Genomic DNA, 72,089 nt, shown 5'->3' on the forward strand with positions numbered 1-72,089 from the left:
TAGTACCCAGATCCACTGTTTCTGTAGCAGATACAATCTCTACTCTGTGAGTGACAGAATTTTGACTTAACACTACATCTCTGGGTAATTGAGCATTTAGAGTGGACAGATTATATTGCCCTGGAGTGATGACAATTTTTTGATCCCCTACTGCAATTTTGTTGTTGTGGTGTGTAATATTAGGGATCAAGTACATGCCATAAAATGCTCTGAGAGCTATTGTTTTGGGATACACTATGTCATCATGTAATTTGAGTTTCAATATTGAATTTTGGCTGGTGAGATGGAATACCCCCATGATGTTTCAAATACCACAAGGCTTTTTGAAAATTTTCAATTGATGGTTTATTTATTTGAGACATATATCTAAGAACAGATAAACACAAATGTCCACAATTAACATCTTTAAAGTTTTGAACACGGGCATTATTGTAATAAAGATTAGGTGATTTTAGATATTTTATTAAATTTTCAGGTGGAACACCTCCAAATGAATCAAACACAAATGCCTCATCTTTTAAATATTTAAGATAACAGATCCAGTGAGTGCCCTGATTTTTGTACTTATCCAAATTAACAATGCCACACTCTTTGTTGAGTGGTTGTTCTGGTAAAGAATCAGACATGTACACACCTCTAAAATTTTTGATGCCCAGTGGCTTGATTAAAGCTTCAATATCTTGGTTTGTAAGCGGCTCTTGTTTTTTTAAACTTATTCATGGCTCTCTTAACACCTTTGCCTTGTTTCTCCAAGGCCAGGTTATGGCGCTTCAATTCATCTAATTCTGCCCTATTTTTCTTGGCATCTATTACTGTTTTTGCTATGGCAGCTGATCCCCCAGCCAAGCTCCCAACAGCCCCAAGTGCTGCTAAGATGGCCGGGATAGTAAATATGAAACCCCCCACATGTGATTTTTTTCTAGATTGTTGTAATTTTTTTAATTGGGGGGTACTAAGCAACAATTTCATACCATGGCCCTTTGCAAGACAAGAATTTTTTTTCTTCCGCTGCTTTTTGGTTAAAAGGCTATCAATAGTTTTAAGAGATTTAAGACCTGCATAAGGTATTTGATACATAACACCCTTGGCCTTCATTGTAGGTTTATTATATACATATTCACAGCCCCCACCCCAGTTTTTGTTTGGTGTTCATAGCTATGGTGGTCCCCAATGCTGCTATTTTTTCACTCAAAGAAGCATCTTTGCTTACAAATCTACCAAATGCAGCCTCTTCTAATTTCTTGTCTGCAACATGTCTCTTGTCAAGATCAGAATGTGTGTTGTATGCTATGTCATGGTCTCTACAAGCAGCATCTAGGGGATTAACACCATGATCACCTCTGTTTAATCTATGGTCCAATTTTGTACCGGGACCACAATACTGATAGCCTGGAATGTGTAGTTCAAATGACAGCTTGTTTATAATATCATTAACCAACCCCCGACCCTCAGAAATATTCCAAAATTTAGGTGGTAGAGTATTAATAATTTTTATAAGATATCCAATCCCCTTAGTGTCATTCACTATAAAATTAGACAATTTGGTGCTTATCATGTCCATAATTCCAAACTTTTCATTGTAAAAATTGTGGTTGCCAGCATTTTCCTCCCCAGCTATCACCAATAACCTATCTACAAGTTTCCTGACATCATCAACCCACACAAATTCTTTAGGCAGGGTGTTGTATTGTTTGATTCCACTGCCTGTCTTAATTTGTGACCATATGGGCTTGATTAAATTGTTGTATTTTGCTCCACTGCTAGACTTGACTCTTTTTTGTGTGGGATCATTGTTCTGGTATAGAGCATCTGATTTTATTAATATTTCTTTGTAATGTTCATAGTCTTGATCTGTATAGCTGCCAGGCCTTTTCCGAGTCATCAGTTCCCACAATCCAGGTGTGCCGGGATATTTAACAAAACCACCTTTTTGTCCAAGATGAGATTCTGAATATACAATTATATCATCTCCCATAAATGTTACTCTGAAATTGCCAATTCTATGTATGATGCTACCATCACGCTCTGTGTCAGCATATAAGCCAAAAACCTCATCTTTGTTGTCTTTAGGTGTACTTAAATATTTTTGAGCAAGAAGACCCAATTCAATAGGATCCTGGGTAGCTTCAATTCTTCGAGGAGCAACAGGACTAGGTGTATGAATACTGGAAAGTGGGGTGATTGGATAATCTAATATGTTCCTTGCAGCTACAGGTACAAGCTCTGTGATCAAATTTTGATTTTGCTCTGTAACAGTTTTGATATTTTTACCTAATTCACTAATAGCATCAATGATAGGCTGTTCTGTTTGTTTGTGTTGTTCATAAATTCCTCGGTTCTGTGATTTCCATCCCTTAAATCTTTTTACAAGATAATCTCTTAATTTAAGATCATCAATGATTGGCCTTTTCATGGTTATTTATATATGTTTCAATGTCTAGAAAATTGTTAATTTTATTTCTATATTTACCACTATTGGGTTTTCTTGTCATATCAATTGTGACAAACCCATAACTGTCCTGGTTCCAGCACCTACTGCAAAACTTGGAAAAATCATTGTAGCTCAAGTCCCCACCTACATATTCATCATGTATGTGTTTGAGGTTGGTATGATCTTGATGAAACACACATATAAAATTGCTGTTGTCTCGGATCAGCTGCTTCGGTATTTTAGAAAATGTCTGTGCCAGGTAGAAGCAATCAATGTTTTTGTATCGGCCCTGTGTAAAGAAATTTCTAACCTTGTTTTGATTAACCAGTATAATGTCATCAAACACAACAACAGAGTTATCAATACATTCATGAAGTGGCTTAACATCTGGTTCAAAAGTGGCAATATCCAATCCATCATATAGCTTCATCAGCTGCTGATATTTTAATTGTTCCAAGCTCTTAGAAAAGACATACAAGTGCCTGTTTTTCCAGTCTAACCAGTTGGGTGCCAATAAAAAATTATCAACCATTAGTGTAGTTTTACCACAAGCTGATGGCCCAACAATAAGACATCTAATATTTTCAGGCAGCAACTTGCCATTTCTCTTAATCTGCTGTTCAGGTTCTGGCAGTCTTTTTATAACATCCCAGGTGCTCATATTATTACTTTGTCTGCATCGATCCAGCTGTGTTCTGGAAGTCCTAGCCATTTGACAAATAACTTGTTGCCTTTTCTGCGGATAATTTTTTCTATGAGATATGTGTCAGGCTGTTTAGTTTTGCTGAGTTCTTCTTCATAGAATCTGCCTTTGAGAATTTCTCCTCGGTGATCTTTTATTATATATGTGTTAAGGGTCCCAGGTTTAATTTGAACCACTGTAAATAATTCAGTGCTCCAGTTTCTTGTAAAGCCTCTTTTGAATAAGTGCCTATATTTGCTGATTCTTACTTGATCACCCACCCTGTATTTGGCCTTTCTTGTTGTTGGCTGGTATCTAGGATAATAAACAGTCCTGATCAATTTTTGGTGGCCGCGGTGGCTCAGTCGGTAACGCGTCTGACTACCATGCTCAAGGTCCCGGGTTCGATCCCCGGCCGGTTCAAATCCGGGAACTTTTCTAACGGTGGAAGCGGCCCCGGCGCCTACCCAGCGTCGAATAACATGGGTACCTGGGGGAAACCCTGGGGGGTAAAGGCGGTCAGGGGCGTGATGCTGATCACATCACCCCCACTCACGACCGGATCAAGAAAGTGTTGGGCGTTACCCCCACACCCCCTATACGCCTTCATGGCGTGGTGCTATGCACAGGGGAACACTTTACTTTACTTTTTTTACCTGATCAATTTTTGCTCATCAGATGAAGTTACTTCAGAGGGTTTCATGTTGATTGTGGAATGGACCGAGTTGTTATATTTATGTAGAAGTTCTGGAAGAATATTAATCCCTTTATAATTACCTTGAAGTGTAAATTGTTTATACATAAGATTTTTTAGGGGTTTGTTGAATCTCTCTACAATTGAGGCTTTGAGATCACTGTAACTCGAGTAATGTTTTATTGACTGGCTTTTAATAAATTGTTGGAACACAGAATTATAAAATTCTTTGCCATTATCTGTTTGCAAATAGCGCGGTGATCTTCCACTCTGATTGATGATTGTCCTGATGGCTTCTGTAACACATTTTCCAGTCTTGGATTTGAGTGGCACAGCCCAGGCAAATTTTGAAAAATGTGTCTATTACAGTGAGTAGATACTTGTAGCCCTTGTTGATTTTGTCTAAGTTTTTCAGCTGTCCACTTGCCATTTCAATCAAGTAGCTCTGCCATAAATCATCTATGCCTTTTGTAACTACTGGCAGTCTCTTATAATTATGTCTGGCTTGTCTGTGTAATTCATCAACAATAATTTCTCTAGACATAATATGAAAACAAGAATATTGCAACTATGGGGTGTTCAGCAGCTGATACTACAGGATTTTCTAAATATAATTTGTCCCCTATTTGTATTTTAAATTCCAGAGAGCCATCATCTTCAGCATAAGATGTTTCTAATGTATTGGGATCTGTAAAATCCTCTAATTCTACACTGGTGATTTTTACTTTGTTGTCAGCATTTGTTATTGATAAGGTGGGGTAGTGATGTGCCTGTGGTTGAAGCCAATATTTGATCTTGATTGGTCTCAATGTGCCCCCAACAAAAAATTGGTAATAAAATTGTGCAGGGGACAGCATATATATTTTGCCACCTGGTGTAAATGGTGAATCATATTCTTTGTTGGGGATGCTGTACAATTCAAGAATTACTGTATGTTTTGGATTCTCAATTATGCCTGTTATTTCTTTTTCAGCTGTAAGCAATCTGCTTGTTACAGATTCAAGATGCTCATTGATGGTCCTAACAACATCATCATGGCCTGGCTTGATCTTTATGTCCACAACAAGTTTCTTGTATTGTTGCACAATCTCTTGAAGCTGGGTGGAAAAAACAGACAGAGCATTTGCTTGATTGGATTCCATGGTTCCTAGCTGTTGCTTGATATTAGCTACAATTTGTTGCAAATTTTCAACAACTGCCAATTTTGAATTTTGAGCAGTAAGATCATGGACCTGTCTTCTGATATCCTCAAACAGGGCATGCAGTTCATTAATATGTTGATTGGTTGGTAGAGTGGCCACTGTCTGAATGAGTTGTTTGATCTCTGTCTGGATATTCTTGATATCTTCTGATTTCAATATGCGATTCACTGCCCTCTTAATATTTTTAAGTTCCTGTGATGTAGGCAGATTTGATACAGTATTTTGCAAAGATTCAAGTGCCAATTTCACATTATTTAATTCAGAAGCATCAGCCACATTTTGCATAGCATTTTGGAGCAGGGCTATATCTGCCTGAGTGGGTGTTGATTGTTGTAAAATTTCAAGTTTTGTTTGTATATGATCAATCAAGTGATGAAAATGAGATAGTTCAGATTCAGTGTTGAGGTTTTCAAGCTTTGTGATCTGTTCCTGGACACTGACAAGTGTGTCTACAATACCGGACAAGCGGGATTCCAGAGATTCTTGTACATTTGACAAATCACTTTGCACTGCTGCTATTGTACCCTCAAGATGGGTTATGGTACTTTGAATTTTTCCAAAATCTTCATATGTTTCAAGTTGCAGCTTAATATTTGCAACACTCCGAGTTATTGCACTCAAAGCATCAGAAGATGGCAAGTTGTTCATAAAATTTTCAAGTGTCTCAATTTTTTCTTTAACCTCGGCTATGGCATTGTTCAGAGGGTCCAGATTAGGTATCTGGAGTGACTGAATCTGTTCCTTTAGAGTGGAAATCACTAGATCAAAATCTTCTTGTGATTTTATGCTTTTAACAATTGTTTGGAGCTGTGTCTGGACATTATTTATCTGCTCTTCCAATTGCTGTTTCAATTGCTCCGAGTTGGTGGCCTGGGTCTTAAATTTGGCTTGAAGAGCTGCTACAGCCTCTTCTAAACTTTGAAAATTATCTAATGTGGCCAGATCAGTATATTTCTGAAGCAGCAATTTGAGTTCTGAGTCAATTTTAAGAAGAGGGTCCATGCATTGTGATTGCAAATTTGTAATTTCTAATTGAAGACTGGCATTAAGTGTGGTTTGTAAAGCTTGTAAATCACTTCTTAATTTCTTGACTCTGACATCAAGCATCAGAATCTCATCACTGTGATCTTCATGTCTTGTATGGCCAAATATATCATTAGGCATTTTTGTTTTAATGGTTATTTATTATTGAATATCTGATTCTTAATTCTATAAAAAAAGGTATAAGCTTGTCATATGATCCAGGGACCTCAATATATAAGCAGTCACCAGCAGAAACAGTATATACAGTGCCAGAAATCATGTTTGAGTGCTTAATTCTATAAATATTTCTCCCTACTGAAATCTTGACATCACCCTCAGGGGTTGTAATAAATTGTAATTGCCCACCTACAGGTAATTGGTAATGATTTAAATTATTGTTAAATATGTACAATGTTTTACCTGTTTCATCATCAACATCTGTAAGTATGCTGTTCAGATGAATAATTAACAAAGCACTTAGTTTAGATATCATATCAGAAGAGGCTTGTGGTGTTGGCAGGTCCATAATAGCCTGTTTTTTGAACCCAAATAAGTTCATAGGCATGTTTATTTATTTCAAATCATGCTCTGTAATTGGGCATTGATTGCCATTTTTCAAATCACAATGCCCCCATGGCAAAGTATGTATGCCACATGACAAAATGCATCTCTTATCATCATGTGGGTCCAGAGCCACTTTTCTTACAATATTTGTAGTTAATAAGTGATCCACACTCTGAATTCTGGATTCTGATGTTCTGATTGCGCTACATGATTTGAGGCAATTTTTATAATCTTCAAATTCAAGCTCTTTTTCAACAGTCACTCTGCCAATGCCCTTGGCCTTTTTGGCAACAACACCACTACATATTTCAAAGCTGTACATCTTGGCCCTTAACCCAGCAAATGCCACAATAACATCACCAAGTGTCTCATCTTTTATCTTTCCAGGCACCTTTTTGTTGTGGGGTTGAATCCTTGTATGTTCAGTGGTATCAAAATATTCAAACAATTCAGGCTGTAACATATCTTTATAAACATCTTCTGTTTGAATATCAAGAACAAAACTATCACTGTCCATGTACATCAATTTTACACAATCACCATAAAAAGGTTTCAACACATCATAATACAATTTTAACATGTGTAATTTGGCCAATTCCAATATCACAGCCCCTACATAAATAGACTTATCAAATTTAATATTTGTTTTTTTCATGTTGAAGAGTGCCATATTTTCATCATAAATTCTTCTATAATTGAAATTAGGCTTTGCAATCAATTTTTTGCTCCGGCTGGGGTCAGTAATTATTTTAACATCGGTATGTTTTCTGACATTTTCAATAGTTTAGCCATACACAGAATTGACCATCAATTTAAACAAGGCCTTATCAAATTGGCTCATTGCAGATGTTCGAAGCTCTGTGTTTGTATTAATATATGGCTTCAACCATTTTAAGTGCCTGAACCTCAAAACCTTGCCAATTTTGGTCACTTGAACACCATGATGCATCAGGAACTGGAGGTTTTTGTAATATATGACATAACCCTGTTTCGGCTCCAGAGTCATCATCAATTTCTTCTGTTTAGAGCCAGGTGAACACTTAACCTCGGGAATTGGGGGCAGATCAGAAAATTTGTTGTGTAAATTATCTGGAATTGTCAGATCAACCTCTAAGAAGAGGCCATAGTTACTGTCATCAAAATCCTTAAGATTCTCAATATTAAAATCTTCGACCCATTCAAGCCCTGCATATGGCAGTTTATCCATCATGGCATAACCATACAGGCTGTTTGCATCCACATACAGTATATAATTTGATGGCAATGCTGGATCATAATCAGGAATATATTTGTTATTTGCTCTGGCATATCTCTGAGAACATTGCACCATGCCCCCTCTTATACATTGCTCCATAAACAGATACATGTCCTGATCTTGGATCAGATCCAATTGCATTTTAGTGTTTAAAAACATTGCGGACCATGCTAGGCCCGGAGCACTGTAAAAATATATTGGATCCAGTTTATAATTTTGCATGGAAGATTTTCTGAATGCCTGCAGTATATCAGCTAAGAGGGTCACATCAAGTTTTAAATAAGCCTTGTGATAATCACCAAATGTCTTGCATTTTAAATTGTTCCACATCAATTGGGCATGGTGATAATCATCATCAGTGATTCCAGATCCTCTGATTTTGCTGTGAAACTCTTGTTGTGGTGGCAGAGAACACTCATCAAATTTAGAAAAATCTGTAACATAATCATATGGATATACACCCTTCCGCCTAATTAATTTCAGGTCCTGATTTGGAAACAAAGCACATGTGATTTTGAATTGATCATCAGATAATTGAGTGGCAAGTGTAGCCAGGCTAGCCGATAAAATTCTGTAGGAATCAAGAAATCTTAAGTGAATAGAAACACCATTAACTTTAATTATTTTGCTAATAGCTATATATTTTTCATCATTTTCAGCTAAAATATTTAAATTCTGCTTGTCAAACCCCTCGTACCTGATCAAATGATGAAAATCATAATTGGATGCTCCATGGCAAAATATAGGGACTAATTTTAGTCTCTTGATCTTAATATTACAGCTATTGCACAGGGCCATTAAGAATTTACCATCTGCATGAGAATGGTGTTTCACCTTGATATTCATATCTGAAAATTCAGAATCACATACCGGGCATTTTTCTGCATTGTTGAAATCTTCAATCTGTTTCTCTGTTAAAGGCATCATAGGTTTTGATTTTAATAAGATATTAGATGCTATGTCATGGCACTCATTTTCTATTCTATATGCAAATTCTTTGATGGCATCTGCTCCCATGTATAAATATTCTTTACTAACCACACCACCCTGTACAACCACATAATAAAAGCTGGAAGGTTCATGTAACTGGTATGGTGTAATTGAAGATTCCTCAGGGTCTGGGCTGCAGAATGCAAGGGGTTTGAGATTTGATTCAAAATCACAGACTATATATGCTGGGTGTTCCAACAAGGCCTCAAACTTTTTGAATTTTGCATTTTCACTTGGCATTGGCATCACCATATGATCAGGTTTATGGTTGCCACAGTATTTCAGATGCTCAATTAACTTGTTTTTAGCAATTTCTGCATTTTCTTCCCGAACCCCTTTCACCATTTTTTGACCATCAAATACAGACAAACATCTTCTGCACAACTTGAATATTCTATTAAATTTGTCTAGTTGTGTTCTCACTAAAGCTTCAAGATTATGTATCAGAGTGTAATGATATGTGCCATCCCCTTCAATTAAGAGCAGATCAATCGGAATAGCAGATTCATCATCAAATGTACTGATTCTGAGAGGATCTATCAAGCAATTGTCACGGCCAGTAGAACAAGTAAATACATTAATATATAATTGTTTGCCATTGATCTGCCTGGCCTTTTTTCAAATTTATCAATATTCTGAACAGACATTGGATATTCTAAACCCTCCATTGCTTCATCAAAATCATTTTCATGCTGTTTATAATAACTTATTCGCTCAGGATGCCTTGAAACTGGATACAAAGCAGCTAAAATACACCACAAAAAGCATTTCTGGTCATTATTTTTTATATTAACCACGGCTGTTTTGTTTTTGATATTGGCAGGTAATGGCACATAAGTGGAACCTTGTAATGGGTTGAATTCAGAAATATTAACATATAACTTGTGTGAAGATCCGCATAGGCTCCATCCAGACTCTTTTGCTGCAAATTCAGAGTGTTTAATATTCAATTGATCTATCAAACTGCTTATTATTTTGTCTGAATTTGCATTTGAATATACCGGTACAGTTTCTGTTATGTGGGGCTGTGTAAATTTTGTGCCATTTGGCTTCTTATATTGTGCAAACAATTTGAGAGACAGCTTATAAGAGCCATTTTGTGCATTTAGAATTGCCTGCACATCAGAATTTATACTGCTCAAAAAAATCTTAATGTCACATTTTGGCTCTGATACAAACCGGTGATCTCTTAATTGACCATTAAAACTGCTATGGATGGGTTCATAGCGTGGCTGCTTTGCTGGTCCAGCATTAAGAGGTGTTTCATGCTTTCTTTTCAGACCAGATGTAGATGGTTGTGGGGGCAATGTTGATGACTGTACATAAGAATTACACTTATGCCATTTGTAATATGCCTTGCTTAATATTTTATGGCATCTTGGACACATTTTTGTGGTTTTTCTGCATTTCTTACGGTCACAAATATGGCAATGCCTAGCCCAATTAGAACTAGATATATTTTTTTTGCATTGATTGCAATATTTTTGATTTGGCATTTTTGTTGTTTATTTATATAAAATTTCCTGGTCCAAAAAAAACAGAACTATGGACAATATGCCAAAACAAGTATAACAGCAGTTAATGGCTGAGCTGATACTTTTGTACCCAAACAACAGCTATTAACTAGGCTCGGGTGATCCCCAATATAAAATAATTTTGTTCTTTTATGCTGTTGTACAACACTTTTTACCAGGTTTCAGATCTGGGAGCTATCAGTTGTATATCAACTAGCAATAATTATTCTCAAAATCTCATGTGTGGACATATTATTTTTCCACATGTATTTCAATCTTACACTTTTGATCAGTACTCAAACCCGAGCCTCTTGTTTACAAGGCAACAATATTAACATTTTGCAATCAGGGGAGGCCTCACATTTTATCAGGACTCAAACCCAGAGGCCTCCTGATTACAAGACAATAAAAACCATGGGACTATGCACCATACTCCACTGGGTCTCAGAACCCAGGAGCTATGAGCTTTATATTAATATATACATGGCAGAATCAATCTGAGGGGGGCTACACTTGAATTCAAGATTCCTGGGATTTTGACAGAAAAACATACTATAAACAATAAGATGATATGGGAACTTGGCATAGTTTTAAGTATAGGCAAATCAGATTATTGAGGCTCATCTTTTCTACACTAGAATTCAAAATTCTTAAAAATTCAGAGCATATCACACTAGAAGAATTGGGGTATAAGCCCCTCTTGGCTTTGTTTTAAGTATAGGCAAATCGGGCTGTTCAATCAAATAGCCTCTTCTTTTCTACACTTGTAAGTGGTCCTGGTTCTATCATCAATTACACTACTGTAGGGTACAAGAAAATGTGCTTGCCTCAAAATATTTGTGTATCCTACCGTCATCTTTCTCCGCTTTTTTTTTGCCAGGGACAATGCTTCACTAAGTAGCTGTTTTAGTTTCCCTTGGTGTTTTTGCTTCATAAAACTGCATTTTTGAACGGGGTAACAATGTTTTTCTATTATGTAACTTTAGAGACGTTGAGGTTCACTCTGGAGGATACTGGAACTTGTGGCATTGAGAAGTAGATCCACCACGTTGTGACACACACATTTGTCATCAGTTGTAATTTGTATTTGATTTTTGTTATTTAGGCATTCTTCCATTTTTGGCTAATCCCGACGATGAGGATGAGTGATCGACAGATGAAATTGATGAAGGGATACTCACAATTAACACCCATGCCAGTGCCGGGATTCGAACCAGGGAACCAGGCATGATGTACATTTTGATTTTTTCATTTTTTACATACGTACATTTAACTACCAACAAGTCTTCAGTGAAACAATGCTTATTCCGCGTCGTTTGACAAATTGAATGTCTTTGCACCTTGTGGCTATGTGGAGTATTTTATTTTCATAAGTTGGTAACATTGTTAAGATACACGTGCTTTTGTTTACAGAAGGTCTTAAGTTCTATGATTCCCACTTTTTTTAAAGTGATAAATATAAATCGTAGATAAACTCACTGTGGATTGGTGCAATGGTGCTTAACCCACGAAATAATTCAGAGAGAGTAGTACTGTTGTTTCGAATACGTAGACTTTAACACGTAAAAAACGTAACAAGAATTCCACGGTCACAACGACACCATTAATATGCAAGAAAAATCTAAAAATGAAATAAATAATTCTAGTCTTAATATTTTCACATTTTATATTTACTGCGTTGAACGCTATTGAAATAGTAAGGTGGTAGATGTAATTTTGACTCGACTAGAACTCTACTTGCTATGGAAGTAGGGGCTTCACGAAGGGAAAACTAGGGTGGGCCATGAGCCACCAAAAATGCGATAGGTAATTTTATAATAAGATTAAAATAGATAATGATGAATGTGATAAAAACCTTAGAAGATTCGAACCCGGGATCTTTGGTTTCCGAGCGCACTCCACTAATCCCTGGATCATAAAGGCCTGAACGTAACATTTCACACTTTTGCAGTGCAACAATAGAATTTGTATATATTTTTTAATACTCTAATATTTACACTTCTAATTATTATTGTTTAAACCCGCCCAATAACAATAGGAATATCAAATACATTTGTATGCACCTATTTGGGTCGCCCACCCACACCAGAAACCCTGGCGCACCTACTGCGTGTGAGACTTAAGCATTACTATATACTGTACCACATCATTGTGCAAAACAAGGTGTAAAATGATGGAATGAGGCCCAAAGTCTTTCTGTTCCGGAATGTTACATGTTTTTAAAAATATTGTTAAAAGCAATGTTGTAAATAGCCATAAAAATTAAGGAAGATCAACAATCAAGAACGTTTTGTGAATATTATTTTATGTATTGTTGTATATTGCCAGTATAAAGTGATACAATGTTTTCTTTACAAAAAATTATGTGGGTTGTACTAAAATGGAACACACACACACACACAGTCAGGTCCGTATCCATGGGAGGGGCCATGCCCCACCCTTTCGAGCCATTAAATTTTTAAATGTGAAACCATATATAAAAGCTACGAAAATAACATCGACGATTTTTCAAACTTGTAAACATTTCAATTTTGTATTTGCATAAATTAACGTGTTTGTTGTGTGGAGAGGCAGTCTCCAGAAGTCTGCAGTCTGCGATATTGGCAATTTATAGATTTATAACCACTTTTGCTCCTGCAGTATGGCCTCTTAATGCTAAGCCTTGTCTAGTGAGACCCGGTGGAGACACATAGTGGTTCGGATCCCACTTTAAACTGTAGGTCCAGTCCCAATTAGTCTATCTGTCCATAAAAGTGGACCTAAAACATAAACTCAAACTTGTCTACTAAGAGAAAGTAAATTCTCCTTGCACCCCAGTTTTGGCACCCAATCGCCGCTAATGGCTACCAGGTGAAAATGTCTCTCTCTCTCTTTGGTTAACCATAGCTCGCTAAGATCCTTCGTAACAGGCTATAGGTTAACTCACAAATATATTATTTTCTAAACATAGAATTATCGTGAAGAAAATAAAGGAAATTTGAAAAAAAAATTAATTTGCGAAACTCAGAACTATCCGAATACTTCTGACCAGTATCAGCGATTGGGTGCCAATTATTTTCACTTGGTAGACAAGCATTAAGAGACCATAGTACGGCGGCAAAAGTGTGAAAAAAGTCAGCCCGAGATCCACCAAATAGCCGCCACTCTGCATATGTGTGTGTATGTATGTGTGTGTACACAGATCTGGCCCCTCCTAAAAAATCCTGGGTACGGGCTTAACAGACACACACACATATGGAGGTTGAACTTTGTACCCCCAATCAAAAACCTTCTCCCGCCCCTGCTGTATTGCACCGATTACGTAGATCAGTTTGCAAAACTTTGTGAGCATTGTTTGAATTGGAGTTAAAAAATCCTCTCCCCCATCATGTTGATGGATTTGGGTGGGGGATATTTAAAAAGCATTTCACGAAGTTAGGCGCTCAGTTAGGATCTCATAAGAACCATATCTAGCTAAAAAAAAGGGGGGGAAAATAGTGTAGTTAGCAACAGAAAAGGCAACAAAAACTGCAACATGCAGTTCGGAATTCTTTTATGTATTGCAGTTTATATACATTTGCTCTTACTAATATGACATGAAAGCAATAGAACAATGTTTCTGTGAACCATATCGGTTATCATTCATTGTAAAGAATTACCATTTAGAATATCAAAGGTGCGAAGAAAAAAGTTTGACTCATCGTCGAAGGTAACGCGAACTGGTGACCGGTCGCATAAGCTTCCCCTGTATGCAACTCATAAGAGCTTTGTGAAGGATTACGATAAAGGACGTGTTTGTCATCGACAAATTTCAGCAGTAGCTCTTTGCTGACGAACGAAGTACAAGTCGGACATCTGCGTAGCTGCGAAAGAAGCACAGTGAGATTGTTATCAAGTTGTTTTCACAACATGTTAGATCTACCAGGTAAGCAATGCATTTATGAACTTTATATCCTTTTGTAAATCAGAACTTTAACGCATGAGTCGTAATGTTGGCAAAGACATTTCTTCCTGAAACACTAATATTATTTCCGTAGTGGCTACAGTACACGAAACACGAGTTTCGCAACATTTTCGACATGAAATAACTTGTTGCTCACTAATCTGTCTTGCAGAAGAAACAGTAAGGCGTTTGATATCACATTTGAAACACTAAATGTTTGCAAGAAAACAACCCCCCCCCCCAAATCCAAAGAGGGGATGGGGGAACTGTTGTATACCAGACTCCTCAAGAGGTAACAACTAATCTACGTGGTTATTGTTGACCAAAAGGAGAAATGTAATAACCAGAGAATAAAACAGTAGATTCGTTTTCCATACAAAACTGGAACTTATTGTTGTTAGATAAACATGTCACACTTTTCGTAAACAATGTTCTGTGTGCGCATTTTGAAATGAAGCTTTGAACTGTTAAGTTATTCACTAGAATGGAATATTTTATTTCGGATAGCTAACTGCACTTAATCCGCTGTGCAAGATCGGATAATCCGATTTAAACAAAAGTATTAAATCATGTATTTTACCAAAAGTTACAACTTGTTGAAAATCGTGTTCATCGTAAAATAATATTTACAATAGTTTACGAAACTACAGAACTTCCTCCCCCGACATTCTTATCCATGAAATGTTTGTGTACAGTGTTAACAAGCGCACAGAAGTAATTTCTTCGGTTGTGAAATAATAAAATGCATGTGATCATAGAGTATATTAACTTACGTACTTCTATACGTCAATCTGTTCTCATTAATATAAATAAACTTAATGCCCTTGCACAACTAATTCGACATTCAAGTACCCTGTAAACGAGAAATGTATGTATGTATTTAGAAGGAAAAGAGGTAACATTATCGTATGAGAGAAACGGATTCTTTCAAATTTCCTTCAAATTTACAGGAGAAAGTACTTACGGAAATCATTTTCTTTAGCGTTGTGGAAGTTCCTGAATGTAGATTTGATCCATTTTAATGTGAATGCGTGTTGTTTTCTGTGAAAATCTCTGTCTGACACGCTGTTTCTGCTCCCGCCATTTGCTTTCTGCACAAGAGTGCAATGTTCCGTGTGTTAAGATGATGCAAACGCGTAGCCAGTGTTTCAGCCTCGCCGTGTTTTCACTAGAACATGACGTGTCGAGTTTCATCACTCATCCCCATCTTCGCAAATTAGTCAAGAGGCACAAAACGCGAAGTAAAATAAACTAAATCAATCAATCAATCAATGACGTGTCGAGTATTTTAATTTTTTTTTAAACTATGCTTGCCTAACCTACCTTAACCTAACCTAACCTTACGGAAAATGTTTTTTGGGGCTAACGTGAATGGTTTTTGGGGCTAACGTCAATGGTTTGTGGGGCTAACGTCAATAGTTTGTGGGGCTAACGTCAATGGTTTGTGAGGCTAACGTCAATGGTTTGCGACGTATTAGCATAATTTCAAATCCGAGCACGAAGTAGATATTTTCCGGTGAACAAGGTTTCAACACTGCATAAATCGACAAAACACTTTCAGAACGCTCCCTAAACCAGTACGCTATCACGGCCATAATGTGTTACAGATTCGAAACAACAAGTATCAGTAAGTACTCGTAAATCTAAGAAATAGACAATGATATGCATTATTTTACTTTAGGAAATGTTCCACATTCGAAAATAATACGTTAGCAATGTAAAGAAGTCCGAAATATATGATTCGTAGGTGTTTCGCTCATACGATAATAGTACGAAAGTCCACTATCCTATCTTGAGGATACAAATGCACGTTATTGTTATTACTAACACTAACTATAACAGAAGTTTACAATAGTGAAAATCACACAATGAATCATTATTTTCCACAATTGCATTACAAAATGAAAATTTACCTTTAGTGTCCCGGTTACTTGAGTCTGTTCGAGGGGAGGACAAGGGCATCCGTTGTTAATTTTTACCATGCCTAAGATGATTTAGATAACAAATTCGTATGATTTTAGTTATTTTTAGTATTAGTATTTTAAGTAATTTCTTACATCATAACCCTATTTTCATTACTGTATTATAACTGGAGTGCAAAGGTGCATTGTACCTGTTTAAGTTAATCGCGACTATGATGAGTGACTCATGATTTATTGATTTGGTGTTTTAAGTCCACTTTATGGACAGTAAGGCTAATTGGGACTGGACATACAGTTTAAAGTGGGATCCGAACCACTATGAGCCTCCAACGGGTATCGAACCCGGGACCCCTTGATTACAAGGCAACGAGCGACTAACGATTAGATGATATTGATGAGAGGGTAAATACAAGGGACAGTAATGCTCAGGACGGGACTCGAATCCAGTCTTCGGTGGCGAAATCGTGAGGATGGGAAACCAGTAAATTAGCTACATACATTAGGACAGTAATCAGGTAAGATAAGTTAGACCTTGTTTACATTCTTAAAGGTAATATTTGTTGCAAAAATTTGGCACCAAAATCCGCGAAGGTTTGAAGCCAGCTGCATTTCTTACATGCGTTGATATGTGATTGGTCCTCTCCGCTAGCGTACTGGTAACGCTGTCAAGGGGTCCCGGTTTCGATACCCGCTGGTGGCACATTTGTACAATGGCTCGAGTACAACTTTGAACTGTAGCTTCAGTTCCGATTAACCCATCTTGTCAAAGAGGTTTTTCATACATTATTATGGGTGCAGCAACACACATTACGTTGCACCTGTCTTAGTTACACAAAGTTTGTTCACTTTATGCTCAGATATGTAAATCAGAACAAGACCTTCAGTTTAAATCGGGGTTGGAACCACTGTGCAATGTGCCTACACCGAAGAGATCGAACTCGGCACCGCTTGATTACAAGGCGTTACAACGTTATCAGGAAGGCCCGTCAACGACACACGTTTGATTCTTCGCATGCGCCAGGACACACACAAACATACTTATCTCCCAATAAAACACTAGCGTGCCAGTATGATATGACTACGCTGTTTGTTATTTTTCTTATCTTCAAGGCCGGGAAGTATTAATCCCCACTAGCTCGTGGTAGCCAGTTTGGAGACGGCCACATTTAAGATGCTGTTTTAAAAAAATGCATATTTGAACTAAAAGAGCATTTTTTTGTCGGGGAGTGCTGAAGGGAGAGGGGGGTTGTAGTAGGCGTCGGCTACTTCTGCACCACTTTGCCGCCGTCACTTGGTCTAATTTTATCTCATGAGACCCTAGAAATCAGGTCGCTATCACGTGGTTGAACAGGAGGGTGTAAGGAATGGTGCTTACAATCCGAAGGGGGGCGTGACAGATAAGCGCAGTGCATTGTATAAACACTAGACAGAACAATTGACAAAGAAAACATTGCATTCTTTGTCGAGCGAAGCATGAGTCACAGCACTGGGATTGCGAATAATAAGAAAAGAAACACGTTCATTGAAGAGACGTAACAACGCTTGGAAGGTATATTCAACGAAGATAAGCATAAAACTGTAAACGTATGTGAAGTTTTGCTTCAACAATTTTGTTTGATTTGATTTGGTGTTTTAAGTCCACTTTATGCACAGTAAGGCTAATCGGGACTGGACCTAAAGTTTAAAGTGGGATCCGAACCACTATGTGCCTCCAGCGGGTATCGAACCCGGGACCCCTTGATTACAAGGCAACGACGCTACCACTGCGCCATCGGGGAGGCCCTCAACAATTTTGTTGTTAGATTGTAGATTTGGATAGGAAATGTTTTACAAATAGCAAAGTTTGTTCGACACCCACTTTATGCACGAATAGGCTAACCGGAACTTCACCAAGAATTGCAAAGAAAGAAAAAAGAAACAGAAGAGGGAAGAGGATAGGGCTTGAAATGAAGATTTCCACGGAAACGGAATTCCGAATTCTTTACTTTCTTTAACAATCTCTCCTTACTACATCGATGAGTTTACTGATTAGTGAAATGACGCCCTACATTACAAATACAATTAATAATAATTAATATTAAAATTTCGTTCACACTGAAAAAAATGTATTAAAATGTGTAAAACAATAAAACCAACCGAAACGGTCCGTTTAAATTTCTGACGAGACGGAATGGAAAGGTTCCATTTATTGACGAACCGGAACGCCGTGCCGGTCCGCTCTGGTCCATTTCGAGCCTGGAAGAGGAGGTAGAGAAGGAAGAAAAATAGACAATGAAATAAGATAGAAATAGAGCAACAGAAATAGTGAAAGAAGGAAAACGATCACGTGAACACCAAAAGGAAGAACCCACCGAAACTAATTTCTCTGGATACGACACTGAACCGACGAAAATTTCTGGCCTGCCTGAGCATGGGTATTCTATGTGAGCGTCCCTTCATGAATGTAATCTCACCATCGTCGTGATTAGCCAAAATTGTCAGAAAATAGGCGGTTAAGAACAAAAATAGAGACAATCAGGGGGAATTTATAAACTTTGGAGCTCTAGGCTGTCCTTTGTTTTGGGCCCTGCCGACAAGGAAAATAAACCGGCCCTACATTACAGTAGCCACACTGGCCGCGAACTGAGAAACAAGGATGTTCATTGCGGGTTTGGTGCGCGGCACATCCACTTGGCGAAAATCGGTTTCCAAACATGCTGATAGCACCAAACGTAACCCTCGTAACCAAATTACATGCATTATTGTCACAATTACAATTCTAATAATGCCTACATTGTTAGGTTATAAGGCCAGGTTTAGGGCTGTTAGCAACCCATTTTCGCGACGTGTTATCGCACTACAACGCCAGGGGTCTCCGGTTCGAATCCCGGCCTGGGCATGGATGTTTGTGAGTGTCCATTCATCAATTTCATCATATCGCCCATCCCCATCCGCAAATTAGCAAAAAGTAGCACAAAAGAAGAAGTAAAATAAAGCAAATCAATCAATCAATCACGTACGCACACCAGCAGACTTATCAAAATTTCATATCGTAACTCAAGAAAATTGAAATGTGGTAATGAAAACCCCGATGCACAACATTTATTCTTAGAATGTACAATTTCCTTACAACAAGAAATCATACTCTAGAAAGGTTTACAACGATTGAAAATTCCATTCCCAGTGTCACTCTCTCTCCTTATATTAGAATTATCTACTCCACTTGCCTGGCTTCTATACGGATATGCACAAAAATGTAGACTTGAAACGTAAAAAGTGATCACAATGAAACAGTGCAAAGAGAAAAGTGATTTACTTATATAATTGGTTTCAGTCTGTGATAATCTAACCTAGGAACCCGGAACGCTGACCAAAGTCAACAGGATATAAACGTTGATAGGGTCATATAAAAGAAGAAGAAGAAGATAGCTGGATATGGTGACTCTCACTCGACCAGTTGGTTTCAACCGTCAATTGACTTTCAATTGTTGGCATTCCAAATGTTTACATTCGCTTCTTCGAGGAACAATTGTTTATTTTCGAGCACTGTTACGTGCGTGACCTCGCGCGGCTTCCTTTGCAGTTTTCACTCTGATTACAATGCAGTACTGAAAATAGGGTTATGTTATGATGTAAGAAGTTATTTTAAACGCTAGAGACTCCTTCCTTCCATCTCATGTGAAATGAGCCAGTAAAAGGAACTTGGCATGTTGTTTTATTTGCTATTATATTATCACAAGCAATTATTGTATTAAGGAAATTTAATAGTCGATGGATGCCTTTGCCACTTTTGCCCCATCAGCGTCTCATTTTTTGCTACTCCCTGGACTTGCGGTCCCTAGACTACAGCGCCTTGAATAACGTAGTGTGGAAAACGACCCAAGAAACTGGTTCCCGAGACGATGACAACATAGATGGCAGTGCGATCCGTACAGGTGCTAATTTTGTTATGATAATGCGGCTTAGTAGTTTTTGGAATATATTGTGTAGATTTGTTTGTCTTGAAAGGCGGTAAGTGAATTGATGGGAACAGTTATATTTGTGAAGTGATTTGCAGTCACGAAATGGCATTAAGTTACACAGAAAAGTAACATAAATACGTTTTATGTGCAACGCAACACGAGCAGCTACATCGCAACGTGAGGCTGGACGTCGAACGTTGGATTGTGTACACAAGTTTATTTTTGTATGCTAATAAAATTTATCTTTTTGTTTGGGAACACTAAATATACAAATACCCTTTTCTTTACTTGAACGATATCCACTAGAACAACCAGGCACAAAACAGTGGCGATCATATCTTCGAGACATGGTGAAAATATAACTCAACCAACGCGTTGTTTACATTTTTCCAGTAAGCGGGAAACGAAGTGTCATATTTCACGCTTGCGAGTTTTTGGACTGTAAGTTAGACAACACGCGAGTGGATGTAAAGCAGATCTTTGAAAAATAAACGAGTATTGTCTGTGTGAATTTCCATAAAAATAATGTTTGTGACTGACAATGTTAATGAACCTTTCAGGATAATGCATACATAATATTAATTCTCGCGGCAATTGTCATATTACGAGTTACGAGTAACAATCCATACCTATGTTTTCTTCCGTATTGTTAATAAAAAACTGAAGGACAGGTATTATCGACGGTTCAGAATATTCTTTAATATTTTCTCGACTACTGTACCAAATATCATAACAATTTTCTGATACAAAGAAATGTTACAAGGAAAAGTATCAGACGTTGCAGCAAAAACTCCATTTACTTCCATTATAAGCAGACGAATGTCATGCATCTGTACCGACACCAGCGCCTCTAGCGGTATCATTTCTGAGTGGAACCTGCCAGAGAGGACAGAACCGTCCGTTTTCCACACTACATTATTCAAGACACTGTACCTAGAATATAGTCTAGGATAGCCTAGTGGTAAAATCCCCCTGGATACAATACAGTTTATCACGTTAGTTAAAGATTTTTTAGTATGAACCTGCGAAGACAAAGAACAGCCGGCGGAACAGCAAAGCCCAATACCATGACTTTTTTGGGGGACAAGTTTTAACTTGATTTTACATCATATCGCATGTTACCAATCAGAGTTATGCAAGATACAAAACCATGACCGTTGACTTAGCAACATGGAAGGATATCATCGTTACAGTTGAAATTATTATGAGGATAAAACGGGGCGCTAAAACAAGTATGATACAAAACACATTTCCGCCTGTAATATATTGTATGAAGTTATTCTGTTACGAATAGGCTATGTTCATGTATACAAATTGACGGAAGGGTTTCAAGTAAAGAAGGAAATGTTTAAGTCCACTTCTTGTTCAGGGAACACCGTGCGAATTAAGCTTTTTGCTTTTGGTGGGAAGCCTAATGGTAAATGGGGACTCATTGGCGTATTTGCGACTTATGCAAATTGCAAATTTATGCAAATTTGTATATATGTTACCAGTAAGTAAACTATTGCATAGCGGTTCATCGAGAAAAACTAGATATGGAAAACGCCGTAGAAAGAAACGAAGGACAGGCTGCCGCGTTCACGACTCGATTCAAACTGTCATGTAGACGTCCAGGAATTGAGGACTAAAAGTGGTAAACGTTGTAAGTGCCAAAAGCGAAAGTGTTGGGAAATCGCATCTGCCCGTAAGAACGTGCACACTAGTGACCTCTTTACACGCCCTTTGGACTACTTAGAGGGCTACCAGCCACCTTTCACGTTTACCACATTATAAAGCATGGCACATTTCACAGTTTAACGTGGAAAACGGTCTTTGAATTATTGTGGCACTTACAGCCTTTACCAGTTTTAATCTTCAATTTTAGTACCACGTTAGGTTCCAGGTAGAAGCATTAATCAGTGAGAAACCGAACGTCCCCATTTGATCCGCCGTCCCCGTTTTGGACGACCCTCCCTTAATGCTATCAATACCATATGCTCCGTGTCAATATTTTTCATAATTCTTAATCCGTCGTCGCTTTGTAATCAAGGGGTCCCGGGTTCGATACCTGGTTGAGGCACATAGTGGTTCGGATCCCACTTTAAACTGTAAGTCCAGTCAGATTAGCCTTACTGTGCACAAAGTGGACTTAAAAACACCAAATCAATCAATCATAATTCTTAATCATCACGTGACCCTGTGACCTACCCGTTTACGCGTAACGGTTCGTAACATTTCGCTGTCTCCTAGCGATCGGGGAGCCACATGTTACCAACCTCAGTCATAGAAGAGAATATGCACTTTAGAATCTTTACCAAACTTTGAAGCAAGGGGCTTAATCACGAAATCCAAGACTTAACCCTCTCTCTCGAATCTAAACCCCCGAACGGATTTGATCAAAGGTTTGGTTTAGACGGAAGCATTTCCTTTAATATTTTCGCTAGCATTGCTTCGAAAAACTTATAGCAGATATTCGGTATAATATAGACAGTACGAAAGGCACGTCGAGTTACCCCATCTAAGGTGAGTGCACGGTGTTTACAATTGAAACAACTAAAATAGTCTTCCATGCGTGTACTTTATACGTTATAAAGTATGCATTTAAGCAGCGCCATTGCTTTGTACCTAAAACGTTTTTACAGGAAATGTTATTCCTCTCGGTTGAATAGTTATCGGCTTTTAAAAATGTGAAGTGATACATTGTTTACATCGCACACAGCCGCCATTACATCTGCACTCGTGACCTGGTCACTTCTGATTGGTTACGCTACGAAAAATGCTACGGAGCGAGCCTATCAGTATGGCATCTGAAATGCTATAACATTTCGCACTTTACACGGTAGCATTTTGGTTATCGTATAAATGTTGAGGAAAATGGTTTCGTCTGGCCTCAGATTATATACGTACATTGGTCCTAGATATTATTAACTGTACAGACGCTATTTTAAATATAGGAATGGATAGTTTTGCTGAATCACTGAAACCTATTTCTCGTTACATATTGCTATTCTCAATAAACTTTAGTTTGAGCTTTGTGTGTCCTTTTTTTTTTCAGACCAGCCAGGGCCCAGCGGCCGGCGTTACAACACGAGATCGACGCGTTCCATAACCTACCGTCTTCCAGGAACTGTGACAGGTATTGTATATGTATTATTGTTAATCTTCCCTTTAGCCAGTTCTGTGGCTTAGCGTGTAAAGTGATCGACTTTGGGAGTCGCTACCAAAGTTGCCGGATTCGAGACCCGACCTAATCATGGGTGTTCTTTGTGAGCGTCCTTTGATCAGTTTCATATAATCATCACTCATCCTCAACGTCACGATCAGGCCAAAAATGGCAGAAAAGCGACGTAAAATGACAAAACTGCTAATACAAACTTCATTTTTGTGGATTAATTTGTGGCGAGCTGATATCTATAAATTGATGCCCCCCACCATTGTAGAAATTAACATACTTTCAACAATTATTCATTTTACTTGACTTTGGCTGCTTCTCTGGTTAAGTTTTATAGTGTGATTGGACCGAGCTCCTCGGCGGAGTGGTTAGAACAGCGCGCTTCGACGCAAGGGGTTCCGGGTTCGAATTCTGGCCCGGGGATATATGTTATTTGTGAGTGTCCATTCATCAGTTTCATCTTATCACTCATTCTCATCTTCGCGATTAGCTAAAAGTGGCAGAAAAGCGACGTAAAATAAACCAAATCAATCAATGGTTTCATACATTTTTTGAGAGATTAGTGGATATTCTAGCTTAATATGTGCATAATCCCATACATATTGGGTACAGAGGCGTCTATAGTGGGATAGTACCCCCCTGCAGAACCGAACAAGAATTGCGTTTAATATCTTTTTCATGCATCAAATAGTTTCCAGCAGGTAAGCGTCATTCCTGGTGTGGAGCTCTAAAAAGTTGTGTTGGCTTGTATAGTGAAGAGAATTGAAGAGCTATACTTGGAAGCCATAGCAGTGATCCAAAACCAGAAAACAGCGGCGATGGAACTCGTTACGCTGACCCAACGCCAAGCCGCTGGAGGAAGCCCTCAGTCCTTACGTCACTGAATTCAGCTTTTCCCGCGCTAATTGAGTCAAGGCGTGGTATTAATTTTCAACGGCTACCCCTGATTTTCACCCCTCGTTGTTCCGTTCCAGATTGTCGGGAATTCCAACGTGTGTAGAGGAAGATTATTTCCGTAACGTCTTTGGCTGTTATACATTTGAGGCATCGGAACGAGTCACAACTCTCGAAGCAGCCAATTAACCAAGCGCTGCTGACGTCATCTCAACCCAGAACCTATCGCTAAGCCCGTTGCTCAGGTTTTACACGCCACTAGGCTCGCTAGACAGATTCGCGCAGTTCGCTGGAGATGTTCCGAAAGTAATTAGACTCTAATGATCATTTTAAGACGGCTAATGAAAGTGTAGTGCAAACATACTGTATGTAAACAGTTGCTTTTCTTCCCTCTCATGCTAAAGAAACGACTGATTGACAATGGTCGACAATGTCATAATCTCATGTCAACATGTGTTAAAGGGAAAAGTGGTAGTGCTTGGAAAGGTTTGGAGATACATTTTAGAAAATAACTCTATGAAATTCCCGACTGGGTTTGATGAATAAACATTATTGTGGGGCATGTTTATTATTCTCCGCTAAAAAGGAAATGTAGGAGATAAATTCAGATTCTATGAGACATGATAAAGTATTTCTCTCTGAATAAAGACGAATAGAGCTGGATTTCTGATTTTTTTTTAAAAAAACGTTTTAAGCCCAATTTATGCACAGATAGGCTAATCGGGACTGAATCTACAGTTATATGCCTCTACCGGGCATCGAATCCGGGTTCCCTTTATTAAAAGACGACGATGCTAAAAGGAGGCACAAACTGGAATTCAATCAACTAAGGGAAGTCAAAATTAATTTTGTGGAAACGATAGATGAAAGGGAGGGGAATCACATTTTTATGATTATCAGATGAGCTAGCCTGCGTCAACGAAATTGTCAAGGGGTATCCTTTTCTTAAGGCACCAAAATGTCAACCAATCTTCTATGTAGACTGCATTTCCAGACTAACGATGCTCTGGCGCCTGGATCTACAGCCAGGACAATGCTCTGTACGAACCGTGTTGTGTTGTTCATATGTGTTTGGGATTGTCCCTTCATCCATAACATCGTATCATTGTCATGAAACGCCACTGGCACACAGGTGTTTGTTGTCTAGTTATAACATGTAACTAACTACCTTGCTGTATATGGCATGTGGTGTTGATTAGAGGGGTGTGGGTGCAATTGCCTCCCTCCACTTCTGGCCAGTCTCCGAACTATGGCCTCGTAATGCTAAACCTTGTGTACAAGAGAAAATAAACTGTCCTTGCCCCCCAAGTTTAGGCACGCATTGGCCGCTTTGTTGATTAAAGGTGTTATTAATTAATGGTGTTATTATATAATGTATTTTTACAAGCGTTAAGCTAAAATATGACAGTGCGTTTACCTGTGACTTATCATCCAAAAATTGTTGACGATCTTAATGAAAAACTATTAAATAATTCCAGACGATTAATTGTAAATGCTTTACTGGTCGCAAGTTTTATATGCGAAAGTGCTGTTTTTAAAATGTGCATACTTAATATGCTTTTATGTATATAGGGTGTCGCTGTATATCACCAACTGACTTCGAGGACGTCAGGGAGAATAACTTTTCTTTGTGGTGTTTTGCTTGTTGAAGCCCCGTAAAAAGCTAGAGACTTTCTCAAACGTGTATATTTATCCTGTATGTATGCAGCCATGCGCCACGAGTTCATGGTTGCCTCTGTATTTATTTTTCCGTCGAACAGAGTGAAGTCGCAGTACGCCTCTCAAATCATACATGTGAACTTTCATACATGATTATTAGTGATACACAGTCTACCCACAGAATATTGAAGAGTTTAACACACATTTTCCTGTGTACAGGAAAAAGTAATTCAAATTCAAATTCAAATTCTTTATTTACGTGGGCGAGGTTCAGCCTGAGGCTGTTCTGCCACCTAACCCGTGTCATCGATTACATTTAAATTTACATTTCTTATGTTATTACAATATTAATACAGTGTACAATAAACTGTTTGATTTAGTTACAAAATCTATTGATAAAATAATCGTAATAATGTATGAATAAAATGATACAAAAATTGTGAAAGACAACTACATAAAAATAAAATAAAATGAATGAAAAATAAATAAAAATAAAAACATGTAGACAAAATACATAACATAAACATACAAGTTACATCATAGTATTTGAACACAATCTCTGCTCTGCCAAAAGAAAATTCTTTACTTCATTTCGGAAAGATTCTATTTTAGATATGCTCGACATGGTCTTAGGTAGGGCACTCCATATTTTTGCAGCAAAATATGAAAACGACGACTGATATGCCTGTGTGTTGCAGAGTGGAAGGTTAAATTTGAAATTATTTCTTGTATGGTGGCTGTGAATACTGGTGCGAGGGATCAACATGTCTGCCAGATACGACGGCTTGCCAGATGTAATAATTTTATGTATAAGGCAATATGTATGCAGTAGCCGCCTACGGTACATATTGAGGATATTCTTATTATTTATGGAAGGTAAAATATGTTCACGTCTCGGGATGCAAAATATGAACCGCATGCACGCATTTTGGCATTTTTGAATCTTTGCTTGTAAAGTTTTATTTATTCTACCAGAGTACACTACGTCACAATAGTCGAGAAATGGATATATAAGTGTTTCAACTAATCGCTGCTTGATTTCTGAAGATAATAGTTTGTTAAATTTAAACAAGAATCTAAGTGTTCCAAATGATTTATTGATTTGGCGGCTAATATGCTCATTCCATGATAGCCGAGTGTCAAATATCAGTCCAAGACTTTTAACTACTTCAGCTCTAGGTATGACATCATCATTTATTGTAATTGTTGTATTAGTGTGCATGGCTGAATACATAGGGAATAAGAAATGCTGTTTTCGAGGGGTCGTACCATCGAAACGTGACCTCAGCGAGCAAAACTTTGCTGAGAAAAGTTGTTAGCCTTGATATTCTCTACGCGCCCTTAAAATTTGTGCTGTATGGCGACAGCCTCTTTAGATATATAAACATACACACGCACGCAAAGACACACATATATGCATACACACCCACACACATGCAGATATAGCTATTATCTTTTGCAGATCATAATAGTGCGGTGGATACTGCTCTACGAAGGGCTTTGGGCCGCCTTACATGGGCTCCAGCTTCACGAGGTAAATATTAATATATGATTTTTTAAAAAAAGTTTTTCACTATGTAGCAATTAAACACACCTTACACACATGTGGTAATCCAGCACCATTTTGCAGGGGATCAGTACCACATATTCCTTATCGGATAACGAACGCCGCAAGGATGATATCGAGACTATATCTGCCTCGTCTAGTTTGTGAGATCTGTCTGGCTTCGGTCAGCCTAAACTATACGTATATACACAGTGTCTCATAACTAGGGAATTGATTTTAAGGTGAAGCACCTTGCCAAAATATAGCTAGCTCCTTTCAAATTGATCGTTTAAGATTTTAGGACATGAGATCAAGTAAAGTTACGATAAACAAACTATAAACAATGCGTTTGGTATATCACTTTGTTGCCCCTTTTAGCACCTTGTCGTGAGATTAGCACATTTATTCCCTTTTAACTCGCCCTTTGATGCGCTTTTTCCCTCCCTTTTCTTTCATGTCTTGTTAAAATATTAGACAGAAAAATACTCTTCTTGAGCAGCTACATAACTATAAAACGAGAACTATAAACTGGTATAATATAATCATTGCAGTCCCAATAGTTCCCAAGATAATGTAGCAAAACCCACGAGAGAAAACCCAAACTTCAACAAAACCTATTCCGCAAAACAGCAGTTCTCTATGCGGTCCGCGCGCATTATATAACCACAGTTCTCTACGCGGTCCGCGCGCATTATATACAGAAGGCGCAGAAAAGGAGAGCATTGAATAAAGGCATTTTATCAGCTCCTTTTTTAACACCTCTTTGATAACATTTTCATTACTTTTCCCCCCTTTCCCGACCATAATTTTGTACCTTAAAATCCTTTCCCTAGTCATAACGTAAATAACTTTTCTTAAAATCCTTTTTTCATGTTTGTTTATTTGATGTCTTTTTTTTGACGCCACTGACTCAGGGAAAAAGGAATTTTAGCCCGAATGCATGAAACCTTGCTGCACATCTTCACAGTTGCCACTAATGAATTATAATTAACCTTGTAATTACGATAAACAAACTATTAAAAATGCGTTTGGTATATCATTTTGGTTTTCTAAATATCGTACAGCAGTAGCGTACGCAGGATTTCATCAAGGGGGGTGTTATTTCTAAAACTTTTTTCCAAATTCACATTACCATTGTTTTATTATACTTTAATTAAATAATAATAATAATCACAATTAATTAATAATACTTATAATTAATTAATTAGCTAAATTAATATTAATAATACTACTAATACCACTACTACTACTTTTACGTAATAGAGATCTACATAAATATAGTATTTATGAAAACATTAAAACAAAATTACTTTCTAGTCATTCAATTTTTATCAAATCCTGGGAGAATTTTTTTGTTTCTTTGTTACGAAATAATTGTCTGGTCAACGAAGTGAGGCATTTTAAGAGTGAAGAAGATCCATAAATACAAGAAAATATATTAAAATAAATTGAAATAATCAAAGTATGGAACTCATCCAAGGAGCTGCGGTGATCTGGTCGGTAGAGCGTCTGACAAGTGACAATCACGCGGGAGATCCGGATTCCATTCCCGAAATTGGTTGGAATTTTTCCGGCTTCTTACCCGCATAAATGTCCCCGATAATTCACATCTGGATTGTCTCCCTGTTCTTACCAATAAAACATTTTACAATAGTTAAGCTTATTGTCGTTTGAATGATTGTCTAGTCAACAAGGTGACACATTTTAAAGAGAGACATTCAAACGTGCTGCGGTAAACAATACAATGGGAAGGCAAATTGGTGACTGTATCCTTGTCTGCCTAGCCTTTGTCTATACATTAGTCTCTTACAACGTACCAACAACTTTATTTAGTTAATTCTCATTGTTCACACACAAAAATAAATACATGTTCGTTGAACACTGGCGTACGTAGAGGGGTGGCCGATGGTGTTCCAGCTCCTACCGAAATTTTGAGAAAATCAGAATTTTCAAATAAAAATCCGTTAAGAACTTTAAAAAATCAAAATATGTAAATGCGAAACCTCTTTCAAAGTGAATCCCGATTACCATTTTGTCTTTGAATACAATTTTAATAGACTGAAAAGCTCCAAAAATACGAAATATTTTATTATGCATCCTGCCCTCCAAAACGAAGCCATGTGCTATCCACATTTACTATTCCAGCCCCTCCCGAAAAAAAAATCCTGCGTAGGGCAGTGTATTGAACATTGTTGCAACTGAGATACAAAACAACTTTTTTTTCTCTTTTAAATCATAGTTACCCTAACCTAACCCCATAAACTCGTGTTTATTTTCAAGGCATCACTTTGAAAGACGCGTGTGTTTGGAATGCTGTGCTTTTCTCCATGCTGCATGGAAATAATAATTCAAATTATTATTATTATTATTATTATTATTATTATTAGTAGTAGTAGTAGTAGTATTAGTAGTAGTAGTAGAAGTAGTAATAGGAATATTATTGTCCCAGATCCTTGACTGTGAAAAATTGGCCATTTCATTTTTTTTCCACAGCATTTTTCATATTTCACAAGCTCAAGGGGGGGGTTTAAACCCCGTAACCCCCCCCTTGCGTACGCCACTGTCGTACAGTATCAATGTCTCGAACGAGAACACGATTCCCGGGCACAAAGTCTCGTCTCTTGTCGATTTTATTGAGGTCGGCTTTGTTCTCGGTCTGATATTTGAGTCATCTGAGCCTTGTTTCTAGGGCTTGAGGTTACACCCGGATTGCGCACACTTTTCCGGTTTTATCAGTGGTATCTGATAAGCCGTTGACAAGCTGTCACAATGCACAGGATTGCGCACAAAAAAATGAGGCGATGTTGTCAGATGTAAAATGTTCTCAAGCTGTTCTCACTTCTGTTGTGTTTGTTTGTGTGTGTGTGTGGACTTACACGTGTTTTTGCTGGTAGGGTAGCATTAGATAGGCATAGAGGATGAACCTGATTGGTGGACTAGAATGAAATGGTCGGTGTATCTCCGTATTTATACGGAAGGTCACGAGCTTCGATTGACAGAAGTGTTTGTTGTGCACTCATTAACCTAACGTAACCTAACTTTTGAGTTTGAGTAAATTGTTATGAAAATTGTATCTTGAAAACATCAATAGTGACTTACTGTATTATGTAAATTGGTATGAAAATTGTATCTTGACTTGCTACATTTACTGGTCAACTTATATATATTTTTTTTAATCCTTAAGATATTTGCTATTTTATTTCTAATTTCTCTCTCTCTTCTTGTCTAAAGAAAAAAAAAACAGTTTTGCGCACAGACTTTAAAGCTATCAAAGTGGCAACGTTCGATCAAAATCTGTGCGCAAAACAGGTCAGTGAGATTTGTGCGCAATCCTGGATCTAAAGTGTGCGCAATTCGGTTGCGGCGGTTTCGAGAGACCAAGACCATTATGATCATTTACTTCGCTGCTCTGCTTCTCTATAGGTAAATCGCGACGATGAGGGATTGATTAGAAGACGAGGTAAACACACTGGATATCCATACCTTACCTGCGTTCCTAGTCTAGAATCCCTGGCTTTACTACACTAACCGCTCGACCGCAGAGACGAGACACTATTAATTCAAATTTGCCATAGGCTCAATTTTAACATAAATATCATCGTCCCTCCTGCAAATACTACTACCCATAATATATTAATATATGTATATTAATTTCTTGCAGTGGATTTTATGTAGAGGTGTATTTTTTAAATAATAGTCAGATATTTGATCCCACACGCAATACATGAGTAAGTAAACAAGACAATGGAGGGACACAATAATTAGCATTAATTTTAATTACATGATGATTACTTACGATTTTTCCTTAATGAAATATTCTTTATGTACTTCGTAAGAATCCATGAGATATTGAAAACGTAAGGCATATAGAGAGGGAGAGACAGACACAGACATTTCGAAAACTAAATACGTAAAAGAGGAAACTGGTAATGCAAATGTAGAAAAATGTAAAATAATAATTTGTCTTGTTTCAAGTGCCGAACGCAATGTAGAATCTAATACAGCATTATATCAAATAAAAACGTACACAATTAAAGAGATGAAATATGTAGAGGGCTGTTGGAAAAGTTTCTGCAAACTACCACCAACAGTGGCGCCAGTGTTCCGCTATTATAAAAATCGAAAGAATATACTTTTTTATGTTTAAATTACCTTTGATTGTTTGTTTAAGCTTATTCCTTTATTTTTCACAGCAGTTTGAAGAAGTAGTTTAGTGTGAGAAATGGAAATTTCTCGTGAACACTTTCGGGCAATGATTTTTTATGATTTCAAATGTAGTTTAACACCGAAACAATACATCTAGCGAGTTCATTTGGCTTTTGGGGATGAAGCACCATCCAATAGGACTGTGTACAATTTGTTTTCCGAATTCCAGCGTGGTCGCACATTTCTCAGTGATGAATTTCGTGAAGGTCGTCCATCCACGTCTGTTGTTGCCAGTAATGTTGATGCTGTGCGTGAAATGATTGAGAGAGATCGGTATGTGACATACCGTGAGATTCAGGCATCCTTGAACATTGATATGTAAACAATACATACGATTTTGCATGTGCATCTGAACGTACGGAAACTTTCAAGCCGTTGAATCCCACACAACTTGACCGAAGCTCAAAAACAGGCTCGATTAAATTGGTGTAAAGAAATGCTTAAAAAATTCAACCGAGGCAAGTCAAATTTGGTCAAACTACATTGTTACAGGGGACGAAACTTGGATCTATTTATACGAACCCGAAACTAAACAGCAATCCACTGTTTGGATGTTTCAAAGTGAGCCGAAACCAACAAAAGTTGTTCGTTCGAAGAGTGCCGCCAAGCAAATGATTTTTTTGTTTCTTCTGTTATACCGGACATGTGGCAACATAGCTTTAGAAGATCGAAGGACTGTAAATGCTGAGTGGTATACAACAATTTGTTTGCCAGAGATCATCAATGAATTGCGTAAAACAAACCCAAATCGTCGCATTATTCTTCACCACCACAACGCCAGTTCCCACTCAGCACACCAAACTGTTGATTTTTTGTCCAGTAAAAATGTCGAATTAATGACTCATTGTCCGTACTCACCTGATATATAACCTAATGACTTGTTTTTGTTCCCACACATGAAAAATAAGATGCCTGGTGAGCGATTTGTGTCGCCTGAAGCAGTTGTTGACGCATTCCGAACAGCGGTTTCTGAGGTATCAGCTTCAGAGTGAAAAAAAAAGCCTTCAAAATTGGTTTGAGCGTATGCAAAATGTATCGATCTTAAGGGTGAATATTTGAAAAACAATAAAGCCATTCCCAGAATTTCACATGTCTTTCTTCCATATTGATTGCAGAAAATTTTTCAGCAGCCCTCGTAGTAACACAGATAAGGGTATCTATGGTACTATCTGTGATAGTACTGCAAGAGCAATATACTTATGATTCATTACATTTCAAATTGTAGTTTTCATAGACCTTTAACATTGTAGAAATACTTTATAGAATTGATTTGTTTCTCCTGTTTCATTTGGGTATTTTATAAGCTATAGCTATTACATAATGCGACGAAAACACTTATTATCAGTCCCAGTACATAAAATAACTACCTACGGAAAATCGTATGCCGTAACTGGCACCAAAGAATATTGTACGAGGACGTATCAAAAAGTTTCGAGACTAGTTCCGTAACACGCCAACAGATGGCACCGCAAGGCACAGGGAGCACCAACCTTCATAAGACAGTGTGCCAAGAGACATCGTCCTGTGTACATCGTGAGCTGTGCAGCTGGTGCTCTTCTGACCAGGTGCGTTACCACATCTACGATTTCATCATGGACAGCAAGTTAGAACAGAGAAAACGTGAAATTCTGTGTGAAACTGGTCAAATCGGCCACAGAGACACGCACGCTTCATGAGTGGAAAAACATCACTGGAAGACGGCACGCTGACGTAGTTCTTGGCAAACTTGGACGCGGTGTTCCTTCCGCACCTAGGTCTGCAACCTGGGGACGAACTTGGCAGCAACACGGTGCATGTTCAAATCACACGTGAGGATTACCTGCACTATTCCGTATGACACACCGACAATGGCACCAATGTTGTGGATCCTCATGCACAAGTTGCCGAATGGTTTCGACATTTTCGGGTGTTGTGCTCGTTGAAGTTCGTCCTGGTCTCTCATCGTCTTCCAGTGATGTTCTTCCAGTCTTGAAGCGCGCGTGCCACTCAAATCACCTCGCACAACTCATTGCAGCATCGCCGTACACTTGCCGAATCATGTCAAGCGTCTCTGTGACGGATTTGCCCAGTTTCACACAGAATTTCACGTTCGCTCGTTGTTCTAACTTGCTGTCCATGATGCAATCGCAGACGTGGTAACGCACGTGGTCAGAAGAGCACCAGCTGCACAGCTCACGATGTACACAGGACGATGTCTCTTGGCACACTGACTTATGAAGGTTGGTGCTCCCTGTGCCTGTGCGTGCAGCCTTGCGCTGCCATCTGTTGGCGTGTTACGGAACTAGTCTCGAAACTTTTTGATACCACCTCGTAATTCGCTTCCAACCTCTCTAGCATCCATCCAATGCCTATTTAAAAAAAGAAACTTAAGCCTGAATCGCACGGAACTGGATTTCCAGTAGGAATGCCCTAGTTGGCGCTGGACTGGCTACCCATTTGCTAGTTTTCGCCTCACACGATACTTGTTACACCGTACTTGTCGATAGTCTTTTGTTCCCATAATGGCGGCCGCGTGAGATATAAACAATGTATCACTTCACATTTTTAAAAACCGATAACTATTGAACCGAGAGGGATAACGTTTCGTATAAAACGCTATTAGGTATAAAACAATGGCACTGCTGAAATACATACTTTATAACGGTTACTGTACACGCATGGAACAATATTTTAGTTGTTTGAATTGTAAACACAGTGCACTCAGCATAGATAGTGTAATTCATAGCAATTATGCTAGCAAAAATGTTAAAAGGAAATGCTTTCGTCTAAAGCCGGCTTAAATATGGACGAGCAATTTGAAGAAAGTTGCGCTTTTATCAAAAATTAAAAAAGAAAAGTATGGACTAGAGATTGGCTCGAAAAAAACTCTGGTATGCATATCAATATTCATACATGAGATTCGCAGGATTCATTCACAATTTTTAAAACAATCAAACATTCATTTAATACACTTGTAAGTAATAAGGGTTTTCATTTTAGGCTAATTTTATTTGTCACGTACATATCTCATCGCTTTGCATAAATACTTAAATATTAATGAACTGAACACGAATGCACTGCACGTCATCATCTCGTTGTTAACAAAGACAGCCAACACTCGGAAACCACAGACAAAAAAATCCCCTTTGCAAACTCACAGATGATCTTCACATGCCCAAACTTTGCTCTGATTGGCTGTTCCACAGAATCCAGTCGAGGAAAGCCAGTAGCAATTAGAACATGTCCTATTCCTCCAACCCAGTCAAGCAGGCAGCCATCACATCCGGGCAAGTAGCCAGTTCAGCGCCAACTAACTTGATATCCAGTTCCGTGTGATTCGGCCTTTAAAAATCATCCACTAGCAAGGCAGCTAAGCACTTAATCACGAGCAACTTTTCTCTTATAAATATATCTATTGTAATTACTAGCAACAGTGTGCATATAACTTCTCATGGCTATTAAAATTCTAAACTTCATTATTTGATCTTTTTCAATTTATTATTATTATTGATATTATTGTTTCATTCATTGTTCCAGCTGACTCTGTCATACATGTACTAAAGATGAAAACGACGAACATTAGATATCTATGTCCATTCGTTTAAATATGTAACCCTTTTTTCTATTTTTTTAATTCAATCCATATGCATTAGGTCTTATATGTAATCAACGAATACTCATTTTACATCTTTACGTTGTAATAATCAGAGACAAGGGTCCGTTGTAAGAAAAACACTGAGGCTGAAACACGCCCACTCTAATAAAGGCGATTTATTATTATTAGAAATATCCAAAACCCATTTGCCAAGACAATACTACATTATGTAAAAATAATTTATTTCAGACTGTCAAAACAATGATGTTCATAGTAATTATTTTTGCATTTTATATCAAATATCGATACATTTGTAGCAATCTTAAGTTATACGTGCGATATTCGCGTGAACACCAACACTCCTGAATTCATAAGAAATAAGTGGTTGTTAATATTGAAACCAAAATAAACTGCTGCTATCAAATTTGCATGTTATTTCCATTTTATGTGCTATAAAAGCACCGAATCTTATTTCAATATGCGTTTTATTTTTCAGGAAGAGCCAGAAGCAGCCTCACTAGTGTACCATCGGCTTTTGTCCCTTCCTCTTTACCAGGAACTTCAGGAGGTAAAGTTAGTTGTTTCATCTTTACTATCAGTAATTCTAAAAATATACACTACGTAGCCAAAAGTCACCGGACACCCAAGTGAACGAGCCGGTAGTGTCATGGTCTGCGGCTGTTTTTCCTGGTTTGAGCTCGGGCCATTAGTTTTGGTCAATGGCATCATGAACTATGGTGAGAGGACATTTTAGACAACAGCATGCTGCCCACACAGTGGCAACAGTGTAGAAAGGGCCCTTTTCTCTATCAGCACGATAATGTCCCTGTCCATAAAGCAGGGTCCATTGCATCGTGGTTTGAGGACAGGTGGATGTGCTTAGCTGGCCCGCTCAAAGCCCCGACTGAAACCCCATAGAACATCTTTGGGATGAACTGGAGCGTCGGTTGCGTGCCAGATCCACTCGGATGAAAACTACCGATGAACTATTCACGAGGCTATAGGACCAATGATAAAAATCAACAAAAAAAAAAAACACCAGCAATATACTAGAACTTAGTGGAAAGCCTGCCCGAAGAGTAAATGCTGTAATAATAGCGAAGGGAGGCCCGATATCTTCTTAGTTACCTGGCTGGTGTCTTTGGAATAAACAGCACTGGCTGTCCGGTGACTTTTGGCTATGTAGTGTACTGTGCAAGAAAAAATATGTTGGGCATACACTTAAAACTCAGCAGTGGAAGTAACCGATGAAACTCTGGAGACAACTATAGTCGCATTTAGCCACATGTGAAAGAAAAGCGACATAAATGAACCTAAATCAATGCATCTGGAGACAATTGTGCCTATACATGCAAAGTGTCTCCGTATTCATGTGACGCATGAGTGCACACATGAAGGATAGAAAATAACGAAAGATAAGTCTTAGTACAACACAAACCACCTAAGATGTTTGTCGCTTTCTGGACATACTTAATAAAACATTGCAATTTGAAGGAAAATTAAGCACAGCTATTCAGTGTGAAATGGGCTCCGTAAGGGCACAGACAAATGTATTATAAGCAGACGTGGAACTCAGTCAGCAAACAGTCTGCGCTTTATACTCTCTGCAAGAAGTTCTAGTATCGACCGCTGACAGGCGCTACTCTCACTTTTTGCTCAGGCTGGACATTCCGCACAGGTCAACGAATGAATCACCCTCCTCATACCAGGAGCCCCAGGGGTCATGGAATAGGTACAACGGGGAAACAGCTATATACGTTTATATGTGGTAAGGGTAACATGGTAATTTTGTAAGTAAATATCTATAAGAAAATATACCATAGAAAATCTGCCGGTATATAAATAGCATTTTCTCATGGTGAAGAGTGGATTTGTTACCAACTGCGTTCCTTCTTATTGTTAGTATTCGGAATCAATTTTATTTTTATACCCTCTCCTTGTCCGGAGAAGAAGGCTAATTGAGAATTGCAAGACATGTTTTGTTATGTACAATGATGTATTCTTACTGATTGTAAATACGCATGCATTAATATTTACTGATAAATAACCATTCCTAACATTCCCCAGCAGTATGCTCGTAATACACCCCACTGGTCGGGGCAAAATGGATTGGTTGATGAAAAACAGTTTTGCACTATTACGTATTACGTATTGTGCGAAGATTGTTCTTCCGATGCAACTTTTTCTTGTGACCATAAATCTCCGAGTTATTAGCAATTTAGTTAAGACGCTCAAAATTCCCGGACTTCCCCTATTCATTGTTGTATAACACTATTTGAAGTGACTTCTATGATTGATTGATTTGCTTTATTTTACTTCGCTTTTTGTGCCACTTTTGGCTAATTTGTGAAGATGGGGATGAGTGATAATGTGATGATATTGATCAATGGACCTCGCAAACATTCATGCCCAGGCCGGGATTCGAACCCGGGACCTCTGGTGTCGTAGCGCGATGTGCTAACCACTCCGCCACGAGGGTCGGCTTCTATTAAGTAGATTGCAATGCTAAAAATATGTATGAAAACGTGAAAAAAATGTCCCTCCCCCCCGCCCTATCGTGGAATTTTATTCTACTCTAAGACGATTTAAAAATGATTGATATAAGTTGTGATATAAATGTAGTGTTTTCACAAAATGTTTAGTCCTTTTTTAGAGGAAATTATATATTGTACTATTATTTCAGAGAGGCGCCCTCTTTCCAGTGCTCAACTACGCAACATGATAAGTCCCTTTGTACCAAGAAGCTTTGCAATTGGAGGTAAATCCATCTTTTATTATTCTCAGTTTTTGTGTAAGGCTGTATATGGAATAGATGTTTAGTATTCACAAAATATTTGTTTCAGCAGCAATAGACTATGCAAAAGATTCATGGACGTGTGTAAGAGGTAATATCAATGAGAACTTTTGGTAGTAGCTTTTTTATTCAACGTTTCACATTGCCGACTAGCTGTTTATCGCCTCTTTTTTGGGTGTCCCACAAATTTAAAGGAAGTGTCAAATTTGTTAATTTTCTAACTTGTGAAACATATGCATAATTAAATTGCATTTTTTTTTGCAAGTTATACAGGACATATCTTCGGACAAATATATACTACCAGTATATCAGCCCAAATTTTATTCCACTAAGTAGCACCTTTTTCATGTCCGCAAAATCGCTATACCCACTTCCATCTGCATCACCAAATTGTGTGCCACTGGAGAACTGTCAAAGATTTGGTTGTGCCAGATCTTAAAAAAAAAACAAAAAAAACAGATGAAACAACAGGTAAATACAGAAAGTAACACAATAAAGAATACATGATCTATATTCATTTCCTAATATTATTGGGAGAATTAGATCAAGAAGACTACATTAGACAGGCCATGTAGTGTGCATGGGAGAGGATAGAATACTTCACAGGGTTCTTTTTTGGAAGAGACCTGTGGGAGACCAAAGTGAAGACTTTAAGGAAATTGGTCAAGCGTAGGGAGAGATGGAAACTTTCTGTTGCTGTGGCAATGAACCTTCAGGTTTAGGAATGCCAGAGTTAGCTAGTTAGAGTATATAAAACACAAGACATGGAGGCATGCATATTTCGTTTTTGACGAAAACACGAAATGTGAAATAACATCCTGTAATGTTCATTTTTCATGTTCCTGAAAGGTGTGAGGTGGATTTTCCTACCCTGTTTTGTAACAAAATGATGCGAAATGAACTGCAGAAGGCGAAATAGGCTCAAACACGAAATTTCGAGTTTATTTACCAAAGTGACACTTTCTGAAGATTGAATTATCCTACGAGTTATGCATTTCACGGAAAATCGATAAATTGTGCTGTAAATATTCGAGACATGAATGCTCTTTCTAACGCCCCCCCCCCCTGACGTTAGAAAGGGAGCGGCATCTGCGGCGTAGGGATGTGACGACCTCATTGCCCAGTGGCTTGTTCACAGCAGGCGCACGCGTTTAGAAGGAACATGAGTTCGGCCAATAATACCCAGCCAGTGCTACTGCGCTGTTGCCAAACTAACTGCTAGCGCAAGGGAAGGACAGAAGATTCTTGATGTGTCCATTATTTTGATAATGCATGCACAGTATATATGAGTACAGTGAAATAATATAGTGGATATTTCTACACATGCTTATAATATCATATCACTGTAGCATATGCGCGAAACCCATACCTGAAAGAAGCTTGAAGGTATTTATTCATCACCGCTCTCGTCGTCTTCCTCGGTCTCCGTGTCACTGATTTCACTCATTTCCGAGTCACTCTCCTGGAGGTTAATGATTATATTTTGCACCCTTGGTGCCTGTACTACTGGTGCTAGGTTTTGAGAGTGACATTATTTAAAATAAAAAGAACACACGGAACACACACTATTGCACGAAAGGGCTGTATTTAATCTTTTCACAAACTGTTCTTTGTGGCGCACGAGTGAACGATAAGCGAATAATTTTACACCGGCCTTGGTACGAAAACGCTGAACTCAAACTGACCCAGACTTTCAATGTTCGAGAACGCCCAGAACAATGAAGGGTCATTGTTTATATCGAGGCGAATTTAACACCCACAGTTTTCCCTAGACACAACAACTCAGCTGCGTCAACACGGTGGCAACGAAAAAAACAGGCGGAAGGAAATGAAAGGTGATGTTTCCGTTGTTTCTTCAAGGAACGATAACTCCGGCTGTCGGCGACGGAAATTCATGGGACTTGGACAGTCAGGTTCAAAATGTCTTTCCCCATCTTATGATGAACCTTAAAGTGGCGAGTTTTATGAAAACTTCTTGCGCGCAAGAAAATTACAGAACACGGCTTTTAACTTCCGCGCCGCAGTCTCCTAACTGTACAACGCTGCACTCCTGCCATTGGCTGATCGCCACGCACGCCCTCTGCGTGGCCCCGCCCGATATCGCTTCTAAAAGCGTGCGTCGTATAGTCAACCAACAGAGTGAAATGGTCAACATTTTGCTTCTTTGGGATTTACATAGCTCTCCTTCCATGGCTCTATGAGCGTCCCAGAATTGGCAGAAGAGGCGTACGGTTGGTGGACTACTATGTGATCCTCCCAGCTAGATCCGAGGCATCCGCTGACCAATGACAGGTGCGGTCCTCCAATCATATTGGTGGTTAGGCGTAGAGCTGACAACTCTGCACTGTAAAAAGACATGCCAAGAAACAGGAAGGTAAAATATTCCGGAAGTAAAATAGTCTCCCATTCGGATCTCCGGGCGGGGATTACTTTGGGAGGTCCCTGGACTAAGGATAAGATCTACATTAGAAATAAGGATATTAAATTAGGCACCTGGAATGCTCTGAGCCTTTACCGGCCTGGGGCATTTCAGTTAATAAGATAGTTAAGTATAAATTAGATGTAATAGTTGTCCAGGAAGTTAGGTGGCCAGGAGAAGGGAATTGTAAAACTAAAAATTATACTTTTATGTATGTTGGTACTGAAAATCATAATTTTGGAACAGGCTTTTTCATAAATAATAGAATTATCTCGGCTCTTAAAACAGTAGAATTTATTAATGATAGGATATCATATGCAGTTTTATAGGGTAGGTGGGGTAAAATTATTTTGATAAACATACATGCACCAACGAAAGATAAAGATGATAATACTAAAGATGATTTTTATGCAGAGTTAGAACAGGTCTTTGATAAATTTTCTCAGTATGATATGAAAATTCTGTTAGGTGACTGTAATGCACAGATTGGTCAAGAAGATACATTCAAACCCACGATTGGTAAAGAAAGTCTTCATGAATTAAGTAATGATAATGGTATAAGATTGATTACTTTTGCAACCTCAAAGAATTTAATTGTGAAAAGTACCACTTTTAAACATAAAGATATCCATAAATATACCTGGTCTTCTCCAGATGGTAAAACTCATAATCACATAGATCATATTCTCATTGATAAGAGAAGGCATACTAGTATAATTGACGTTCGTTCACATAGAGGTGCTGACTGTGCCAGTGACCATTATTTAGTAATTGCTAAATTAAGAGAAAGACTCGCAGTGATAAATCATTAGCAATAAAATCTAAAAGTTCTAAAATTTAAAACAGAAAAATTTGCTGATGAAAGAATTAAGAAAGATTACCAAATTAAACTGTCAAATAGATTCGATGTTTTGCAGGATTTAAATGATGATGAAAATATGAATGAAGCAGATGTAAATAAGAATTGGGAGCACATACGTAATGCAATAGAATCAGCAGCTAAAGAAAGTATAGGATACCATAAACCAAGAAAAAGTAATCCATGGTTTGATAACGAATGTCATAATCTAATAGAAATAAGATATCAGGCTAGACTTAGATGGTTAAATAACTTTGATGATACAAATCTAAGCAATTATAATAGAATAAAGCGAGAAGTTAACCGCACGTTTAGAAGTAAAAAAAGAGATTACTTGAAAAGTAAAATTAACGAAATTGAAACAAACAGCAAAAATAAAAATATCAGAGATTTATATAAAGATGTAAATGAATTTAGAAAGGGGTGGCAACCTAAAGTAAACTTCATAAAGGATAAAAAAGGTGATTTTTTGCCCGATCCAAGTGATATTTAAAAAATGGAAGAGCTACTTTAATGACCTGTTAAATGTTCATGTAGGAGATAAATCAGAAGTAAATGAAGTACACACAGCCGAATCTTTAGTTCCAGAACCTAACTTGACCGAAGTTAAAGATGCTATTAAAAGGCTAAGGAATAACAAAGCATCTGGCATTGATTTAATACCAGATGAGTTAATTAAATATGGTGGAAATTCGTTAAAATGTCAAATTTATAAATTAATTTGTTTAATATGGAATAGAGAAGAAATCCCTCAACGGTAGAAAGAATCCATAATTGTTCCTGTGTTTTAAAAAGGTGATAAAATGAGCTGCAATAATTACCGTGGAATTTCTATACTCTCAACAACATATAAAATATTATCTAAAATTCTTTTAACAAGACTAACCCCATATGCTAATGAAGTTATAGGTGATTATCAATGTGGATTTAAACGTAACAGATCAACTACAGATCAAATTTTTCACATCAGACAGACACTTGAGAAAAAGTGGGAATATAATCAAAGTGTCCATCAGCTATTCATTGATTTAGAAAAAAACATATGATTCAGTCAAAAGAGATAAATTATGTAATATATTAGTTGAGTTTGGAATACCTAAAGAAGCTTGTTAATATGATAAAAGTATGCACCAGTGAAACAGAAAGTAAAATTCGTGTGGGTATTAATGTGTCTGATAAATTTACAATTCATGATGGGTTAAAACAAGGAGATGAATTATCTCCATTGCTCTTTAATTTTGCCTTAGAATATGCTGTTAGGAAGGTAAAAGAAACTAACGAAGGACTAAAATTAAATGGTGTGACTCAGTTGTTAGCATATATAGATGATGCAGACTTATTAGGGCATGAAATAAATACAATTTAGAATAATGCTAAAATATTTTTCAAAGCAGCTAAAGAGATAGGTTTGGAAGTTAGCAAAGAGAAAACTAAATATATGCTTACAGGCAGAAACCAAGTGTTAGGTAATAATCAAAATCTAATTACTGATAACAACTCTTTTGAACCAATTTCCAAATTCAAGTACTTAGGAGTAATACTAACAAATGAAAATGATATTAAAGAGAAAATAAAAAGCAGACAAAATTCAGGAAATGCATGTTACATTTCTCTTCATAAACTTTTGTCTTCTCGTATAATATCTAAGAAACTAAAAGTTAAAATATACAAAACAGTAATTTTGCCTGTATTATTATATGGATGCGAAACTTGGCCCCTTACATTGAAAGAAGAACATAAATTGAGAATATTTGAAAATAAGTTCCTTAGGAAAATATTTGGACCTAAAAGGGATGAGGAGACAGGTGATTGGAGAAGGTTACATATTTTAGAACTACATAATTTGTATTTATGTCCAGATATTATTAGAATGATTAAATGAAGGTGGGCAGGCCATGTGGCACGAATGGGAGAGGAAAGAAGAGTTTACAGGATTCTTGATGGGAGACCTGATGGTAAGAGACCTGTAGGAAGGCCAAGAAGAGGATGGAGGGATAACGTTGAGATGGACCTAAAGGAAATCGGTAGGGATGGAACAGAGTATATAGATCTTGCTCAGGATAGGGACAGATGGAAGGCCTGTATTGCTGCAGCCATGATCCTTCGGGTTTAAGAAGACTAGAGAGTTAGTTAGATCTAAAAACAAGACATCCAGACAAGGATGGTTCTTTCTATATTCATCGTTGTGACGGGGTGAGTCATTGGTTGTGCCACGGCCTACACTTGGCACTGCCACCCCGCGCCCCACCCCCTACAGCAGAGGTTTTACAGGAGATGATTCTAACTAACTATGGATCCTCGAATTGTGTCACAATAATTAATTCTATATATGCACGTGTGTGTTTGAGTTGCTGTTTTAAGTTCACTTTATGCACAGTAAGGCTAATCGGGACTGGACCTACAGTTTAAAGTGGGATCCGAACCACTTGTGCCTCCACCGGGTATCGAACCCGGGACCCCTAGATTACAAGGCAATAACGCTACCACTGCGCCATGGGGGAGGCCCGTGCGTGTGTGTGTGTGTTATTATGTGCATTTGGGGAAAATATGACATTTAATTTATATTGTTAATAATTCTATACTATCAATTTCAATGGTGTAATATTTTTTTTTATTCTTTGTTGTCTTAGATTTCATGTTAATAAGCGAAAAAGCTAGTATACATTCGCAAGTGAACCTCATAAAAATTGCAACCTCTGAGGCTAGTATATACTCTATCCCAGCTAACTGTAGAGCAGACAAAAGAAACCAAGTCTCTGCGCAAGTAGTAACGCGAGACGGCTCCACCAATCAACACGTGAGACGAACGGAATTACGTGGAGTGGGGTAAAGCGACTGCCTTCCCAGCAGCGTGTACTGCTTCGTTCTGGCCACTCGATTTCTCTCGCTTCTCTGACGCTATGCGGGCCTTGCTACACAGTTAGCTGGTACAGGGTATAGTAAACTTGTAATAGAATTCTAAATATAAAAATAAAGCATTTTCAAGTTTTGAACGTACCTAGAATTCCTACGCCATTACATTTATTAAGTATTTTGTGCCTTCGATGACCGAGCGTGTTCATTGGCCGATTTTGCATCAGAAAGTTCCCGGATTGAGTCCTAGTCTGGTCGCTGGAGGTTTCTTTGTGAGAGCCCTTGCAGCAAATTCAAATACTCATCATCATTTATTTTGATCGTTGCGATGAAGGCGATGTAAAATGAGAAAACATGTTCGCCTTTTCATCACTTTAGTCTCATGTCAAATACATGAACAATTGTCAATTGAAAGAATTAGTCACGTGATAATAACTATTTTTTTATGACAACGCGCAACGTCATTTTATAATTCCACCATTATGCCCGAGAATTTTCAACTTTCCAAGAAACATTTAAAAACTTTGTGCCAGGGCTCGAAATTGACATTTCCACGAAACGGGACTCTTTACTTTGGTTGATATGGTGCTGTCTTTTTTTGACTGACTACTGCAGTGACGAAATTAACTACTAGTGAAATTACGTGCTGTATAATACAAATATAATGACCCGACAAATAATAATAACTAAGAGATGAAAATAAAGAAACGAAAACCACAAGACAGAAAAATATGAAGGCAGAATAGATGCCATCATACTCAGCTAAGCACCCCTACCCCCGCGCCAACAACTCATCTCCGCGTAGAGGGAAAGCTTACATGAATGCTGTAATATGTACTTACTGTTAAGGAGTATTAACAGTTTGGTTCACACTGAAAAATAAAAATATATAAAAGAATAAACGAACCGGAACGATCCCTTTCCATTCCTGACGAGACGGAACGGGAAGGTTCCAGGAAGGAACCGGTCCATGTCGAGATCTGATTTGCAGTAGCGGTTCGTGCCTAAAATAACAGGTGAAGAAGTACATTTATAGGCAATGAAAAACAAATAATAAGTGTCAGTGGGCCCCCCACAATTTAAAACGTCTTTTTTGTCGTCATCCGTCCATCTGGAAATTACACACTAAGTCATTGTACAAACCACAGCTCAACACAGGAACACAACACACGATAGGAAACGCGAAACACACACGCGGAACAAGATCTCGCAAGAACGCAAGCAACGATTTTGCCACAACCACTGGATGCAATGTTTTCTGTCGACGTGAGAACTGCTGCACCTAGATGGCGACACCCGTTCAATTCCAACGCTAGGTGACGTCACCGTTGCCACAACAACCGGCTAAAGTCTTCCGCAACCTGGCGGCGTCTGCTCTTGTGCCGCGTCCGAATCGGCAGGAGATGTCACCTAGAGCACCGTTCCATCCGGGGACTCAGCCAACCTCCGTTGTCCGAATTCGCTGCAGACGTGGAGTCGGAGGGGAGAGCAGAGAGGAGCGCCAGATGCACGCTTGAACTCGCTGTGACGCTGCGCTTGGCAGCCATATTCTAACTTTCACTTTGTACAGACAACATTTACTGAATAGAAGCTAGAAAACTCAGTTATACTTTAACAATTTATCGATAATACTGAATGTAGAAAAATTGTAAATGATGAAATAGCGTGTTGCATTTTTAATATGAGTAGTAAATAGGTGGAAATCATTGTCATGTTTGTTTGGCGTCTGCCTTCTGCTTCCGAGCGATGCGCCTGCGCCCCAGGGCGCGGTGGGTGAAGTTCGGGCTGACACCTGGCGGGAAAAGTGACAACCGCACTACAAGGAGACATGTAGATTCGGACGACTTGGACGTGACTTCGACGGCACGCGAGAGCAACGGGAGAGAACGGGACGGAGCGCTTGCCAATCCGGACACGGCCTTGGTTTGTTTATGCTACGACGAACTCTTTACGTGCGTAGCGCCGAGCGGCGTATTATTAGACTATTATCGTGTGCGTTCTGCTGGGAAATAGTTTAATTTAACAAGCAAATTAAAAATGTCAATATTAATTTGAAAGTTAGGTGAAAACATCTGCACTTGTTGCACTTGGCCGCCACTGTTTGTTCGTACATACCTCCAGGCCTTCGTACGCACTCTTTGTTTACAATGTAACGTGCACATGAAACGTCATGAATGGTAGGTCATCGACCACCATACAAAAAGCATTAAGAGTCGAAAATATGTGTTAAAAAGGCGGAAACTGACTCATTGTTTGTGTGTGTGTATGGAGAAAGTGTAAATACACACACCTGTATTGTAATGGTAAGGGGCGACCACAGTTTTATTTCCAGGAAGGGCAAGCATTTTCCCCTCATAATACTTCAAAACATTTTCATCTGTACCAGTCTTACTTGTAATTATTGTTCCTTTATAATAATAACGCACAAAACTGTGCCTGAAATGAATTTATGTGTGTAATTTTCGGCTGACATTAATTTTCCGGAGGGATTGGGCCTTACCCACCCCACCCATGGAGAGAAAGGTGCGCGAAGACTTCGGACCGAAGGTTCTCTTATTGTGATCGCTCTGTAGCACTAAATAAAGAGCTTTCAGGCTTATGTTTATTAGAAAACGTTGCTTGTTTTCACATCAACCAATAGCATCAAACGTTTGTGGAGTAGTTTTAGAACAACCTGTATGTAAGTTTTATGTTTTAAACATGATGAATATTACACTGCTAAATTGCAAAGAATAATGTGTCCTAGGGTTGGTTAAAGCTTATTTGGACTTGTACGAAATGTTACAGAATCAGTAATAAAAATTTACCATTTAATTTAAACTGCATAATTATCTTAAATATTTTATATGTTTTTGAAATATTAATGTTTTTAAAAGCATGGAACACGACAGAAGTTTCCTAATTCCACCCACTATATTTTGTAGCAAGTAGAACATAGTGAGTGATATGTAGATAACTAACGCATTGATTTACCTTGGACGAATAAATAAAAGTGGATTTATTCTCTGCTTAACCGCAGAGGGGTTGCAGCAAGAAGGAAAATGGGAAATCAGTAAGAATCAAGCGTCAGAAAATAATTGAAATGTTGAAATACTTCATGAATACTTGTTCGACTTGAAAAAACATTCATTTATCTCATGCTGTAGTACAAATATAGGAAATTCAAAATTTTGCAATATTTTGTGGAATCTCTGTACTTATAACATTACATATATTTAACTTCATTTTTTTCAGGGAGGGGCTCAAGTTTTGCCCGTATACAATCGCCTGGCGCATCTGCAACTTCCGCTCCAGCAGGAAACGGAGGAGGTAAAATTATCTTTATTTATTTGTTTACCGCTTTGAGCGAGACTACACGAAACATCCAACTAGACACGCCCCTGTATTTATTAAATTCGTATTTTCATCAAGGAAGTCCCGTGTTCAATCTCCTGCAAAAGTCTGCTTGTGCAGAACTTCCCAAAACGAATCAACTCGATAGAATTCAAAATTATATTCCTCGAATTGGTTGGAGTTAAAGACGAAGATTTTTTCTAATGATAACACTATGCCTAAGAGAATGGAATTTTTGTTTTTACGCAGGAGTATTTTAGACTTTGATAACGCTGTCGCCTTGGTGATCAAAGGGTCCCGGGTTCAATCCCCCGTGGAGGCACAAAAGCGGTTTGAATCCCACTTTAAACTGAAGATCCAGTCTCGATTGGCCTATGCAAATCTCCGTGGCGGAGTTGTTAGCACAGTGCGCTACGACGCCATGGTTTCCGGGTTCGAATACTATCCTGGGTATGGATGCTACTTGTAAGTGTCCCTTCATCAATTTCATCACTCATCATCTTTCATCATTAGCCAAAAGTGGCAGAAGGTCGAAGTAAAATAAATAAAATAAAATTGATTGGCCTATCTGTGCATAAATTGGACTTAAACTTCGAATTTGAAACTAGATTAGAGACTCAAGCAAGAAGCCAGAAGTTTCCCTTTCAGACAATATATTGCTTGTAGTTCCATCTAGCGGATTCTCTCCTACGTAACTGCACAGGTTACGTATAGGATGTGCTGCCACCAGTGGCAGAATCGCTAATTGCAAGCAGTTGCACGCCTTGCACATAACAACTTCCCCATTTGCTTTCTATCCTGGGCTTCTTCATCAAAAGCAGTGTGCAAGCTCTAGATTCTGATTGGTCAAGTCCATATCAACTTTCAGACAGATATAAAATCGGATTATATCCTGGAAAAGGAATGCGCCCAATAGCGTCTAATAATAATTGTCACCCTAGTATACTCTGCGATTGGCGATTTGATTCTAATTTCTAAACTATGACGCCAGGACTCATTAGTGAGTATCCCGTCATGAATTTCATCATATTATCACTCATCCTCATCTTCGCGATTAGCCAAATGTGGCAGAAAAGCGAAGTAAAATAAACCAAATCAATCATTCCATCAATTAGTCTAATTTTTAAAAAAGTAGATAGTGTGACCAATTATTTTAAGTTTACGGACGATTAAAATAGAAATCCCCTGGCTCTAAAATTTTCTGAGGTATTTCCTAACACCTAGACAAATTAAATGAGATTAATTTCGCCGCATATGCAACGTCAACACCTTTAAATTATTGAATGGCGATAGTCAGGTCAGTGGCGTGTTTAGGAGTGCGTTATTAGGTTTGATGCTCGCAGAAATGTTCTCGAAACGGACAAAATTGGTCATCGGTACTTTGTGACTATCTATTCACATAATATAATAAGTTGAGGTGCAAATGCAATGGAGACACAACACAAATTTATACTTTTAAAGTGATTCTAGAAAAAAATATAATCCTCCAAAATGAAATCTAAAATACTCCACTGGATCAGGGGACAGGTGCCGTGCCAATATGCGGTTTGCTATTTACAAGGAAAGAGCGATTTTCGTGCACAAAATGAACGAAGTTTCATTTTTAAATCCATACGATGCAGACTGACCACAATTGAATGGCTTATTGCAGAAAGGGATCTGAGTCACATTTTTGAGGTATTGAGGGTTGCAAAATTAACTATTCATTATGCTGAAAATGTGAGCCAACAACGGCACATTTCTTTCTTACACTATGAATATTATACGATTTTTCTTGTTTTTTTCTCAGAATTGTGCAAAAGTGACTCGGGTCCCTTTCTGCAATAAGCCATTCAATTATAGTCTGGATAAAAACAAAGGCAAATCTGAAACGTTTATATGGAAATTAATGCTCCTATAGTCAAGAGTAATTGACACCTAAGCAACAAAGGTGTGGTGTGGAGACCGAGACGAGACTTGGCACAGTTTCTCCTCGCGAACGAGATCTCGTGCTCGTATCGAGTATCGAAATAATCAGTATAAGTCGAAGAGTGTAGAGCTATTTTGATTCAGGTTTAATAACGTCTCTGAGAGCACGAGAATCTCTTGACTGTAAATCTGGGTTGAGTTTCCTTTCGAAATCGCAGGTACCTGTATCGGTCGAGTCGAGACCGATACTTACGGCACCGTTTAAGAAACGAGACAAGACTGCGCGAGATTCTAGTCTTGTTCGTGGCTTTAATAAAGTAGTCTATAAGGTACATGGAAATTTTCACTTGCATCAGAATTGTTTAAGGCATACGAAGAGGGTTTTAATGTGCAAACTTTATGTTTTTGCTTTGCACAATGTCATGAAGCGGGGGTTAGGACCCCGCGCATTCTATCGATCTCACCATGATGGAGGTAATGTGATCAGCACCATGCTCCAGCCGCCTTTAACCCTCCAGAGTCGGTCCCAGGTACTCATTTATTTGAGACTGGGTGAGCCCCAGAGCCGCTTTATGCGGGGACAAAGTCCTGAAAAATTTCGACCCCGGGAATCTAACCAGGCACTCCCGCGTTACAGTCAGACGCCATAGTGTTCGGTACCCGGTGGAGGCACAATGTACAGTGGTTCGGATCCCACTTTAAACTGTACGTTCAGTCCCGATTAGCCTATATGTGCATAAATTGAACTTAAAACATAAATTCAGACGCCCTAGCGACTCAACCACCGTGGTTTCCCAGGAGTGTATGTATACTGGGATATTTTTTTAACCTGAATCATTTGAATATCTTGAAAAAAATCATCCTACAAAAAAAGGTTCCAAATAAAAAGTTAATAGTTTGGAGGGGGAAGTTTAGTGGTGCAACAAAAGAACACCCCCTCCCCCTCTTGTAGGGGGGCGGGGGGCAACTTTGAAATTTCAAATAGAAACCCCTATTTTTTATTACAGATTCGGATTTTACAGACAAAAATACATAAGTTTTGTCTGAAACATTTTTTTCGATTCGTGATAGATGGCGCAATAATCGACAATTTTCATTTCTTGAATGTTTACACTTTAAAACCAATGTATTTCATTTCGCAATTCATTTAAATTCAAAAAATAAAACGTTCTCGTGCATGGACTTTGTACTAATTCTTGACAAATCTTTTGAGATTTCATTAAGCTGGTAATTCGCCTATTTACAACATTTAAAAGTTAGATTCGATATTTGTTTAATTTTTTTTATTATTGTGTCAAAGATGCTTAACAAAGCTACAACAGAAAAATAAAATAAAAAAATAAAACAATGTCAAGAAACAGTTCCTTTTTAGACTTTTCCTGTTAAATCATTGTTTGTTTTTCATTGTTTTTTAGATCACAAGAATGCTCCGAGCGATTAATTTGACTAAGCTGTTGATACTTTTTAATATCAATGGATGTATTAACTGTAGAAGAGAAAATTGAAATGGTTCTCGTGTATGGAGCATCTGGCAGGAATCTCCGTCAAGCTGTCGTTGTTTATGCTCAGCGTGTTTCAGACAGGGTGCGTTCTTTCGCTTCGTTTCAACGTACAGTCAATCAATTTACTACTGAAGGAAGTGTTAAACCTAAACAAAGGACCCGTCGAAGAACAGTTACTGGAGAAGAAAATGAAATTAATGTGTTAGCTGCTGTGGCCCATGATCCTCATGTCAGCTCGCGAGAAGTAGCTCGAAATTCCGGATTGTCCCAGAGCAGTGTTTTGAAGATTTTACAGCGTCATAAATATCATCCATATCATGTGTCATTGCATCAAGAACTTCATGGCGATGATTTTTAAAATCGAGTGACGTTTTGTCAGTGGGCACGTGAACAAATACAAATAAACCCAAATTTATTTCGTCTGGTATTGTTCTGTGATGAGTCATCTTTTACAAACCACGGAACGGTCAATCGGCATAATATGCATTACTGGAGTGTCGAAAATCCACACTGGCTACGCCAAGTTGAGCATCAGCGTCCATGGACTTTAAACGTGTGGTGTGGAATTATTGATGACAAACTCATCGGTCCCTACTTCATTGATGGAGATTTGAATGGTCAACAGTACCGCGACATTCTTTAAAATGAACTGCCAATATTACTTGAAGATCTTAACCTGGAACTGAGACAGAACATGTGGTTTCAGCAGGATGGATGTCCAGCGCACTATTCGAGAGCAGCACGTGAAGTACTCGACCGTGACTTCAATGGCCGATGGATCGGCAGAGCTGGTACTGTAAATTGGCCTGCCAGATCACTAGATCTTACTTCACCTGATTTCTTTTTGTGGGGCTACGTAAAAGATAAAGTGTATCGAGAATTGCCAACTACTCGTGAAAATATGATAGAGCGAATCCAAAACGCTTGTTCCATAATTGAACCAGAGGTACTTTTGAGTTGTGTACATTCATCCGAAGCGCGGATCAATAAATGTATTGAAGTTGAACGTCACCATTTTGAACACTTAATGTAATTGAGAAGTGAATGTAGTTTACTAGCCATCGAGATATCTAGAGCTAAGAATTGTCGAGTAATTTTGTATTTTCAAAATAAATTAATTTTTTTACAACAATTTCAAGTCCTGGAACAAAAATGTTTTATTTTTTGAATTTAATTGAATTGCGAAATGAAATACATTGGTTTTAAAGTGTAATCATTCAAGAAATGAAAATTCGTTGATTATAGCGCCATCTATCACGAATCGGAAAAAATGTTTCAGACAAAACTTATGTATTCTTTTCCGTAAAATCCGGATCTGTAATAAAAAATAGGGGTTTCTATTTGAAATTTTAAAGTTGCCCCCGCCCCACCTACAGGAGGGGAGGGGGTGTTCTTTTGTTCACCACTAAACTTCCCCCTCCAAACTATCAACTTTTTATTTGGAACATTTTTTTGTAGGGTGATTCTTTTTCAAGATATTCAAATGTTTCAGGTTAAAAAAATCACCCAGTATATGTGTGTAAATATATACAGGGTGTCATTTTAATGGCGCCCACGGGCCACGGAAACGTATAGAGGACATCAAAACAAACAACTTTTTTCAGTAACATTTTTCTCGTTGGAGCGTCGTTTCGGCGCTACAGTCGTTCAAAAAAGCCTGTTTTGCCGCCTGAATGCTGGCAACCACACACAACATTTGATTGCATTTGTGACGTCATATCCCGTCGTGAAGCGATGCGTTACAGGGTTGCCAGGAAACAACATATTCTGTGAAAAATGACATAGCTACAGTCAGCCACATTATGTACCGTAAAACAAAACGACAAAACACGTTATGTAACCTAACAGGAAGTAAACAAACGATACGAAAAATGGTAGAAAGAAAATAGAATTGAAGTGGAAGTGGTCATATCGAATTTTGTATCAGCTTGCATGTCAAATATTTGCAAATCTAGTTACCAAGTTGGCATCTACAATTTAGTCTATCCACTTCGTCCTTCTGATACTAGTTGTCTGTGACACACTGAACAGATGACAAAATAGAAATGAAAGAACTCAAAATTCCAAAAATAAGCAACACATAATATAATGTATATTCAGGGCATTATGAGGCAAGTGACAAAAATGGATGAAAATACAGGGATATAAATAGCAGTAATACAAGCTCTCCGACGACTGTGTTTATCTACGCACCGGATACACATGTAGTAGTTTGCAACTCTGAACAGGGCAGTATATTCGCTACTGATTCATCATTAGATTGTTACTGTGGTTGTACGTGTTTTAGCCGTAATGTAACAACGTAAACCTCAGATACTTCCGTTATCAGCACAAAGTACCACAAGGCATCTGGACACAAACCTGTAGATATCAACCTTGCAACGAGATTTGCAAATATAATTGACATGTAGCTGGGCGTAAACAGCCACATGTAAGTTGTAAGTACAATAAAAGTTATTGTTGTTGATATTTGACATGTAGGCTGAGACAAAATCCGATATTGACTCTTCATTTTGAATACGTTTTTACCATTTCTCATATCGTTGGTTCACTTCCCCCTTCCCCTGTGATGATTGCTGATCTTCTGGCTGGTAGGCTATCATGTTCGGTTTACTAGACGAGTTTCTCGCTTCGTTTTACAGCTAATAATGTGGTTGGTAGTTTGTCATTTTTCACAAAATTTGTGTCTTCCTTGCAACCCTACCGTACGCTGTTTCGTCGCAGGAAATAATGTCACAGATACGATCAAATGTTGTGTTGGGTTGCCAGCATCCAGGCGGCAAAACGGTCTTTTTTGAACGGCTGTAGCGTCGAATTGACGCACCAACGTGAAAAATGTTACTGAGAAAAGTTGTTTGTTTTGATGTCCTCTACACGAATCTGTGGTCCGTGGGCGCCATTAAAATGACATCCTGTATAATACTTTATAACTATTTTTTGGGGACGAGAACGATACATTTATTGTGACGGAGGTCACTCCCTGCTTCGATTTAACCAGTTTTTCATACATGCCCATCGTCGCAATTGACCCAAGTAGTACGAAAGCGACGTAAAATAACCGAAATAGGAGAAGACAGGCATTTATGACTCGATACGAGACAAGAGAACAAGTCCCTTCGTTTCGGTGGTTGGTTTTCGACTCAGGATCTGATCATGGAGGTTACTTGTTCGAGTCGTGACCAGGCATGGGTGTTCATTCCTTTGCGATTGTCCCTTCATTAGTAATATTTAATCATCACTAAATCTCATAGTCACGATTAGCAGAAAATCGAAGCAAAATATAAATACGAAACCGAGAACGAGAGGGTATTTTGATCACAACATGAGACGAGAATGTGCCAAATTTAATCTCGTCTCAGTTCAGAGATTTACCCAGCATTTTCAATCGAAAAAAGGGGTAAATAAGGTCGTTTTTAGATGGGTGTAAAGGTCAATTTTGTGCCAAAATGACCATATATTAGATGTCTGAAAATTTTTAAGGGGTGAATCAGCGTGGATAAATCACTTGCCGTACCATCCTTAACAACAGAAGAAAGGGATTCAATTTGCTATTTACCGAATGCTATCGACCGCGTTATTCATAACTACACAGGGTGTTTACAAAGTTTCTGGTTCTTACTAATGCATATTTTCCTACGCAGGTGCCGCTCCCGATGACGACGTTGACGGCAACGTATGGCAGGCCGCAAAGGATGGAGACTTTACAGTTCTGGCCGTCCACATGATGAAGGGACTGGATTTGAACAAGGCGGATGAGCAGGGCATGACCCTTCTCCACCACGCCGCCCTTGGTGGTCACGAGAAGTTCGTGGAGATGCTCATCTTGGGCGGTGCAAACGTGAACGTGGCCGGAGGATCGCAGAGCAGGACGCCACTGCATCTGGCAGCAGAGAACCTATGGATGAAGGTGGTCGATCTCTTGATCAGGGCCGGGGCAAGGTGCGACATGGAGGACACCAACGGCTCGACGCCCCTGCAGCTGGTGGAGAGGTACCTCAAGGTGGAAGATGCAAGCAAGACGCGAAGGAAGAGAAGAATTTGCAGTCGCCGTGAACCGATCGCCAAGATCCTCAACAACAAAGGTAAGTATTTCTGCAAGATGTGCGTCGGAGCCGGTTGCCACAATTACAATGTCCACCGTAGTTCCTCTGTCACCACTCCCGTTCTTGGAATGATCTGCTACTGCACCAAGCTTGGAAGATGGGAGTGTATCGTCCACGGTGGATTTGAGCGACCCGCAAGAGGTTCGGTGTGGCTCTCCAACGTCCAGAGACCGTGCGGTGTACCAATTAACACCTTGGAAGCACCAAAAGCACATGGTAACACCTCCAGCACCAACTTCGGAAAACAGCTGAAGAGGGGTTCGGTTTGGCTGCACCAGCTGCGTCCAGATGCGGACATCACCAACTTCCTCACCGAGACGGTGGTGCGACGCCCCATTAAGAAGCTTAAGCCATGGACGCCTTCTGATCTACAATCGTACTACACCGAGGCGTCTGAGAATAATGAAGCACACGCCAGATCTGTCCACAATGACCGAGACACTGTAACCGACGAGGCCGGGTTGTTGCCAACAGAAGCAGCAGCAGAATGCGACTCGTACACCCTGGAGGCCAGTGAAGAATCCGACAACCTGCAAAGTGATGACGATTCTCAAGATTCTGACACCCCCGTGGAAATATTGGAACAGTGAGGAGGACATCAACACAGAAGAATTCTAGATCCACCCCAAAGGACAAAAAATAGCAACCAATCAAAAATAAGAATTTGGCAAACGCGAATTCGAACTATCACACATGCATTCGAACGTAAGAGCGCGAGAATCCTAAACGTGATAGAAGTATATATTCTCCTATACATATTGTTCAGTAAGTTTACCTGCTCTGAATATATGCTCAGAGTTAATTCGTAAAGTAGTTCCTTCGCATTACTAAAAATTCTTATAGTATGCAGGGCAGTTTTATAGACAAATTAAAAGATAATAGCTCATGCAAAAAAGAAAGTATATTGAAAAATTCAAAAATTTTACTTTTAATGCATATCATATTTGCTGCAGTTTTTATGTTTGATTCATAAGATTTTATAACTAACAGTTATTGATAAAAAGACAAATACTGGACAAGAACAAGGGTTTTGAAACAAAAGGTAAATAAAATTGGAACTTATCTGGCTAAGTTGCAACTCATTTTATAATATAAAGTGATTCTTATGTTTTGCATGCTTCAAACATAAAAAATCTTCATTAGATATTATTTAATTAGTTATTTGAAACTGTTTAATTTCTTTATGTTGTCCCTCGTGGCATGTCAGCTTTAATTCTCCTCTCAAGAAGAATTGAAAACAAAACGAGTTGGGATTAAAAGGCAAGTTTTAGTGATTATTTTTAGCATGAGGTAGTAAATATTTTATATGCATTACCTACTTTAAGACATGAATACTTGAAGTTATGTTTGAATCTATGATAATTCTGGTTAATAATAACCATTTCTCATTTTATACGTACATTGGTTTGAGTTCTCTTGCATTTCTATGTCTTAAATATTCTAAGTTTACAAATGCCATTTGTAAACATCTTTTGAAAAGAGTACAAAATACCATATGCATGTGTCATTTTTTCGTGTTAGATTTATCTGTATTTTGTATAATTTTGTACTTTTCGAAATAAAATATGCATCATATTTCATATATTCTTAAGTTAATTTTACAAATTTACCTAATTAGATCTTATCATACCATTCTGTTACAATATACGAGCATTTTTGAGTGTCTTACAGTATTCACACTTTCAATGAAATTTGTAAGGGAGTGCGGGATCCCGAAAAGTCGGAACCGGAAATGACTTCTCGATTTGTCGGGATCCTGAGAATTTTAAAAAGTCGTTAATTCTCGACTTTTTCTGCATTGTAAATGTCTGGAACTTATCGGAAATTGTTAGTTTTTGTACCAGAAATGCAAAAACAATCACTTGAGGTGAAAATGACCTGTAGAATTCGAGATTTTCAGAGCTTCGGAAATTTCGAACATTCCCCCACCCGAAAATTTTCCCACTTTGTCGGGAAATTGCGAATTTTTCCCGTCCCGAATGTTGGGATTTAAAAAAATTCCCGTCCCGATCCAAATAATTGTGACTCGCACACCCTTAGAAATTTGTAAGAATCTATAAAAATAAAGATAACAACAAGTATAAGTACTCAATATTCAAGAAAAGCCATGTTAATTTAATCAAAAGGCTCTTAAGCATGAGAGCAAAAGTTGTTGCAAAATTACAATTTTTTAGTTTCAAAGTGGTCAACGGATTAATATTGATAACTTTGCGATTCATTAACATTAATCATAACTATGGAACAATATTAATCTTAGAACAGTATGCAATGCTGTTTTCATTGATTAGAATTACATTCGATTCACATAAATTTCCATTAAATATCGTAAAGTCAACACAGGCATTAATTAATCTTCAACAATTAACGAAATATATAAATGTATTAATATAACAATGGTTTGATTTGATGATTTAGGTTTGTTTTTATGTTCACTTTATGCACAGAAAGGCTAATCGAGGCTGGACTAACAGTTTAAAATGGGACCCAAAGCACAATGTAGCTCCACCAGGTATTGGCCTAATTACAATAAACACATAAATATATATTATGTATCAATTACACGATACAATTCATGCCTTTTACAAAAATGATACAAACGAGCATCAACATACAATCTATCCTCATGACTATTCTACAGAGCATTCCCTGACATTCGCTACGAGACTCGGCGGCAAGCGTCCGGGCGTCAGCGTTTGTGTTTACCGGTGAACGGGGTCCGTGACAGTCGCTAGAGTCGGCTATTAAAATTACAGTTTTCATATTGTGTACTAACCTTGACTACAGAAGGTGTTGAAAGTGATGTCCCTCTGCTGCAACACATTGCTGGCTCCGAAGGAAATTGGCATTTGCACGTGCAAGTTCGTCTACTGTAATTCTCCCGATTTCTCGTACAATACTCTCTTTTAACTCACGGATAGTGTTCGGATTGTCTTTGTATACTTTATTTTTTAGACTTACCCATTTTTCTTTCCACTTTTATTCAGAACTGACCCTGTTACTCTAAATGATGTCGAACGGGAACAACAGGAAATTTCGTTGCAAAACGTCGTCGCACTTCTCCACAATTCCTCTTTCCGAAGTAACACTCGACAAGATAAATTCTTTGTTGTAATGTAAACTTTTGTGGTGCCATATTAAGCCACAATCTTCAACACACGGACACGACACAACACAACGTCTGAGAGAGGCGTCAGTCTGCAACGTCAACAGAAAGAGAGAGAGAGATCGAAAAAAAAAACACTGTAGCGTGCGACTGTCGCGGAAACCGTTCACCGTGAAAGACAAGCGCTGACGGTGGGCCTCTTGCCGCCGAGTCTCGTAGCGAATGTCAGGGAATGCTCTGTATAAGGAAGAACTTCTCGGCAGGAGAAGCCTTCGTACAACGTACACAGAATATATGATAATGACGTAATATGAAAGGAAAGAGATGCCAGTTCAGGTCGACCCTTTACTACCTCAACGTAGTCGCCACAAATTGTCGGTAATTAGTACCCTTCTCCATGACCATCAATATCTTTGTGATTATCTCAGTTGCCAATTCGGTGCTCTAACGCACTGAACAGTCGACACACGATCTTGCCACGAAGGTTCCCGGTTCGAGTCATGACTTGGACGAGTGTTCATCTAATCACCATAGGCGCCAATTTCTTCCGATATTTGAGGGGGGCAAAGCTAAGAAAAGCATAAATACCGACTTTTTCCGTTTGCGGGAGGGGGAGGGTTTCAGTGGTAGGAACAAGCTTGAGAAAAAGCTTTAAAAAGTTGTAATTCCAATTAACTAACTCTGAAAACACAAACATATATATCAGAGTACATCAAACATTATTAGCTGGACAAGAAATGAACTATATTTTGATTACACACACACACACACACACACACACACACACACACACACACACATATATATATATATATATATATATATAAATAATTCGAATTAGAAATCTGCGGAAGTAAGGACCTAAAATGTTCTCACGCAGAATCCTCAATTAATTTATGAAATTTTCATGACAGAAATAATTTGTTCCAAAATGTTGAAACTTACACATTGGGGCCCTTACAAGTGGGACACAAGTGATCTTTTGGGGGTGGGCAACCCCCCCCCCCCCGTTCGGCGCCCCTGCTAATCACCATTCGTCCTCGTCGCAATTACCCGAAAGAGACACAGAAGCGACACAAAATGAGAATGCATAGATTCCGAAATCGCACTAACCTAAGCAGTGTATGCAGACCAACCAAACGATGTCGGAAGCGCGTCTGGCTAAATGCTGACGTCACTTTCTCCTATGTCCGCGTTAGCTGCAGACAGCACGTACCCAAGTTTGACCGCAAATCCGAAAACAATGGAAACGTGACGTATTGTAATTTGGGTCAGATTTAGGTTTTGGTCAACCACAGAAACGTGTATAATTATGTCCCTTCGGTTCATGCTTCAGCCACACTAGTCTTGTACTGCGATCATTAGATTAATTCTTGCCATTGCTTGAAAGAATAACAGTCAGCTTTGGGGGGGATGTCCACTCAGTGGCGCATTTGTGAATTCCTTTCGGCGGGTAGGCTTTTTGGATATGCAAACTTGTATATGAGGCGTTGCAGATATGAAGGGCGAACTCAACAAACGTGCATTGTGAGGGAAATGCGTTTCAAGTTGTCAGGCACAGTGCGAACTCCACAAAAAAACTTTGGAAATCACGCTTGAAACATTCCGATCTACTGTTACCAAGTTTTTGTGGAGTTCGCACTGTGCCTGAGTGCCTGACAACTTGAAACGCATTTCCCTCACAATGTATGTTCGTTGAGTTCGCTCTTCGTATCCGCAACACCTCATATGTTACCAGTTAGTAAACTAAACTGTTACCTTGCGGTTCTGAGTAGAGTGGAATTGCTTTCGCAACATCTCCAGCGGACTGCTGCGCGAGTCTGTCTAGCGAGCCTAGTGGGCGTGTAGAACCTGAGCAAGTGGCTTAGCGATAGGTTCTGGGTTGAGTTGACGTCAGCGGCTCGCTTGGTTAATTGGCTGTTTCGAGAGTTGTGACTCGTTCCGATGCTTCAAATGCATAACAGCCAAAGATGTTACGGGAATAATCTCCCTCTATCTTAGAACATATTTTCTAACCTAGCTCATCAAATATTATGATAACATTTACACTCAATTTAGAAACACTATTTTTTCATTCTAAGATAACCCAAACTCATACACAAAGAGAGGTGTCGAAGTTGTAGCACCAAAAACTTGACCGAATTTCAATTGCCAAGTTCAAACATAACGTCCATCTAACCTACATATACAAGTTTCTTGTGAACAGTATGCCATGAAAACTTTTGTGCAAAACAGCCTGCTGTTATTTAGACTCGGTAAGGTTGGTCAGTTTCAGAATGGTGTCCTTTAATACACAAGGTTGCATACTTATCGGCAGCGAAATATTTGATGGCTGAACCATTAATAGACAGGAATGATTTTTCAATCGTGTTTGTTCTATAGTTAAGACGTTGTATACTATTTTGCATCAATCTCATTTTCTTCGAGGGGGATAAAAACATCCCTGGCAGGATAAAAATAGTTTTATTTTGCCAATAATATTTTTTTTGTGGGGGGAAATGCCCGGCATCCTCCCTTCCACCGTTAATTCGCACACTGATGTCAGTGAAGTTTTGTTTTCAATTTTTTTTCAACAACATGAAGGCCCATGCTAGATATTTTGGCGCCGTATGCAGGATTGGGGTTTGGCGCCCCTTTCTTACCCCCGCACTACAAGGCCCCGACATTTTATGTGAGTCCGTCAATATTTTCTTCTTTCAAATTTTGAAAGAATCCTAGTTTCCATTTCTGATTAAAAAGAAAATTCTGAAGATATTTAAAAACGTACTAACACCATGTTAACAGAATAAACCTGCAAATAAAATAATAAAATATCCAGGGTTCCGGGTTCGAATCCTGGCCTGGGCATGGATGTTTGTGAGTGCCCATTCATCAATTTCATCATATCATCAATCATCCCCATCTTCGCAATTTAGCCAAAAGTGTCACAAGATGCGAAGTAAAAAAATCAAATCAAATCAAAAGAATAAAATATGTTAATAATAATAATTACAATTAAAAATATGCAACAATTTTAAAAAACTAACAATATCAATAGCGGCGTGGAGTAGCCTTTTATTTTTCAGAAAGGAATGACAGAGAACATTTCGGAGCAAATTGAGAATGTCAGTAAGTAAGCATAATGTAAAATATACATCTACACACGGTAAGTTTGTAACTTTGTATCCACCCCATAAATCGAAAAGGATTTATGATAAGATATATTTTCGTGACGTGGTCGAATAGGGAACGTCATGTACCGAGTTGAATGGTGGCACACATTTTCACGCGGTGCCCCCCCCCCCCCCGCCCACAGGAAGTATCTAGAAGTCACTTACTCACTTGAAAAATTTCGATGGGAAAAAGGGTTAACTTTTTCTTTTTCCCTTGACCTCTGCCAAGTGTAAATTTCTCCGTCGCATATTCTAACTTCGTTGTCTTTTATTTATATATATAAAAAAGAGACTTTTAATGGCACCCTATAACATACAATATGTTAAACACGGTTTGGCATACTTGCTATGTGTTAGTTAAAATTCAAAATAAACATGTATGCTTGAGAAAAATTATGTTGTAAATTATAATTAATTTAATATAATGGCTGCGTAACAGTGCTACAGTTGTCCATAGTATAATAATAATAAGCTGACAGTACTATGAGGCAATCAATATATTAAGGGGGCTATTTTTTGTGAGGCACACATCGTATCCCCTTGAATTAAGCTCAGAAGCCATAGGTACCGGATTCTAGAGCCGAGATTATTTTCGTTAAATGAAGAACAGCCAAAATAAACAACAAACAATTGTAAACTTGTGCAAAAACTTAAGAAACATTTTTACTTATTTTAGAATTGGTTCTCCTGCAGTCAAAACCACAACCTGCAATCTTAATTATATCGAATAAAACCCTGGTGCGAATAAACTCGTGCATTATGGGTAATTTATTTCCCCGCTGCTTTTTTGACTCTCGCCTTTGTTACTTACACGGGCAATTTACTTCGCTACCTGATATTACATTTTTTTCCGGAAACTATAGGTAGGCAGTACCTGGCACCACTGCTTAGCCTAACAGTAAACTGATCGTTTTCACTTCGTTTCCCACGTAGCACCAAGGTTGAAGGGATTAAAATGGTTGGAATTCCCTTATAAATAACGTAACACAGCTGTACAAGCTATTCATACACTAGGCAGCAGAGGCAAGAAACACCACGACTAACATGAAGCTAGTAAGTACACTTTCTTAACGTTAACATTTCAAAGGAAACTTCTTAAGTCATCATTTACTCATAATAAAAGGTGAGTCAACAGACTTTGGCTATCTACAGCTTTAGCAACTTGGAAATGTGCTGCCAGCAGTGACTGTTATGGCGTCACGTATTTATTGCCTGCTGTGCAAATACGGTAACAGCATTAACCCTAATTTGCCTAACTTATCGACATGCTTATTTCTGCTACAAGATGCATACCTAAGTAGGTTAGGTAGGTCAGGTTTGGTGCTGCTGGCGTACATTTCCAAGTTGCTACAGCTGTCGCTGGTTGCTCGTTTGGGCATGTCTGGAAATTATCGACTTTAATCGGTTTACTTAAGGCCCGGCTCGGCCAACGCCAGGACACCTGATTTAGAATTGTCCTCTCCATTCGAAAAACCGATATGACATTTCAAAATATGAAAAATTAGAATTCGTTCTAGCGCAGCACTCAGACAAATCTTCACGTGGTTTGCTTTCGCCGTTGTCTACATTCTTATCTCAATAGTTTCGTGTCTATGTGAGTCTATTAAACTATTGATAATGTATAGACAACAGAGAAAGCAAACCACACTAAAATTCACTTGAATGGTCTAAAAGGAATTCGAAGCATTTATAATTTTTCAGATTTTGGAATATCATAGCGGTTTTTGGAAAGAAGATGAAAATTCGAGAATAGCTGTCCTGGCGTCAGCCAAAGGTCTAGTCGAGCAGTCTTTTAATTACAAAATCACGATGGATACATTGGCTTGGCCAAGGAGGGACCTGAGTGGGTTTATATCCACTTCTTGCTCAAAATACCCAAACATTAAATAACATCGACAAATAAAAGCATGAAAAAATATAGTACCAACAAAAGTGTTGTATTACTTCCTTTTGGAAATCCTTGAGCATGCTACTGGAAGAATATTATTGAAAATTAAGTTAATGTATTAGAAAGCGGAATTTGATGACCTAAAAATATAGGTATATGATCTATAGAATATCCTAAAGAATGGGGAAAAATGACGTAAAAAATGCATAAAATTACCATTGTTAGTTTCAGATTAAAAATTGAAATGAAAAGGTAATTTAACAAAATGCAACCTGGCTTTCAAGAAAAAGAAAAAGGCACCAAATGATACCACATGCGCATTCAATTAAAATATGCAACAAGGATTTCCAATGGAAAGGACCGAATAATTTTAAACCAATTGGTGTAAAATGCATTAATTCACCTTGGTGAAAAGACTCAAGAATATTACCAAAATGAAAGAAGTGACAAAATATGACGAAACAATACACCGAATATTACGAAAAATGACGGTAAAATGCCGAAAATCGGGGAAAATGACCTAAAACCTGAAAATTGGCAAAAAAATACACTTTAAAATTACCTTTTTTGGGTTCTAGACGAAGTGTAATATTGAGTATATTTAACGGGCATCGTGTCCGAGATGTCAGAAAAAGATGACATTTCCTCAACTTCTGCTCTCTAGTAATTATTCTACAGGGTGGTCCATATGTCTTGTTACCCCCCCGAATCAATGTCTTGTTATCTATAATTCAGTGTTTCTTTTGCAGAGATGGCTGACACAAGCTCCTACAATGTAGAAGAGCGCCTAGTTATCAGTGTTTGGGCCCATGAACGTCCACATACCGACAAGACCATGGAGGATGTCCGACGAGATTTCACAAGACGATTCCAAAAAAATGCACCACCAAAAGTAACAATACTGCGTTGGGAAAAGAAACTGTTTATGTTGGGATGTATCAAAGACAAACCGAGGCCTGGTGCACCAACCAAAAGACAGATCACATGTGCAGACCGTTTGCGCAGTGACTTCTGTGGTGACCGAAGCACAGATGCCTCCACTCCTGCACATGTGATCTGTCTTTTGGTTGGTGCACCAGGCCTTGGTTTGTCTTTGATACATCCCAACATAAACAGTTTCTTTTCCCAACGCAGTATTGTTACTTTTGGTGGTGCATTTTTTTGGAATCGTCTTGTGAAATCTCGTCGCACATCCTCCATGGTCTTGCCGGTATGTGGACGTTCATGGGCCCAAACACTGACAACAAGGCGCTCTTCTACATTGTAGGAGCTTGTGTCAGCCATCTCTGCAAAAGAAACACTGAATTATAGATAACAAGATATTGATTCGGGGGGTAACAAGACATATGGACCACCCTGTATGTTGACTGGTATGAACTCTGTCTTTGCACAGCACAATTACTTTTCATTATAGGCCTCTTTTGCTGCCTTGAATTTAGTGAAAATCGACTGTGTGATTGTGCTAATATCATGATTATCAGAAACTTACAACCCCGTGACGACATTTCGCCTCATTCACCAGGCATTAATTACATGATAATGACTCGTTTGCTATACAATAACCTAACTCTCTTAGTTGAATATGGATTCTACATTTCAACATTATTAAGTTTCAATATCGCCATTGTTTGTTATTGAAAATACGATGAACGTAAGGTGATAATTTCCAATTTGACTACATTATTGTAGAGGTGATCAATACTGAGAATACAGAATTAATGCATTTAAAACTGATGATAATTATATTTCAACATTGGAAATTAGATACAAATTCTTCCTCAGTTTGTGTTTAAAGGTTCAACGGTTTGAGATAGCTTATAATGCAAGAAGAAAGGAGTTTCGACAGTTTAAACTGTACTGATGGGCAGACAAGATTGATAAAACTTTGCAAAGTGGGATCCATGAGTAGTACCGTGCAAATTGTCCATGACTATCTTCATTATTTTTTCTCTTACAACCTGTGTCTTAAAGCTATGGATTTTTATGTATGCTGGTGAAGAAGTTGTCAACAGCTTGTTTTGAGTTTTCTTTTAATTCTTGAAGCTCTTATTTGGTCAAATAAAGTGCACGAACATGCATGGTGAGGGACAACTTACAGGGTAATACTCAGGTATCGCATTGTACTCTGGGAAACAGATGCTCGTGTATTATGGAAAGCGTATGAGAAGCATTCTTACAGCACTTCACAACTTGACACAATTTTCACGGTTTCTATAGGGCTTTGGAAAAGTTAAAAAGTACACATTCCCCATACGATCACGATTATCATACCATGAGTCACTTCGGCAAAGACCGTAAGTAAGATGCTTACCCGGCATGTTTTCAACACAGGATCTGATATCTGTTTCCCCGAAATATGGCGCTATAATTTGTGAGGGGAGTTGTTCGTTGAACGAATGAAATAAAATTGTTTGGTGCTTCGGCACATTTATGGCCAATTTGCACACTTCTGTATTACGGGGAAATATCCCCTTGTCTAACATACCTACTTGAGAGTTAAAAGAGGGGTGTATGTTATCCATTCAAAACGCATGAAAACTAATATATCCGTGTTAACGTATAGATTCTTCTAAATTTCAGATCACGGCATTCCTACTGCTAGCAGTTATAGCTGCTTCCGAAGCTATTGGATATGGCTTCGGCATTCCTCTAGCCCATAGCTACACCACAAATATCATTCGCTACCCAACCTATGGAATTGGCTATGGAGTTTATGGAGGTGGTATAGGTTTTGGTTATCGTCGCTGAAGAATGACTTCTCATTACGTCATCGCAAATTGAGTTTTAATTGGTTCGCATGAATGTATCAAGTAATGGAATAAAGACAATTTTTATTTGCATGTAGTGCACGAGTTAAATAATCATTTTGATAAATATTGATTTAATTGGTTTATTTTACTTCGCTTTTCTGTTTCTAGTTCAAAAAATATACGCAGATTATTATTAGATGAAGAAACATAGAGAAACAGCTAAATGTTTAATTTCAATTTCTGGAAGCCAAAATAAAGCACATATTGGAATACCGACGTTATATTTTCTTCCGTAGGAAAAAGGATGTCTCTCCTAGCTAGAAGAAAGGTCTTTAGGGAAGTTTGAGTTTTGTTCTTAAGTCGACTTAATGCACAGATAGGCTAGTCGAGACTGGGCCTACAGTTACAGTGGGATTCGAACCACTTTCCTCTACCGGATATCGAACTCGGGACCCCTTGATTGCAAGGCAACTTCATTACCACAATGCTATTGGGGAAGTCATGTTTCTGAATCATACGTGACTGGGTAGATATGCTTCACCTCCCGGCCTGCGTGTGGGTGTTCCTTTGTATTGGGAAAAATTTTGGGACACTCATTGAGGGGACAAGGGAAACCCTTGCCATCCTGAACGCAAGAAAACTTTGACTTTAAAGTTGATCTGGGAAAGCTGGAAGTAATGAAATACCGATGATGGTTAGTGACTACTCCATAACGGTTGTGAAGGTGGGCAGAGGAACCAAACATTCCCTAAGCAAAGAAGAAAATCCTGATCAATAAATGTTCTTGCAATCGAAATACGAGTATGTATTTTTGTGTGCTATAACCTTTAGTTCCAGAACCTATCTTGACTGAAGTTAAAGATGCTATTAAACTGCTAAAGAATAACAAAACTCCTTGCATTGATTTAATACCAGCTGAGTTAATTAAATATGGTGGAAAATCGTTAATATGTTAAATTCATAAATTAATTTGTTTAATATGGAATAAAGAAGAAATCCCTCAACAGTGGAAAGAATCCATAATTGTTCCTGTGTTTAAAAAATGTGATAAAATGAACTGCAATAATTAACGTGGAATTTCTCTACTCTCAACAACATATAAAATATTATCTAACATTACTTTAACAAGACTAACCCCATATGCTAATTAAATTATAGGTGATTATTTAATGTGGATTTAAACGTAACAGATCAACTACAGAACAAATTTTTCACAACAGACAAACACTTGAAAAAAAGTGGGAATATAATCAACATGTCCATCAGCTATTCATTGATTTCAAAAAGCATATGATTCGGTCAAAAGAGATAAATTATATAATATATTAGTCGAGTTTGGAATACCTAAGAAGCTTGTTAGTATGATAAAAGTATGCACCAGTGAAACAGAAAGTAAAATTCGTGTGGGTATTAATGTGTCTGACAAATTTACAATTCATGATGGGTTAAAACAAGGAGATGCATTATCTCCATTGCTCTTTAATTTTGCCTTAGAATATGCTGTTAGGAAGGTAAAAGAAACTAAAGATGGACTAAAATTAAATGGTATGACTTAGTTCTTAGCATGTGCAGATGATGTAGACTTATTAGGGGATGATATAAATACAATTTAGAATAATGCTAAAATATTTTTCAAAACTGCTAAAGAGATAGGTTTGGAAGTTAACAAAGAGAAAACTAAATATATTCTTACAGGCCGAAACCAAGTATTAGGTAATAATCAAAATCTAATTATTGATAACAATTCGTTTGAACCAGTTTCCAAATTCAAATACTTAGGAGTAATATTAACAAGTGAAAATTATATTAAAGAGGAAATAAAAAGTAGGCTTAATTGAGGAAATGCATGCTACTTCTCTCTTCATAAACTTTTGACTTCTGGTTTAATATCTAAGAAACTAAAAGTTAAAATATACAAAACAGTAATTTTGCCTGTAGTATTATATGGGTGTGAAACTTGGTCCCTTACATTGAAAGAGGAACACAAATTGAGAGTATTTGAAAATAAGATCCTTAGGAAAATCTTTGGACCTAAAAGGGATGAGGAGACAGGTGAGTGGAGAAGGTTACATAATTTAGAACTACATAATTTGTATTCGTCTCCAGATATTATTAGAATAATTAAATCAAGAAGACTTAAGGTGGGCAGGCCATGTGGCACGAATGAGAGAGGAAAGAGGAGTTCACAGAATTCTGTTGGGAAACCTGATGGTAAGAGACCTGTAGGAAGGCCAAGACGAAGATGGAGGGACAACGTTGAGATGGACCTAAAGGAAATCGGTAGAGATGGGAAAGAGTATATAGATCTTGCTCAGGATAGGGATAGATGGAAGGCCTGTGTTGCTGCAGCCATGAACCTTCGGGTTTAAGAAGGCTAGAGAGTTAGTTATTTAGTGTGCTATAGGGGTACATTAAATGTCCCCTTTTGACACCGCATTCACATAATTTATTTCGCCGTCATTGCTGATGGGTTTCCTTATTCATTCACACTTAGGCGTAACTTGGCGGGAACAACGGGGGTACTTACCCTCCAAAATATGCAGGTTTATTAAAATTGACAAGTTAATGGTACTTTTGTTAACTTCCTCGAACATGAGAAGCAAAGTAATGAGTACTTTTTTATGATTTTACAAACTTAATAGTTATTTAGCAAAATTGTCCTGGGCGCTAATTCTATGGGATGAATAACTCCCTCTCGAAGTTAATACCAGGTTCGATTCTTACCCTTACCAAAAGTTCACACACACACACACACACACACACACACACACACACACACACACACACACACACACACACACACACACACACACACACACATAAGTATCGATAATATTGTACTTTTCTCAGTACAGCAGTACAGTAGTAACAATCAAACTCTCACTGTTACTATTGTACACTCACTTCACTTAGTACTCCAGCAGTGTGTTTCTTTATACACCTTATTTGCAGAAGATACAATTCAATCTACAAGTGTATTAATATATGCTGTATAAAAGACACGTAATTACTAACTTCGTTGACCCTGTATTAAGCAGTATATATATCATTTTTCACGTACTGTGTTGTTTTGTTATATTGTTTGTTTCTTTCACCTCTTTCGATTTTGCATTGGTTATTTATTCCCTATAGTTCGTGTTTTTGTTTTATATATTATTATTATTATTTGTAATTCGAGGTAGTCTCGTTTCCGCCCACCTCGGATTTCAGGGGCTCTGCTCTATATAAAAAATAGCTTTGTGAAAAGCATGTAAATGTTTATACCTACTCAACGGACCATTGTGACTTCACCTGAAATCGAACCCGTGACCCTTTGAATGCATTTGCTAATACACTATCCAACATACCATAAACATACACACACACACACACACTCACTCATATCATATTTCACGATATAACCTCGATTTTTGATCTGGTTAAAGTAAAACATCTGCGGGTATCCACAGTGGCGTGTGAAGTTCAAAAACCGCAGAGATATTTCTCTTCCTCGAGTCGCAATTTGCCTTGACGACATGAAGCCCGCCACCTGATGAGAAAATTGATAATAATCCCAGGGGAACCAACCGTGCTTCAAAACAACCATAACCTCACGCAATGAGAACTGCTGAGCATTGAGAATGGTCGAAAATTGTAATTTCGTATACGCTGCTTACGAGTTGGGGAACGTTATGGCTGTTTTTATCTCCAGTGCGTTGCCGTGATGACGCGTTAACCGGCAGCCAATCAGAGGCTTGGAATTGCTTATTGCTTCCCCCTTTTACGAGTTAAGACTCAGACAATGGAGCTAATGAAGCTTGTGGAACCCTGTTTGACTCAAGGTTATTAGAAGTTTGACTATGACATGGGATTCAGACGGTGCAATAAGGATTGTGTAACTGTTCGTGGTTTACTTAGCATGTCTGCAAATGGCATCTACCAATACCGACAAGGAGAAGAATGAAGATCTTGTTTAGTGCGTAAAATGAGCTTCTGTCGTTTAAGGTTAAAGGTCATGATCATAGCGGATCAATGAAGGACACACGTACGCACATCTACGCTAAGTTTCGTGAAACAGTTTGGAAAGTGTAAGCATGACGACGAGAGGGGGATTCAAGAGAATCGTTGGAAATCAATACAGGGTGTCCGGAGTGGGATTGACAATTTTTAAAAGTGTGTTATTTTAATGTGATAAGGAGTAGCCACAAACAAAAACATACATTTTGAAGGCAAACTTACCAAGTTTTACTGGAAGCAGTTACAGCTCAGAATACCTTCACGGAGAATGTCCAGGCTGTTTTCCCTCCCTCCACGTGTTCTGTAGCATCTGAGAGGTTACAGAAGCAAGAGCATTCCGAATACGGTCCTGTAATTCTTGTAGATTATCTATATTTTTGGCCAGAATACACCACGTCTTTCATGTACCCCCAAACAAATAAGTCAAGAGAGGTAACATAAATCTTCTGCAGAATGTCAATCGCAAATGAATGCCTTTTCAACTTGTCATCTGGCTTAATTTCGTGCAACAACTGCACCTTATATGCGTACAAACGAAACCTTTTGTGCGCGACTTCGTGAACAGTGGACCTTGGAACTCCTAGCTGCTTGCTCCCCTCCCGTGACTGACTTCCGTGGGCTAAGTGTGCTTTTATTCTGAACCTATGCCATTTTTGTTTGAGCGACACTAGCGCCGCCACCGATAGTTATACATGTATGAAAACTTGCTGAACCAAACTCACAAATGTACTACTGCTTTTGCAATTAATGCTTTGTTAACAAAAAGCTCGGTTTGTTGAAACGTAATAACTGTTAACATTTAAAAACTGTGATTTACAATCCGGACACCCTTTATAAGAGATTCAACCAAGAGAATGTTGAGAGGGGGTGTTTTGCAGATTCAACCCTTCCAATAATTCTAATAGAAAACGATGAAAAAATTAAGAGAGTGTAAATATCTTGTCAGTGCGGAGAATCTATCCAATCACTCAATTATTTGTTTCTTTGAATGCCACTTAAGGCATCGAGACACTATTTAAAAACTTACAACACGTACAGATTCCATTTCTGGTGTCCATATCTACATTAATCTCTGAATGCAATTATTTGGATGCTTTATAGTTTTCCTCAAAAATATAGGATTTCAATGTGAACATTCATGACCCTCACAACTGTTTTCACAAATTAAATTTAAAAGATCTCGTAAAGACGTAATATCATTATACGAGAATGAACTACAGCATTCAATAAGATGTTAATAGTGTTCTGAAGATAGATATTAATCAACATGTTAGAACATATATAATAGTACAGAGTCAACGAAGTTAGTAATTAGGTGTGTTTTATACAGCGTATATTAATACACTTGTAGATTGAATTGTATCTTCTGCAAATATGCTCTATAAAGAAACAAACTGCCGGAGTACTAAGTGAGGTGAGTGAACTCGGCAACTTTGGCTAGAAATCGAAAAAAATACGCGGTGTGAGCCAAAAAAATAACGACGACGATGTATGTACAGTGTATTATTATTATTATTGATTTTGACTGAACACATGGATATGGAAAATGTCAGACTAATTAGAAAGTCAATATTTACAGGTAATTAAGAACTGTCCCCAACAGAAAAAATTATTTACGGAAAATAACAAACGGAAAATAATTTGAAAGCAAGGATAACATTATTTAAAACATAATTAAATAATAATGCTTTAAAATATACAAATTCCAATCATACGTAGTTCCCAATAAAACCATGTCATAGAGTACAGTTGGGGTAGTTGGGTATGCCAGTTCTGAACCTCCCATAACCGCTTTCGAAATTATTTTCCGGTCCCTGGATTCAACCCTCACGAACAAGGAGAAGGGATGAGTGGGTTCGCCAAAGAATATCAAGTGTGGCCACCTCTGCTAATCATCTTCTCTTTCTCTCTCTCGCTTTCTTAGTCTCCGTTTAACTCTTTCGCTGTTTCCTTTTTCAGCCTTTCTCTTCCTCTTCTCATGTTCCGTTACGCAATTTTTACCTCCATTCCTTCTTACTCTGTTTCCTTATTTGCTTTCCCTCTCTCTTCCTCTTTCTTCTCTTTTCTATCTACTCCTTTTCTTTTTCCCAGTTCTTCTTTCTCTCCCATCCCTCTTTTCCCCTTCTTTCCCTATCTCTTTCTATCACTTTCCATTTATTCGTCTCCTTCTTCCTACTCTATATCTTCCCTTCTTTACTTCCTCTGTGCACTGGAATTGCATTATTTTCACATATATGTTAATGATTTACTGTTAAGCAG

At 38.2% G+C, this 72,089-nt stretch overlaps 1 protein-coding gene across 2 annotated transcripts; it reads left to right on the forward strand.

Moving 5' to 3' along the window:
- The first annotated feature begins 14,105 nt into the window (after positions 1-14,105).
- LOC145999410 (uncharacterized) lies at positions 14,106-56,514 on the forward strand. 2 transcript variants are annotated; one of them, XM_083136364.1, is made up of 7 exons: positions 14,106-14,259; positions 23,175-23,255; positions 27,307-27,378; positions 35,667-35,738; positions 37,854-37,928; positions 47,330-47,404; positions 54,480-56,514. In XM_083136364.1, exons 1-7 carry the CDS (start codon positions 14,244-14,246, stop codon positions 55,529-55,531), a joined length of 1,443 nt encoding a protein of 480 aa, XP_082992490.1. In that variant the 5' UTR covers positions 14,106-14,243; the 3' UTR covers positions 55,532-56,514. The 2 variants fall into 2 exon arrangements, with proteins under 2 accessions (XP_082992490.1, XP_082992491.1); XM_083136365.1 differs by lacking the exon at positions 27,307-27,378.
- Positions 56,515-72,089: the final 15,575 nt, after the last annotated feature.

Source organism: Lepisma saccharinum, chromosome 15 (genome assembly GCF_977018435.1).
Source record: "Lepisma saccharinum chromosome 15, izLepSacc3.1, whole genome shotgun sequence".
Taxonomy (NCBI): Eukaryota; Metazoa; Arthropoda; class Insecta; order Zygentoma; family Lepismatidae; genus Lepisma; species Lepisma saccharinum.

Excerpts from the sequence above, each read along its gene's own strand:
- LOC145999410 (XM_083136364.1), top strand. Across the intron at positions 23,256-27,306 it reads TCTTCCAGGAACTGTGACAG|ATCATAATAGTGCGGTGGAT; the intron begins GTATTGTATATG and ends TATCTTTTGCAG. Across the intron at positions 47,405-54,479 it reads TCCAGCAGGAAACGGAGGAG|GTGCCGCTCCCGATGACGAC; the intron begins GTAAAATTATCT and ends TTTCCTACGCAG.